Genomic DNA, 72089 nt, shown 5'->3' with positions numbered 1-72089 from the left:
TGCTTCCGAAACCATTAGGCCACATCCTATACTGATCTGATCATTTTGATTGAAAATTAGATTTTGTTGTAACCTTAAAATACAAAGATTTGGCAGAAAATTCAAAACTTAATAATAAATCAGATTTTTTTTTTTCTAGAGAAATTCTAGAGATGGCAGAGACGTCATGAGACACAGCAGATGGTTCACGCAAATGAGAAGAGCAGGTTGTAGACTTCCTTCTCTAAAGCACTAATCTAAATTAATACAAGTGTAAGATGATCATTCACACTTTAAAGGCTTGTAAGAGATTTCTATCCCCATTAATAATGATACAATAGGTCCAAATGTAGAGGCACCACCACTTTTCAGAAGAATCCGCAATATTGATCTGATCCGGATGAAACTCAGTTGGGTAATTAAGTAACCAACTTGACATACCTAAGACAGATTTCATAAAGATTGGTCAATTTCAAACTAAGATCCAGAATGAGTATCTTATGGAATCTTCCATGGTGTAAGGTCTATCTTTGGTTAACATTTTGTCAAAATCTGTTTGCCTTGTTTCCGTGCACAGTTTCGCATTCACTTTGATTGACAGACTCAAAAACATGAAGTCCAAGCCTATTGGCTGGGTGCACTTGGCAATCGTTTCCATTTGTATAGGGTCTATAGGACGAAGAAGGGACTTATACATTAATGTATATCAATGACCACCAGCAGTAGACCATAGTAAAAGATTTTTTTTTGCATTTCAAAAGAATCATACATAAACATAGATTTCTCAGAAACTCCGGATATCAGCTCTAAGATCATGACTTTACGTTTTTCACTTTGGTCTGCACACTTGCTTGCTTGCATGTCTGTACGTTATTTGTTCCAGAGTTTCTGAGTGGACAGAATGGTAAGCAATACAGGGAAAAAAGAATACAAGAAAAAAGCTTGACTTGATCCCGGCTGACACATCCACCCAGTAAGAAAACAGGAGAGCTGTGAAGTGGTCACTTACTGGGATGAAACAGCTGCTGGGCAAACAGGAAGGGAACACTTGAAAGCACCTGAGTTCACAGGGTGTATATGCAACGCATGTATAGCTTCATTTCATGTAGCTTTAGGGCACTGTTTGTTTACACACTTATACACGTACATCTGAAAGCAGGTAATGGAGGCTTTTTTTTTATATAAATATAAAAGTGACAGCAATCGGAGAAAAAAAAAGTCCTGTCTCGTGCTCCACTTGCTCTCTGAAAAGATGTCATGGTTATGGAAGGAACAGAATTATCTCATCACACTTACAGACACAGACACTGGCACCAAGGACCTTCGTTGGGAGATAATGTATTCAAAGCTGAAGCTTGATCGTATCTTTGTGAAAGAAAACTCGTTCTTTTTGAGTGTCAACACGAATCCTGAGCAAATGGTATCAAGATAAATCTCAAAAGCCAAATAACTCACGGAAATTTCAGAATAAAACCACTAGAGGAAAAATGAGTATAAGTTACCCTCTTCAAAAACTCTCTGTCTCACACGTCTGATATTACCCTTAAATTTCCACTTCCTGTTTACAGCATGTGTTTTTATTCACGGGGCCTCGGGGCTACCCCACCCTGACTGTATATGGGGTCCTGAGACACACTCAATGGGGACTGTGTGTGTGCTGCCTGAAAGACAGACCTGTCCATACAGGCCACAGTGAACTTTCCTCCCCCACTCTGACACACACACACGCACACACACACACACACACACACACACACACACACACACACACACACACATTGCTCGACATGTTTTGTCGTCATTTCTTTGGAAGGCAGTGTTCCAGACAGTGACTGTCGAGGAATTTTGAAGATACTTTTGTATCGCGTGATGTCTCCACGAAGAACCGATTTCAATTTTTATGATGAAATGTTAAATTTAGAAACCTGAGCATTAATATATTGAGTATACTTTTGTATACTGTATATCAGGGGTTCTTTCCCTTACTTCTGAACCCAAGTACACCCTTTGTCCGACTACACTGCTCCTTATCACGGCCCCTCATTGAAACAAAAATGCAATATACTTTACTAATATTTATAAAGAAGATTATTTTAACTGGCCAACCAAGATTATTTCAAGAAAAGATCAAATACTCCCATCATATCCACTTGTACAATACCCAATTGTAAATAGTTTGTTTTTAGTTTTAGGACGACTGGTGACTGTCTTTTTTTTTATTTATTTTTATTTTTTTTTTAGAGATTTTCACTCATGGAATAAATTGCCGAGGGACCTGAACGACATGTCAACTTTATGCATATTTAAAAAATCTTTAAAATCATTGTTCTATCAATTTTAATGTATATATCATGTATTTATTTTTTTTTTTATTTATTAGTGTACTGAAAATTTGTCTTGTTGTTGTACCTTTTTATGACATGTTGCTGTACTGTCTTATTTTTTTTTCTCTTCTTACATGTGCTAGAATCTTGATTTGTTTTTTTTTTTTGGACCCCAGGAAGATTATTAACCACCACAGTGGAAGCTAACGGAGATCCAATGAACAAATAAACAACCATTTTGCTCAGAATATTATGAAAAAACAACTGCAAAGCACAATGCTGGAATGAATGAGTGAAAGAAAAAAAAGAAAGAAACACATTTTAAAGAATGCCATTTTGTAAATAAGTGGAATGAAACAGTATTTTGTGGCTCCTGAAAAGATGTATTTCTTTAGTTTTATAAAAAAAAGTCAATTCCAGTCATCTACTGCCTGGTGTGGGACCAAGACTGACCCTTTTATTTTGGGTTCATGTTCTAATCAAGATAATTTCCATTATAATTATCATTATTATTAATGTCATAATTTTTAACTAAAAATAAACATGATGAATCACATATTTCTAATACTTTTGCTTGTTAATTTTCCATTCTCTCTCTCTCTCTCTCTCTCTCTCTCTCTCTCTCTCTCTCTCTCTCGCTCTCTCTGTCTCAAGTACCCACTGCAGTGCCATCTTGTACCCCAAGAAAGACACATACCCCCATTTGAGAAACATTGCAATATACTGTATATATTAATTTATAATTAACTTTCAGTGCACACTAGACTTAGTTTTCAAGTAAGTATGAATCAAAAGCAGGACACGTCATACAGCTCGTCTCTTTGGCTAAGTAATTTGTACTGATAAAATGATGCTTTCCTGGTTAATGAATATATTAGCATAATGTTTTAGTTATATTGATGTAAAACCTATTATGAAAATTATTCAATCTCCACATGATGCCTGATGAGAGCCCCAAAGGGACAAGTTGAGATGGGTAAAGCATTGCCACCTTACAGTTAATTAAAGAAGGTTGTTCTACTTGAGAATAGTGTTCTAATAAATTGCTATTTGTATGCATGTTCCTGTGTACTAACATAACCCCAACCCCTGCCCACACAGATCCTCTCCTCTGTGAGATTTACTGCAAAACAGTCCTGTGAGAGTACACATGCTTTGCCCAGTCTCTGTACTGCACCCTGACAATTACTGCTATATATACCACTGCAAATGAGAGCCGTGAACCAGTGTGATTACAGGGTGGAGCAGAGAAGGAGAAGGGGAGAGGCAGAGGGAGAGAGGGGAGGAATGAACAAGTGAGGCCAGGAGGGAGAGAAGGAGAGGCAGAGCAAGATAGACAGGCTGACAAGAAACTATACAGTCCTCCTGTGAAGTGCATTGTGCCCTGCTCATAAATCTCAAAGAGGAAGTCCAAACTTAACCTAAATTATGTAGGTTTTCTTCATAAATATAAAAGTGGGCAAAATGAAATGAAATGAAATGAAAGGGTTGAGATGTTTCCAGAGACAAAATAACACCTTTTGGACTTTTTGGTGAGAAGAGAGTGGAGTTGTGATTAACATCTGCATTGATCTTTAAAAAAATCACACAGCAAAGCTTTATAGGTGCATGAATGCCTGTGCATGATGGAAAATACTGGATGATTTGGTAAAGATGTGCTGCCATCTCCTGGGTGACCAGATAAATGAAAGAACCTGAAGCACAGCAGTGAACTTTTCTGTGCAGTGATTCCATTTTTTTTTATTTATTTATTTTTAAATATGTTAAGGTTTCATTTATTCAGACAACTTTTTTTCCAGGAAATTTGATCTCCTGACATGTTTCGACAGTCAACTGCCAGTCTTCCTCAGGGGTGATTGCTTTGATATATCCCTACGAGTTCTGTCATATCAAAAGCATCAAAGCTTCTTCCGATGATTTTACTGTGTGCTATGAAATAACTCGTAGGGATACATCAAAGCAATCACCTCTGAGGAAGACTGGCAGTTGACTGTCGAAAAAAAGTTGCATGCATAAATTAAACCTTAAAATATAGTTAACTTTTCTCACTTTAATGTCAGGATTTATTGTATGCATTGTGCACAGCTAAAGCAGGTATAACTACTATAAATAGTGACAAAAACTAGAGTTTTTACAAGCAAACCAAAAACCAGGAAAAGGACAACATTCACGGGATGAAAATGAACAAGACACTTTACTCTTCATCCATGGCTCACTTCCCCACTGGCTGTCCACCATTAAGGCATTTTATTTGAATGACAGCCATCACTGACAGATCTGCCCTGAGTCCAGTGACCTCAGCCGAGCTGTCTATGACATCATACTCCTTTAAAAAATAAAAAAGGAAGCAAACCTGTCAGCCCATGAAGCCCTGGTAAACTGTTGTGTGTATTTGATGGTGCATGTTCCAGAGGTTGGTGATGTGCCACTAAATAGATCTGTCTCCCTCACACAGTCATGTGACTGTGGGAAAGAAAGTAGTGGAGTAAAGAGTGTAAAGATGGTTGTTTTTTAATCCCCCATGTGTGTGTGTGTGTGTGTGTGTGTGTGTGTGTGTGTGTGTGTGTGTAGGCACCAAAAGCAATAGGATCACATTACCCATGGACCGGTTTTCATCGTACAGAAACCCTCACTCTGCCTCACTCCAGCGGCTCGCATAATTGGAAGCATTTTGGTATGAAGATAGAGTCAAGGTGGCATATCAATGGGTGCATACTCCAAGGGCATGCAGATAAGAATGACTGTGCTCTTGACAGGTTACGTCCATGATAGGGTTGTTGGCCCTCTTTAGAAAGGCTGTGACCTGGGCTGGTGACTCACATACAAATAACCACAGATATGACCAGAGTTGTGGAGCTTTGTTGTAGAATGTGCTCCTAATGAAGCTCATCTAAAGCACCAGAGAAAACAAGTTGATCTACAAGCCTTGCCTATTTGTCATGCAAAAAATCACTGAGAGGGAAACCCAGTGCTGTAGTAAAAGATAACAGCGTTCAATATGCCAGAAAATGATAGAATCATGTGAAAATTAACCTGTAAATGTGGGGGTAATTTAAATAACAAAGCCAGCAGCCCATGACTTAAAAGATAGAAACTGTTCAGCCTTAAATCTTGAAGTTTACGACATTGGAAACACTTTAAACACTCTCCAGATATGCAAGATTTACAAAATATGAACAAATATGCTTCAGTTTTTGGACCAAGTCCATCCTAAAACATTATGACTTTCGACAAATTTCAGTAAAATTTTGCTGGCTTTTATCGAGTGCACGTTGTGAAACAAAAGAAAATGTATCATATTTTCAGCACAAATGAGAGCGTGGAGTTCAGTGTTCATTTTGTTGGCAAATTTTTTTTCTTGAGTGACAATGACTTATTTAAAAAAAGAAATACTAAAATTATATAAAACTACATTAATATTTTATTTGAACCCATCCTGTATATTTTAGTCAACTACATCTGTAACGGATTTAGTTGACTAAAATGTAATTGTCATTTAGTTGACTAAAACTAAACTATAACTATAAATATTCCTGATGACTACATTTTGACTAAAACTACATTATATTTTAGTGTAAAGAAAAAAAAAATCAAAATTTAGAAGTGGGCAGAAGAATTTAGGTGGGAGAAATTTAGACATCATTGTGCCCTATATGTACTTCAATGTATAACTAATATAAACCGTTTGTAAAGCCCTGAAAATATCCAAATGATAAGCGATCCCTGCAGGATCTCCACTTAAAAATCTTCTGATTTTGTGACACAATTTTCTGTAATTTGCAATTTTTTTGTTTATTTTGTTTATGACAAATTGCAGTATTTTTGAAACTTGAGAGCTCTTTCGACAATTTGTGACTACAGATGAAAGCACGCGATAATGAGTTTCAATGAATTCAATACATTTAGCAGGACTGAGGTATTGAACTGAATTATTTGGTAATGTACACTTTGATGAATGCTTTCTCTCTCAATGTTACTTTCTTCTTTGGGCTGATTTTAACTCTCTTAAAGGGCCTTCAGTTGTGTACGTCCAAGACCATTAAGATACTTAAAAACCAGTAAGAGAACTTAAAACCCACCCTGAAACACGGGGAGCCAATGCAGCAATTTTTAAATGGGTGTAATGTATTCATGCCTCCTGGTCTTTGTCAGGACATGTGCTGCTCCTAGTAACTCACTAAAAAGTCTCCAGTTAATTCAGAATGCTGCAGCCAGAATACTAACAGGTACTTAAAGAACAGAGCATATTTCTCCAGTATTGGCTTCCCTTCATTGGCTTCCTGTAAAATCTAGAATAGAGTTTAAAACCCTCCTGTTAGCATACAAAGCTCTACATGATCACGCTCCTGTATACCTTAGAAACCTGATAGGGCCCTATCGTCCAGGCAGAACACTCTGTTCTCAGTTTGCTGGTCTACTGGAAGTTCCTAAAGTGTCTAGAACTAGAACAGGAGGCAGAGCTACCAGGCTCCTTGCCTTTGGAACCAGCTCCCAGTCTTAGTATGGGAGGCTGCTTCTCTCTCCAACTTTAAAAGTAAACTCAAAACCTACGTATTTGCTAAAGCGTATACCGTATATTAGCAATAACCTAAGACGGACTTAGTCTCGTTGTTTTGGTCACAATCACAGACCATTGCACGCAATGGTCGGTACCTCAGACCACTGCAAGAGATGATAACATTCCAAACCTACTTATTTACTAAAGCGTATGAGGCAACATGTACACTGCATAATTGAGATAATTTAAAGCAAACATGGTCCCCTCTTTGGTGATCGTTGAAATCACTACGAGCGCCTAGTACAAGACAAAACTTTGTCTGTAGTGGTAGCATTTCAGAGCATGGAAGATGCTGCAAGATGTTTAATATTAACCCAACCACTAGGAACGAGTGTATCATAGTGTATAATGTTTTTCCTGCAGTCAGTGCCTTCTCCTCACCCTCCGAGGGCTCTCTTTTCTGTTTCAGGTGTCTTAATGTTGGAGCTGGCAGTTCCTGACCGATGGTTCGCAGCTCATCTAGTCTGGAACACTCGGATGGACTGATCAATGGTTCGCGGCTCAACTAATCTGGAACACTCGGATGGACTGATCAATGGTTCGCGGCTCAACTAGTCTGGAACACCCGGATGGACTGGTCAATGGTTCGCTTCTTTACTAGTCTGGGACACTCGGATGGACTATCCTTCTATCCTATTCTGTTTGTCCTTCTGTTCACTAGCCCCAACCAGTCGAAGCGGATGGCTGCTACCTCTGAACCTGGTTCCGCTGGAGATTTCTTCCTATAAAAAAGAGGGAGTTTTTTCTTCCCACTGTCGCTAAATGCTTGTTCATGTGGATCTTGTTGGGTTCTTTTTCTTACTGTGGACTCTACATTTTGTTAAGTGCACTGAGATGACTATGTTGTAATTTGTGCTATATAAATAAAGTTGAGTTGAGTTGAATTCTGTAATAATTGCAAACTTAAAATACTCTTTTTGGAAAGACCAGAAAGCAGGGCAATAGAGTAGTAAATTTGACCAGTGATAAAAGCGTGCATTAGCATCTCCATGTTTGCCTGAGAGAGAATGGTGCAAACTCTGGCTATGTTCTTAAAATGATAAAAACCTAATTTTGTTCTATTTTTCTAAAATAACACCCAGGTTTTTAATTTGTGTGGAGGGAATCAACAACGCTGGTTGAAGTTTAGGTAAAAGTTGTATCGTCTGGCTGAAATGGACTCACTGCAACGGAATCCATTGCTCTCTGTGCTGCCACAGTAAGGAAGAAAAGCAGGACTTCTCCACCTCCATACAAATTAAAGTGCATGCCAAGATGCATTAACCCTGAATCCTTATCGCCTTTTTGACTTGAGACATTTTATGAGAAGGAGCTGTCGGCCCCTCCTTGCCCCAGCCCCCACCACTTTTCTCTGCTCAGACTCCGACAACAGCAGAGACATGCTTTATGCACTGCTGCATCCCCAGCAACACGGTTTACTAGCATCACTTTCATTTCCCTGCATGTACACAATGAAAGGTCACATTTTTTGGCTTTCATCCATCATGTCTTGTTGTACAATGTGTATCATTTTGGCCTTTTAACCTGTTTCTAGGCAGGGGGTAATTTAAAATGATGAAATACTGCAGAAAAAAAGCCCTCTCCAATGCAGACATGTGCCTTTTCTGTGCCAGAGGATCAGCTGTGGCCTCTACATGCTGGACATCAAGAGTTCTCTAGACTCTTTAAACGCTGAGCAAATTGGTCCTGGCTGCTTTCTGAAAAAAATCATTTTAAATCACTAAGGAGAAAACAACTAACTATATTTAAGGAAAGTGCATGTGGTACAGTATATCTTCAGTATCTTCCTATTTGTGCATCATACCTATAACTTCATCAGCATAACTGGATATTGTAGCATGGCCACCTTAGGGTTCAAAACCTGTGAACACACATGAAACACTTCATCATATGACCAAACCTCACAGATAACAGTAATTAAAACCTACACTCACTCCTCTAACTCAGTGATTCTCAACCTTATCCAGGGACCCCCACTGTGGCCCATCCATAAAGTCAGCAAAATGATGGATCGTTGTTCTATGAATCTGTGATAACCACATTTATTTATTGATCTGAATAATATCCACTCCTATCCAGGACTGTCATTATCATTTGCACCATATAGTCATCTTAAAGATGTAAATTTTTTCTTTAATGAGAAATAAAATGGGTTAAAACTCACCAAAAATAGTGGGAAGGGTGGTTAGATGGGATTTTAAAAACCACAAAAATTGGTTGAAAGTTGGAAATTAGAGTGGCTAAAAACAGACAGAAAAAGTGGTAAAAAAAAGGGTTCAAAATGACATATGTGACATTAGGTGGGAAAAAGTGCTGAAAATGTCTGGGAGTAATGCAGCAAAAAAGGGTTCAAAGTGTCAATATTGGAACATTTAGTAGGAACAATTAGTTTAAACCGGCAAATAATGACAAATTGTGAATGTGCTTCAATTGGCAAAAGTAAGCATGAAATTGACAAAGGTGAAAAAAGTGGTGGAAAGGGTTTATAAGCGCCGAACATGTCTTGCAAGTGGAAAAATGTGCAGAAAAGGCATTGAAATTTAATGGAGAAATAACAGAAATTGGAGTAATGTAGCAAAAATGCATTCAAATGAGCAAAAATAGGGCAAGAAAAAGTGATGTAAATAGTTTAAAATACGGCAAGTTTGGTGTAGTTGCAGGAAAAAAGGGTAAAAATAAGCAAAAATGGGCTCAAATTGTTAAAAAAAAAAATTCTTGTTTTTTTAAGACATTTGGTGAGGCAACACTGTAGGCTAATCTTTAAATGAAATCAAACCATCCACTACTATAACACTAAAATCCATAGGATGTTTCACTAAGTATACATCCTCCTCCTTTATTGCACACAGCGACAGCATTGATAAACTCAATGATGAAGCCTCACATTGTGTTATGGTTTGTTTAGCTTAATCCTATTCCACTTATCATAATAATTACCGATTACACAGCCTGGATAATTGCTGTAGTGCACTGGCATCTATCTATACTTAAATGGATATTTATACAAACATACTTCAGACAAGTTTGGGAAAAATATATTTCCTCTGAGAAGAGATTAATCAGGTGACGGGAAAGTTTAATAAGGTGGAGTTTAGTAATTAATACAGAATGCAGTAAGAAATGGACCCTAGCTCTGCTTTCTTACTTTCTGCCTTTACTTTTGTGCCGCACCCCTCCTTCTCCCTGTGCCTTTGCCACATTATTTATCTGCACTGTCAAACCATTGTTGTGATTATGGATGTCATGCAGTCGTAAAGCGTTCCACGATCAATAGGCCTGAAATTAAACCAAAAAATGAATTTCCGCAGTGTCGGCCTCATGCACTCCTGACCAGGGATTACCTTGCGGGAGAATGGCTGATTACCCCACTGAGGAGACAGCGACAGAAAAGCAGGAGGAGAGGGAGCTTGTTGATTAATACTGCCATGCTGTGTGCACCTACAGAACACAGGAGACATGGTACAACAAAGTTAAGAAATGTTACTTGTAGACTATGCTTGATCATAATTTTTAAAAAAGCATGAAAAGTACCCTTCAGGTTGGATGTAAATGAAAAGCCCCCACCTGCAAACGTGCACGTGTTTCCAGCATCACGTTTATCTGACAGTTTTAAAATATATAGATAGTTTTGGACGTTGGAAATGATCCACAGCAGGCCCACTGTGACCCAGACTAACTAAGATTATAATATAGTCACTTATCCCTAGCTGAAATCAATATACTGTTAGACATGATGAGATTAAACCCTCCTTATGGCTTCTATCATCAGACCATGTGAGGAAACCTGCAGGCACAAAGACGTGCAGTCACATGTTAAGACCTTGTGAGGGAGCTGTAGTGACCCCTCCCTCACTGTACAGGTTTATGCACTATATATATATATATGTATATATATATATACATATATATGTGAGCCAGGTGCAGGCAATTAGAGGGGAGTTTTAGTGGTAGAAAGCTTAAAGTAAAAGGTTACAGAACAAATAATACATATTTAGAAAAACTAATGATAAATTAACAAAGATCTATTTTTTGTTGAATGTTTTTGTTGAATTTGTAAATATTTATTGTTGGGGTTGAAATAGGCTAAATGTGGAACTCACCCACCCATGGACGAATGGGTTAGTCCATTAACTATTTAGGGACTGTAACTGTACATGTGAGTCTGTGTGAATTTGTGCTGTTGCCTGTGAAGAGGACACACTGTTTATCCTGTGTGGTGTGAAAAAAATATACAGTAAATCTCCATTACTACGACATCAGCTGGCTTCATCGGGTTTCTTTATTTGTCACTAGGGCACCTCGGCTACTTCCTGTAAGAGAACCATCTAAATCAAAAGCTCAAAAAGTAAGCATGCATATTTACTGTTAATGGTATTGTATAATGCTGCATTCACACCAAATGTGTCAGGAAATGTTCGTGTGACCAGATTACATCCAAAGTCAATGGATAGCGTCCCGGATGCAAAATGTTTCTTGTGCGGCGGTGCGGTCCGATCCACGCGTCAAGAGCGTTGGCCGTGCGAGCGCGCTACCGATTTTTTTGTCATATTTGCACATTGGCAAGAGTTGAAAATATTGAACTCCTGCATCCTCCTTCATCTTTGAAAGTCGGCACTGAGCTAGGATAGCATTAGCCGCTAATCACACCGGCTTTTATCACTGGTAGTTTATGTTTATGAGAGGAGAAAAAGGAGCGCAGCTCCTCGCTTCAGCAGACAGTGAAACTCACTGTATTGGATGTGTTGCTGGTGGGCGGTGCTTCACTTCAAACTCGCAAATGAAGCGAATGGGGACATTTTTCGATACTGCAAAACATTTTGTGCGGCAGATGCGTCCGGTGCCGCAGAAGACTCATTCGGTGTGAATGCAGCACAAGAGTGGGACGATATATCGCGCAACAAGATACTACAATAGTATCCGTTACAAGATGTAGCGTTGAGGATACAAGTGATATAAGAAGTACTGCACACCAAATTACCCAGAGTAAGGCTATGTTCGAAATCACATACTAACGTACTACTCATACTAAGTTTTACTTCTAAATTACTATGTAGTGCATTCACATTAGATACTACGCAAAGATTGAGTACACGGGAAATACCCGGGTGTATACCATATCGGGACATTTCCAAGTATGCATGGTGAGCACACTACTTATACTCAACCGCCCCATGTTGCATTGTATCTCTTTTTCAAAACAAAAGCAACTCTTCTTGGTTTCCACTACTTTTTTTTAATCCTTTTTAGGGCTCTTGTTTTGAAGCTAAGAGGCGTTTTTGTCAGTGGCACAATGATGGGAAAATCTCCAAAATGTTTCCGTGAGTTTCATGGATGAAATGACCACATGTTGATATTCTACTTGGTCACTTTGTTGCTTAAAATGTTTTTATAACTCTCAAAGGTGGCGAATCAACAGAGATATGTAGCCTCAGTGTGTTTCAGGTTTTTGTTGTTGTAGGTTTGAAATGTATCTTGGGAAACTTGGAAGTATATTTCAATGGATATAGTATAGTAGTTTCAGTTTTTTTTGTTTTCAGTCTGATAGAAAAATATTCAAAAATCAATCACAATCTAAAAATATATATAACAAGACTGAAACAGGCAGAAGCAGAAATGCTTATATGCCCAACATAAATAACATTCAAGTAACTTACCTTTTCAAATAATGCAAAAAAATAAACATATATACAGTATATATATATACACATGTACCTTCTTTAAAAATATATATGTATCTACACATCCATACATATACACATGCCTTCTTTTCTATACAACATTTAACAAAAAACACATGAAATTAGTACGTCACTCTTTTATTTTTTTATCAACAGAATTCCACAAATTAACCCCTAGAACAGACAGACATTTATGTTTAACTACTAATCTTCATTTTGGTAAAATAAACATAAATGAATCTCTTAGGCCATATTTCCTGGTCTGTAGTAGACGTTGTATATATTTTTTTATTTATTTATTCAGTTTATTTCCGACATGGTTACATTCACTTTTTTTTTTTTTTTTACTTTTTTTTTTTTTTTTTGTACATGCCGAAAAAGGAGACGAGAGAAGCAGTTTGCTTATCTGGGTCCCGTCCCCTGTTTTACCATCGCAAATTTACATGGGTTTACATGTCTCTCTCTTATTCATTGAGTGTGTAGTGTATAGTACGCTAGTATGCTAATTCAAACATATTGATATTGAACAATAACGTCGTAGTCCACATGAGTGGGTGGGGAAGGTACTGCTGGTGGGCCTTTAGTGGTCATTTTCAAGAAGTACATTAAAAGCATGAGTACTACATGTTACAGATCATTGTCAAAATACTCACATTTAGAATATATCAATTTCTATTGGAAATGTCTAAAAGTAATTCAAAGAGGATTAGATTCCAGGCTAAAATACTAATTTAGATTTTATTTTTTAAAAGGGCTGTAACAATCTACTATTAGGGAATGCCTGAAAATGCATTGCTGTCCTGCGTTGTCAGTGCACTTGACCGTTCACCTTTTAAATGTAGAGAACATTTATTTTATTCAAAAGGATTTCTTGGTTCCATTCATGGGGACATGAAGCCAGAAAAAGTCAGTTTTCTCTCTACATTGGTGTCTACACTCACAGACAATATCAGAAAGCTATAAAGCACAGCACCAAAGTCCCAACTGTTCTGATTCTCCATCCATCCATCCATCCATCCATCCATCCATCCATTTTCTGACCCCCTTTTTCCCGTTTCCAGGGTCACGGGTTGTAATGATTCTCCCCTCTGGACTTAAGCACATCCTTTATTTTCTCTGTTTTGTTCCATTAGTCCCTCATTTTCAATCGATTTGTTATTAATGACTTTGCATTGCAGAGGATGGGCGACGCGCTACAGTTGTATGACAAGCTTTTTAATCTTCAAGCAGGAAGTTTGGTTTACAAAAGCCAAAGGGCGGCAACTGTCTATGGAAGACCTGAGTGCAAATGGGCTGGATTTATGTTCTCATCTCCTCCTCACTGGATAGTGAGTATAGGACTCACTGATCTGACGTCTGCTCTCTGTTATTGTTGCTGAAGTTTGGAAGTTCTTGCCGAGTGTTCTAAGGAATACAAAATTCTCAGTTTGTCACATTAGATCAGCATTCTAAGCAAAAACACAGTGACGGCAATGACTTTAATGTACTTGCATAACTTTGTCAAGTACTTCCCCACAGAGAGTAAGTTCTTGCCTTCCTCCGTAATGTGACATGTCAAGACAAATTAATCTCATCACTCCCCCAAAGAGGCTGGTGCTCAGCAGTGACCAGAGTTTGGTTTTCAAATCAATTTGACAAATCCTCATGGAATTGTTTAAACAGTCTCAGAGCAAATAATGCAATGACATTTTGCATTACCAGAAAAGACAGGAGCCGCGGCTGACATCTGACCAATTGGCTTATGGGTTTGTGCGGGAAATGCTGCGTTCTTGCACTCATAGCACCGATTTGTAACACGTCAATTGAAATTAGCCGTTTGAACGCACAAAGGACAGCGATACCTGGGAGCAAGTGGTTGGGAGCCCTGTGCAGTCAGAGGACTGTCTTATCATTCAGCTGGAAGCCAACTTCACCACAAACAGAAGAAAACATGACATGACTTCAGTCCCTGGTCAACTAAAGTTCCTCCAATAAAAGATCTGTCGCACCTTTATTTTACAACAGAAACAATGTGAACACAGCTTTAGATTCCCTTCTTTTTTCCACCCTTGTGATTCATTATCCTCCTCCCTGCTCTCCGTCCTTCCTCTGCACTCCATCTCTTTCTCATCCTTGTGAGCATCAGAGTGACTGAACCCATTCTCAACCATTTATTTGCTTTATTTCCTGAGATCAGCTATAAAGAACAAACACTATTAAGCCAGCCAATCAATATGGGAACATCAGCACTGTTATCCCCCCCCTTGCAAAATAGATTTATATCCACGGCCGTGCTATCATTAATCACATATTCATACATTAAATTAAAAACGTGATTGATAGCGAAGCAGAGACTGTGTATTAAAGCCTCTTGATGTAAAAAAACAAATATTAGTTGGAAAACCACAGAAAGCAAAGAGGAAACAAATATTGCGTTGGGTGATTTTTCACAGTCTGTGGAACATCCACATTCAGGACATGAATTCTCGGTGTTAATAAAAAAAAAAAAAAAAATGTCTGATGCTTTAAAAACTTGTATTTATGAAACCAGGAAATGTAATTTATTTTTTTGCGTTTAAACTCTTGACTATTGGACATAGTTCACAGTAGAGACAACGCCATGGCATACATATGGAAGCCCATTTCCGCAACTACAAAAATGCAAAAGCACTATGGAAAGTCCTAAATATGAGAAAGAAAGAAAATGTATTTTTATGTAAAGTTGCAAAGAAACACACAAAAAATGTGACAGAATCGCTATGCAATAAATTATTATTTAGGTAATTCCACTATTTTCTACACTACTGTACGTACCATGTGTTGAATTCTAAGAACTGAATAAACAGCTAAAAATATGTGTTTTTGATTATTGTTCAAAGTGTAATTAAGAATGGTAACAGTTACATGCTGCAAATGCTCAGATTGTATCTCATAATTATGACTTTACTAACTCATATTATATTCTATTAGTGGCAAAAACAGGCTTCCATACATACACAATCACATGACTTATTATTATTATTATTTCTAATTTAGACTATAAGAAGCTGTATCTTCCCTGTGCACATGTCATTCTGTATTGTGGTGAAACTGGTTCATTCTAAAGTGACACAGATTACAGCTTACATTACAGGGGCCGGTGGTTATAGAGGCTTTCTAGAGGAGGAAACCTGAGAAATATGGCAGCATCCATCAGACTCTCGGCCAAAGCGGGAAAAGGTGTTAGAAAAGAGAGGGAACGAAGGTGTGGGAACTATGGGGGGGCTGCCAAGGACATTTAAGAGAGCTGTCAGGGGAGGCTGATCTATGAAAGGCCCCGGTGAAACCTATATTCCAAGCATGTGAGTGTGTACGAGAGAAGTGGGCTACAACATATGTGTATTCACTCCAATGCACTTTGAAGTACTGTTGCTCAGGAGACTGACTGTGTCAGTGCACAGGTTCAAAGAGCACAGCCGGAGCCCATCCACACAGAAAATGCAATGTTTCCGTCTGTGCACGAGATGAAACAGAGAATAAAATATAATCGCTTGGAAAAACTATGGAAGCCCATACCCGACAGCAAAAAAAAAATATAAAAATCACCACAGCAAGTCATAATTAGTTGACAGAAAGTCATAATTATGATATACAAACTGAGCTTTTTATGCAGTCTACCAACACACATAGTCCATTGTGTCAAAAATAGTAGACGTACAAAAGTCTGTCTTTATTGGAAAAATTTTTTCTTTGCAACTTTACATTAAAAGATAATTTTCTCATAATTATGACTTTCTTTCTCATAAATATGACTTTCTATCTAATAATTATAACTTTCTTTCTCATAATTATGACTTTCTCATAACTACAACTTCTTATCTCATATCAATGACTTTGTATTTAATAATTATAACTTTCTTTTCATAATTTTGAATTTCATGACTTTGTAACTCATTAGTATGACTTTCTTATAATTATGACTTTCTTTCCTATAATTATGACTTTCTCATAATTATGACTTTCTTTCTCATAATATGACTTTCTATCTAATAATTATAACTTTCTTTCTCATAATTATCAAATTTCTCATAATTATGACTATTTCTCATAATTGACTTTCTTTCTCATAAATATGACTTTCTATCTAATAATTATAACTTTCTTTCTCATAATTATAACTTTTTTCATAATTTTGTCTTTCTATCTCGTAAATTTGAATTCACTAACTCATAATTGTGACTTTCCATCATTATTTTTTTTATTTTTTTTAATGGCGGAAACAGGCCTCCATAAAAAACTGCTAAACTGCAAATAATACAGATTTACCGTATTCAATATAATTTTGCTGATTAGTTTACCATCATATCATCAAGAAAATACAAACTAACCACTAGACTTAGATGACACTTTTTTTTAATCTGATGCCACAAAAACTCCAATATCAGGGACAGATGCAGGTCGGAAAAACACAGCAGATTTTCCACTTTTCTCCTTCCTTGTTAAAGTGTGTTTGTGTAATTGCATGACTCATCTTGTGGGGACATTAAAGTGTTTACACAGTTCCACTGTGGGACTCGCCTCCCCTTTTGTCCAGATAGCGTAAACCACTACATTTTATGAGGGAGGTTTGGTCAAGCTTTAGGTTGAGGCCACAATGTGAGTTCTGGTTCTCGTATGAGAAAAAGTTATCCATCTTTTTTGCTCAATAAATAATACACAAATTTGAAATACATGAAAATACTTTTTATTTCATTGTACAACCAGGACTAAATGCAACACTTTCATTGAGTTCAATTAAGTTCACACTGGAATTCTTCGAATTTAACCAAACCATGCAAACAGATGGCAGACTGGTTGCTTTTATAATGCACTTTATGCAACAAGACTTTCCTAGCTTTTACTGCAACGCTGTGTCCTCAGCTAAATGCACTAGTGAGGTTATTGCGGTAGTATTTTTACAAGATAAAATCTCAACAAGAGTCTATGTATAGCATAAAAAGTCAACACAGCAGAACGTCTTCTCCCTCTCACACCACGTTGATCTGTTCCAAGCAAACAGCAGTCGCATCACGTGCCATGTTGTTTTGGTCTGTCACTTAGGACTGTTGTCATGTGCAATCTGTTTATCTTACAATCCCCAAATCCTCTTCCAAGGGCTAAAAAGGGCCTCATTCTGCCTGTTTTATATGAATTAGGGTTAAAGACAAAAAAGAAAGAAGAAGTGGAACATGTAGAAGCCTCCAAGGAAAACAAGATAAAAGCTCAGTTAGTTTTGAACCATAAAATGCAACGTGTCATCACAGACTTCACTGATTTATCACATATTGATCACAGTAAGAATCAATATAGATTATATCCCAATAGTAAAGCAGTGATGCTGACCTAATAATACACATTTTGTGTTGATAGGTATGGGCTACATATTGGAATTGGCATTAATATGACTTAAAATTCAAAGGATAAAATGTAAAGTTATGTTTAAAATTGAGTGAAAGCAAATAAATTCAATTTCAAAGGATTATATTAAAATTTCAGGATTAAAATTTCACTTTTTTTTCCAAAAAAAAAATGTTTCCCAATGTACATATATTTATAAGAAGTGCACTAAGAGAGCACAAACCACCGCCAAGTGCCAAATATCCTCTTTGGCAGATATTGGCAATTATTGATCCTGATTCACACTTTAAAGGCGTGGAAGACATTTCTATCCCCATTAATAACAAAACAGTAGCCCAAATGTATGGGACACACCTATTGTTTTGAAAAATTGCAATGAAATATCATTCTGAATCCGATCCAAATGAAACCTGGTGGGATTATTTAGGAACAAACATAAACCCGACATAAAGAGTTACATTGAATAAGATCGGTCAATTCTGACAGAGATATGCATGTTTTAATCATTTCTACAATGATGAAGATAGTGATATTTTTCTTCTTATTTTAAAAAATTGATTGTATCACTAATCAGTATTTTGGATCCAATCCTTTTCATAATGTAATGGAATCATCCATGGTGTAAGGTCTATATTTGGTAATTTTGCAAACAAACAAATGCAGATGAAAATATTTTGTCCTTGGTGGAATAAACGAGATATCGATATGAAGCAGAAATAATAAATGTCGGTCTTTTAAGTAAAATTATTAGTGTCCCCTGCCTCAACAGTTAATAAGCTATAACAAATATGTCAACATCAAGGTCTAAAGAAAGACAAAAAGCCAACAACTCTTCAAATGAGCGAAGGTTGAGAGACACATATAACACACAATATTCATACAGCTCATTTGGCTGCATTTTGTTTGACAAAATGCCTGCTGGATCTCACAGCTTTCGTAAATATTCTACAGCTGTCGGAGGTGGACCAGCTTCAGCAGCAGCTGCTCAGAAACAGTGGGAATCTGCTCTGCAGGTAACCAGCAGGCCTGTTAGCTCCAGGAGTAAATGCCAGGCTCGGCTGCCAAGAAGGACACAGCTTTGGGACCATCACTAAAGCTTAATGACATGAGAAGGGTTCTCCTTGCTGCCACGGAGGGGATTCATCATGATGCTGTAGCACTATACGTCTTTCACCAGCAGCTCCTAAAGAGGAAAGGGACAGTTCCTCATGCCACAGTAAAAGCCTCTCCCCCTTGGCTTTACATTGTCCCCTAAAGTCATCTCTATTTCAGGATAAGGAGACGAAGGGGGGGCGGGGCTTGGACCAATGGGGGATTGAGCGAAGGTGGACAGACATGGTGAAGGGACACGTCACCAACTATTAAAGGTCCCATGTCATGCTATTTTTCACCCATCTTCATTTGTTCTAAGAACCCCAAAAACATAGTATTTAAGGTTTATTTTCCCAAACTTGCCTGTTTTCCAGTGTTTTAGCCTCTGAAAAGTCACTTTCTGAGCAACTCTGCACAAACAGGCTGATTTGCGGCCTACTTATGCATATTCATGAGTGGGCGTGTCTATGACTTCCTCCTCCCCGCACTGTGACGTAAGGCCAGAGGATCGCCCGCCCTCCTCCCACCCACTCCGTAGCCGAGCACATGCTGCTCTATAAACACTAGACAGAGCGTGAGGGCGGGGCGTTCACCGGTACATACATAGACTGTAGAAAATACATACATAGCACTGCGCGAAAGACGCTGAAATGCTCACCTTCGTGGGCGTGTCTGTTTACATGTCAATCACAACAGAGAGCTTCCTGGAGGCGCGGCTTCTCCACTCAGTGCCACGTCAAATTCGTCATTAAAGTGGGAACGCGTCATCAAATTTGAGCGAGGTGTTTGGGCTCACCCTGCAGTAAGAAAGGAGCAAATCACCTTCTAACTAACGATTAAGGGAATCAATGAAAAAAAACACTTTGAGCATGTGTATGAAGCCAAAATAGCACTTTTTCTGAGATTTGTCTTAGAGGGCAGGAACCCATTTGGGGTCACGAGACACTGGGTGGGGGTTGCCGGATTCCTTCAAGAAATTTGAGCTCATTTTTGCTTATTTTTACCATTTTTCTGCAACTACATCAAATTTGCCATATTTGAACCTATTTTCATGACTTTTCATAATTTTTTTTGCTCCTTTTAAATGCATTTTTGCTACACTACTCCCATTTCTGGTCGTATTTTTTCCTAATTTTTGCCAATTCAAGCACATTCAAGATTTGTCATACCCATTATTTGCCATTTTAAACTAATAATTCCTACTAAATGTTCCAATATTGACACTTTGAACCCTGTTTACAATGTTTTCTTTTTGGCCACTCCTATTTGTTGCTTTTAACCAGTTTCTGTGGATTTCCATTTCACCACCTTTTCCACCATTTTGGTCACTTTTTAACCCATTTTATTTCTGATTGAAACAAGGATGTGCACCTTTAAGATGACTATATACTATGGCACAAATAATAATAAACTTCCTGGATAACATTGGATATTATTCAGATCAATAAATAAATGCAGTTATCATTGATTCATAGAACAATGGACCATCATTTTGCTGACTTTATGGATGTGCCCCAAAAAGCTCTCCCCTTTTCCCCCCTTATAGATGGCCTTGTGTCTACATGACCGTTCTTCACTGGTTTGTGTCCAACCACCTTCAGGTACAGTGGGGGTCACTGGCATCTTTATTTTGGGGGTCATGGGCTGAAATGGTTGAGAACCACTGCTCCAAGGGATGAAAAAGCATTTACTTCCCACACTGTCACAGGTTTAAACTGACTACCTATATGTTTCTCACACTGTTCCTCCATAAATATGACTTCTTTGGGCTCAGGTCAGAGACGTCAGAGCAGACAATAAATAGCTGAAAGTAACAGCAGTGCATCAAACTGAAAGGACCGTCTCTTTTCGCTACTCCTCAGTTTTATTTTGGACTCTTCTAAAGAGCTCGGCGTCGTGGGAATCAAATGAGGCATTTAAACTGTAATGAAACACAGCATGTAGGAGCGATGTTGCCTTTGGGTCTTTAAACTGATTTTATAGCCTGGAGTCAATATGCTGTAATCACAACATATGAAAAGCCTAATGCCTTCGTCCTGGTATTTGCATTGTGTGAGAGACGCAGTCACCTGCCTGCAGATTTACACCAGCAGATCACAGACAATAACAGTAAAGACAGAAGGGTGCTGCTTTATGACTTCAGCACTTTCAGTTTGAAGTCTTCCAGCACCAGTGAGTTTAAATTATGGTGGGAGACGTCCTTGGGATGTGAACATCTCATTCCACCACACGCACACACACACACGCACACACCTGCGCCACACACACATGTACGCACACAGTCATTACATCGTGGGTCTCTGGGAGGCTGGACTCACCAGTGCGTGACATAAGAATTATACATCTGGCAGCAGTAAACCTGCAAACGCTTTCACTCTCTACCGTTCACATTCAAACACCAACTTAAAGTGACTGTTATGAGACAGAACACTGACTTTGGATCATGAATTTGAGAGCGAATTATTCATTGTTTTTGAGGATCATCTCTATTGATATGTACAACTCACTTATGCTATTGTGCTGCTGCTGTCTTGTCCGTCAGAAGCAGCTCTTTGGTTCTTTTTAAATAACATGAGAATAGACCATTAACATGTGTCTGCACTGCTTCCTTTATTTATGGCTTTATTCTGCTATGAAATTTCTTTAACATCAACTATTTTAAGATTAATAGAACATTTGCTCGAGTAATCCATAATTGAGTTCATGGTATTTATTTACCTACCTATCCTGTTCATTGGTGTCTACCACATGGAGGAAGTTACAGTCTACAAACAATCTCACAAAGTTTCAAACGTGACATTAACGTCACCTGCCAGGCTCAGAGACTGGTTGTACTTAACAAAATGGCAGTGTCATGTTTTATGAACATAGTGTACCTTTGAAGGAAGGTAACAGTCTGAAGATCACTGACACTTCCTCAACCCCCACTCCTCAAAATGTATATCAGTGATGTTCTACCATTTTGAAAATGATGAGAACATCATCAGCAAACATTGGACAGTGTTAAATATAGAGTTTAATGACACTGATTATAACTGACTGTGCATAACTGACAATGGAGAAAGTTTATTATTAGTGGACTTTATTATACCCATTGGAAGACAGTGAGTTGGGTGGTCACACTTTACAATGTACAAGCCATTTATCTGAGGTACAGTGATAATCACAAACATGTCAACCCTAAACAGTAATCACATGCATTTCCAACCAAAAATATCATTATTATTCTTACCAAATCCTTATTAAAATGTTAGAAATCAATAACTCTTACCTATTCAATGAAACATCACAAACCTGTTGTGATGATCATATATAGTATGCATGAAATGCACACCACAAAAAAGCAATTGCCAATGTTTACAGTTGTATCCTCAATATTTCCATTACTTAGTTTTTACTTTACATTCCGCCATTCTACCAAGAAACATCCACTGGCTTTGGTTTTTAAGTTTTCTCATGGGGTTTAATCATTTCTGCCATGTCCATAACTTATACCATTGCAGGTTGTGACACTCCAAAGAAGATTAATGTTTCATGCATGGAAATGCCAGAACAAAATGCAAATAGATTGTTTGTATTTGCAATGTTTAGGCAGCTTCAGTGATACTTTTGACCAAGGCAAAGTCCCCTGCGGCACAGCGACTATGTAAATAAATGATCAACACTGTCGATACCTGAAAATCAGTGAAATGTAAAATCCAAGTCATTGTCTGCATTAATCTTTTTTGGTGCACTGCGTAAGAAGTTGTAGCTGATATTTTGTAGTATCTACTCATAATCTAATAATACATTAAAAGTTTGTTGAAGGTTGAATGCATTTGATTAGTGTACAATGGCGTTAGAACAATTACTAGAAAAATAATTTTGGAAAGTATACATGAAATTCTCGAGTTTACAAAGTAACAAATCACAAATGTCAAATTGTATAAAGTGGCACATCCCGAATGTTATCATAATGCACAGGGGCTACTATCTACCTTACCTATACGCACCTATAGGCAGGGCCGGCCTTCCCGACAGGCAACACAGGCGGCCGCCTAGGGTGCTATCTGCTGGAGGGGCGCCAAATTGCACCCCCATTTTTAATTTATTTTTTTTAAATATATTTATTTAAAAGGGTATAATAAATGTGAAACACACCCTTTAAAATCGCTTTACATGTTTTCTCTTAATTGAATATTAGTATTAAAAATCTGTAACGTACCTGCTGATCTTCTGCCCATATTTATATTTATTTTATTTTCATTCTTGTTCTGTTCTATATAATTGTATTGTGTTCTTTGGTTTTAAGATTTGTGTTACTGACTAGTAAAACCAAACAGGAAAGTAGAAATGTCCTTGTGTTGAAACTTTTATATCTTAATTTAACTTTTAATTGCTCTGTTTTGCATTGCTTTTGGATTTTGCACAATTTTTGTTATTGTTCGCTCGAGACATTGCATTGACAGTGTTGTACTGTATTATAGTGTATTTAGTATTTATTTAGTCATTTCGCCTTGGGCACCAAAAAGGCTAGGGCCGGCCCTGCCTATATGCTATACGTGAAAAGGCAACGCAGCGTCCATTATTGTTACTATCATGATCATCTACAAAATCTGACCCAGAAGTCAATAACGTTCAGCCTGGTCAAGCAACCAGTACCTTTATAACAATATACTGTATATGCTTCTTTTTAGGCAGCTGGTTCCATGTAGTCAAACAGTAATGTTACCTACTCAAAACAGCTGTTAACTGAAGCAAGGAGGGTATAGTAAATATGTTACCAAGCAAATCAAGCAAACCAGGGAGCTGGTTTTCAAAAATAAAATAAATAATTATGTAAAATTTTGAGTTTTTTTCTCTCAATTTAAAAAAAAATAATAAACAAATACGATTTTTTTTTTTCGCTCGAATTAGTGCAACTTGAATAGTAGTTTTTCTTTTCATTTGGATTGAAATAAACATTTCACTTTTTGTTGTAAAGTTAACACACCAGCAAACATGCATGAAAAAGAGATGTTCCAGCAGATAAACACAGAGTTCAACCTAAATAAATTAAAACGAGCAAATTTCTAACAAAGCAGAACAACTGCAGATGAATTCTCTCCTTTTTCTACAGAGACTCTCCATCCCAGTGGAGGAAGCACACTGAGCATCTCCATCCCAGCTGCGTCCCACATGACACCAGTGAACACGCCCACTCACTGATTCCCAGCTCTGTCATTGGTCGCCTGTTTGTATATCCAATGAGGGGATTGGCTGAAATCTCGCTCGAGAGATATCATAAAGCAAAGCTTTTTTTGGAAGTTGTGTAAAGGGAATAAGTGGGGGAAAACCCCTGAGAAAACCACAGCAACATAATCCTGTTCTCTTCCCCCCTTCAGCCCCCTCTCCCTCTCTGCTAACTGGAGTATTTGCGGGTCTTCTGAACGCCTCTGACCGCATCTGTGAGTACCTGAGAGTGTGTGGTGCTGAGGAGAGGATGAGAGCATCCTCCGGGCTCTGCGTGTTTGTGACGCTGCTTTTAGGATCCGCTGCAGAGCCGATTGGAAACAAAGTTTATCATCATCCCAAGAACAAGTGGAAAGGATGCACGATTATCACTTCAGGCTTTAAGATTTGCAGTTTAAGCTTCACCTGAAGTTGCACTAAAGGTTTCAGTAATGAATCATATGACATGGATATAGAGTTTACTGTTATTGTTAAAATTGTAAAAATGAGTGAGAGACCTGCATGTGTGCATTTTGTTTTATTTTATTTTAATGTAAGTTTTATGTTGATCTATCTATCTATCTATCTATCTATCTATCTATCTATCTATCTATCTATCTATCTATCTATCTATCTATCTATCTATCTATCTATCTATCTATCTATGTATCTATCTGTCTATCTATGTATCTATCTATCTATGTATCTATCTGTCTATCTATGTATCTATCTATCTATCTATCTATCTATCTATCTATCTATCTATCTATCTATCTACAAACTTATCTAAAATCTGTTACACACTTTATTTGAAACTGTTTAAACAACTTTTAATCTTTTTTTTTGTAGTGTAAATTGATGCATAAAGATAGAATGCTGTTATTGTGTTGAGTTAAATATAGAATTACATGACTATTTCTTGTTATCCAAGTAAAGTGTAACATTAAGGGGCATTTATTACACTATGGGTGTGTGTTCTGCAGTAAAGGGTGTCCTTCAGGGACACAAAAAAAAAAAAAGCATCCGTAGGTGTGTGCTTGAAGATGAAGATGTTGCTGGTTCTTTGTCGCAGTGTTATCAGACAGGAACGCTCAAGCCCATGCTGATGTTGCACACCGGTATAATGTTCCCTTAATGCCAGTAATTATGAATTAAATTCACTAATATTTTGTGACTTGATTTTATTTTTATTTTTTCCCAGATAGATTTTCCGAGGCTTGTTGTCATTTCAGTGAATGTGATGCTTGCTCTGATGCCCCAGTCAACGCATCAAATGCTTTGCACATTCATGCATTAAATTAGCACATCACAACTTCACTTGATGATTCTAAGGAGATAACCGTGGTCTTTACTGCAGTGAATGTGAAGACACGACTGGATTATATGTATTTTTTCAAGATTTAACTCAAATATCCAAAATCTATTAAGTGCCTCTCAAGTAAACATCATTTTAATACAAATCCTGAGAGAAAAAATGCAGATAAAAATATGTAAATATATTTGGTGGGATATGTTTAAATAAGTGATGCAAAAACCTGCTCTTTTGCAGTTTGCTCACAACTCCTCATTTTCTTTTCTTTTAACTTTCTGTGCTCTGGAACTTTCTTACTCATTTGTCATCACATCCGTCTGCTTGAGGCAAACACCTGCTTCATCTCGCACCTCCAGTGTTGTTAATTAACCCTTTTTATCTAACAGCCATGGTTTCTCCAGCGTGTGTTATCACAGCATCTCCTGCCTGGAGAGCAGGCATCGCTTCCTGGCCATATTATGCATGCGTCAATGGATGAGGCTCCCTGTCTCTGTCAATGGGTTTTTTCAGGGTATTACTCAAACAGAACTGGATTTTTTTTTTTATCGTAAATTGAATTGTTCTTGTTGATGTTAAAGAGCCATACATCATCCAAACACTTGGTGTAGACAGGGGAGAATCAGTAGCAGTATATGGAAACCAAGTTGGGGTTGTGTCAACAGCAATATACAGGTGCGACATAGACTGTGTTCATAAATCCACAGGCAGAGATCATATTGTCAGAATCTAAATGCCATTGTGTGAGTGTAAAATTGGTTGTGCTGACGGTGAGCTTTTTATTTGAGCTCTGGGAAGGTGACCTTTCTCGTTTCACTCTTTCTTTCCTCTGTTCTCCACCTATTTTACTGCTTTTTTCACCCCCGAGCTTGGGAATTCCTCAACAATTCCTCAGTGTTTCTATCTGCTTACGGCTAAAGAGACTGTCATCCTGCACAAAGATTTTTTTTTGTTTTATTTTATCACGCTTTGAAAGAGAAAGTAATCCGCCAATCTGAGAGTTTGGCTCTGTTGTATCTTCAACACTCACTCGGCCTCTATAGCTGATGCTCTACCCTATGTATGGATTTTCTGCCCCTGTAATTCCTCCTTCCTGTCTGCATGTGATGGGTTGTTCAGGTCTGACCCCGCAGAACACGGCTGATTGGAGTTGTATATCTTCATCTTTATGCTCGCGTATTGCAGTAAGTTCTGCCAACGTTGTTCGCCTTCACAATTGATTCTGACGATTAGCGACAAACGCGTGTGTTGCAGGTTGAAAAGGTCGACGACGTATACTTTTTTATTTGAGCTGCATGTGTGGGAGCCAGTTTAGATGAAGTGAAGTGTTTTTGTCCGCTTGTGTGTCATGTCGTTTGTATGTCACGGTTAGGGTGAGGCCTTTCATTTCATTTTCTTCGATTTTGTGTGGAAAACATTGTGTTTTGTCCCTCAGGTTAGGATGTTGTTGTGGCTGCTTCTTAACCTGCCTGCCCTCCGTATGGCACAGCGATCAGAACCGATGTTCGCAGCAATAACCAAAACTGTCCTCCCCCCGGACTACGAAAACAACCCCACCCAGCTGAACTACGGTGTGGCCGTCACCGACGTGGATGGGGATGGAGATCTAGAGATATTTGTCGCTGGGTGAGCACAGCAGTGTTTGGAAAACGAAGCATCTCAAAACTAGAGATTCCAGTCCTTGAATCTCAGTTATTGTGGTACTTCCAAGTTTTTATCACAGTTACAGCTCTTACTTTAAACACATACAAAATAAATCCGTGTCCCCATCCAAAGGTTGAAGTCTAAGGCCGAAAAGTTGAAAGATGATAGTGAGAGATGGGACGGGTGCCCTGGAGCTCACTCAACCAGTGAAAATGGATGTGATTGAATAGAGTGCTATTGATGGGAACAGTTTTACCAGAGAGGCAGCAATAAATTTCCCAAGGCTTAACAGAATATAGATGAACCAAAATGACCCAGCTTAATAAATGCCATTTAGGCAAAATACCCTGTTCAGCAGGTATCCCCAGAGAAGACATCATCCCTAAAACTTATCGAGAAAGTAATTTAATTTGCCATTAGAAGAGAATTTGAACAGGTTGCTCTTCCATAGCAATGAAACCAGATTGTAGGAGAGCAGCAGTAGGCGAGCACAACAAGGTGACACAATCAAAAGCTTCCATAATTAATTTGTAATCATGTTTAAGGTATCTTTAATTTCACTGCTTGATCCTTTCAGAGACAACACTATGGTAATCTAATGGTAGCTTCAGATAAAGGGTCTGGGAGGTTAACTGTGTTTTAACACTTAAAGTTTTAGCATTGGTTTTAATAGAAAGCTTCAGTGTAAATAAACAATACTTTTTTGTTCTTTGTGTTTTCTAGAAAGAAGCCAGGGCTGCACGATTATGGCCAAAATGATAATCGCGATTATTTTGATCAATATTGTAATCACAATTATTTATCATATTAATGAAAAATCTGTGTTTTTAATGCACTACTTTTAAGCAAACAATATGTATTAAGCTTTAAAATTAAGTTATAATTTAAGAAATGGCAGACGATCAGGTTAATTTAATTGTGGCAACCAAAATTATGATCACTAATACAATTTGATTAATTGTGCAGCCCTAGAAGAACCAGTTGCAAAAAAAGAAGTCTCTCTCTTATATATAATATATATTTTTTATCCTGCCATCATTCAAAAACAATTGATTTTTCCTTTTAACAGATACAATGGTCCAAACCTGGTGCTAAAGTACGACAAGCAGAGAAAAAGGCTCATCAACATCGCCGTTGACAACCGCAGCTCGCCCTTTTACGCCCTGAGAGACCGTCAAGGCAATGCCATTGGAGTGACAGCGTGTGACATTGACGGAGACGGACGGGAGGAAATTTATGTCCTCAACACCAATAACGCCTTCTCTGGTACAGTGCATGCTCACACCTTCCTTTTATTCTTAAAAGCAAGAGGAATTACTTTGCAAATATCAGCCTTTATCTAACTCTAGCCATGATCTGATAACGGATAAACTTTGTGCTGCTATTAATCACGCTGAGAGCTTTGGAGCTCACAGAACTACAACAAAACTCCTACCCTTGATCAGTTTCATAAAAACTCCTGCACCCCATCCCTCACTTGCTCCTAACCAGGGTTGGGGTCAATTACATTTTTTCAGACACTATTACGTCTTCAATTATCCATGTTTAATTACAATTCAATGACGATTACAGTGACCAGCATTTTATTCCAATTACAATTAAGTTACAGAAAGTCAATTACAATTGCGTTCTGAATCACTAAAGTTCAATTACATTTAATCACAATTACTGAGTCTGAAATAAATAACCTAATAAAAGTGAACCTTCCTCCTGTGTAAGCTTTCTGTTAGCATCTTATGATAACAGGTTCTTAATCAGCTGTAAAATACACTAAAAACAAATATCTATCATCTAATTTCTCACCTTTCCACATTGCACTCTCACCTTAAAACCGTCGACTCTTCTCCACCCCTTCCACCGTCCCACCCTGACTCTCTCTTCCCTGTTCCCTTCCCCCCATCTAGGTGTAACACTGCCCTCTCTTTTCATATTCTCCCTTTAATAAATTATTTCTTACACTTCCTTAGGGAGGGCTGGTGATGGTCACATTCATGCAATAAAACACATTCATTTATTTAATTGTAATAAAAAAAAAAATCATGCATTGCTGTTGTAAAAAGATTGCACTTCATGTAGTGTTGACCTTCGGCAGCATGTGCAGACTAGGCAAAAGTACAAATAAAAATGACTTTCCTATCTATTGGTTACATTGTTAAGCTTCCTAATCAGTGGAAATATAGATTTTACTATACCCCTCGATTTCAACTTTTTAAAATGGTAAAATGTGGTAAAGTTTCATATGAAACATATTTTAATAGTTGTCAACTACATATGTATAGAACTGTATCGTGGTTCCCCTGCTTTGCTTTAAAATAAAATTGACATTTTTAATAGAATTTTCATGGCAATCACAATTGCATTGTGAATTATCTATCTCAATAACAATTTAATTATGATTACTACAGCACAGGTTTCTTAAATTACAATTACAATTATAATTACGCCATTATTGTAATGAATTTATCAATTAAGTGATTACAATTAAAATTTACCCCAACTCTGCTCCTATAGCACAGCGTCCTGCTCTTCAGTCTCCCACCATCCTTGTACTTTTGATGCTATTCACTCTGTTCACTCTACTAAACAAAGTATTACTTTACCTCAAGGTCGAGCAACATATTCTGACAAGCTTTTTAAGTTTCGTAATGGCCGCTTCGAGGATCTGCTGAGCGATGACATCAATGAACACAGAGATGTGGCCAACCCAATGGCCGGGCGCTCGGTGGCCTGTGTGGACCGAAAGGTAAAACACGCACAGGCGACCATCGCAAAGTAAAGTATTTATGGGCATCTGTACCACAAAGAGACAAAGAAACTCGTAGAAATCCCACCAGAGTGTGTCCGACGCACATGCACGGGTGCGTCTGTTTGTTTTCCAGTGATAACTCATAGCCTGCCTACGCCGCCCTTCTCAGCATGTGCTATGACAGTTCATTTGGGGGAATGGTTTGCCATTTTCTCTCTTCTGTCCATCGCACTAGTGTAATTACAGAAGCCAGGGCTCGTTTGTTTTATAGAACATCGTACGAGGGGAGGAGTGATGACTACACACTACTGCTTTTCTGCCTCTAGCACTTTCGCCCCTCGTAGCTTCCTTCGCCATTGTTTTTTCTCTCCTCCTGTTGACTTTCTTTTTTCTCCCAGACTGACACGTTCAGGCTTTCTCTCTCTTATCTTAACACACATGCAGGCAGTTTCACCTGCAATCACAGAAGGGGATTGAGTAGGTACTATTAGCAAAGGAAAAGTAAGAAGTACAATAATATCCTTCAGCCGAGTGCTGATAGGCTGTGCAGTTGCCAAACTGATTGGACAGATATCTGCTTACAATGGCATAATTTTCTCGACATGAAGCCAACGCCCTGATGTGTGCTCTTGCATGCTCGTTCCAGCAGACTGACGAGGAAGAACTCATTTTCCATTTGCTGAACAAGTTGTATTCGAACATCTAAAGGTTACACAAGCCAAAACTAAAAGGCCCACTATACACCAAATGGCTAATGCGTTTGTTCTCTGTTACTCATAAATAAAGTGTTATCTTTTAGGAGAAAGATAGATTTGTCATGAAATAGTTTGGCCCCAGTCTCCTTTAAAGTGACATTAGACTATTATTCTTTCTCAAACTGATAAAGGTGACTCGTTGATGGGTTTCACATCAGACTGACTGATTGTTTTTATTTGATCTGCCACACAGGGTGAATAAGCAGATGTAAAAACACTGAATGACTGATGACTGAAATCTGTTGAATTCATAGATAGGATTATTTAATTTCTAAAAATAAAAGTGAGAAAGCAAAACTAGAGGTGATAGCTTTTTTTTTTTTTTTTAGGTTTCAAGATTGATGTAAATGGTTTGCAGACCTTGCATTGACACACACTGTGCCGGCGCGCATGTGTCACCATTCACAATGCTAATCCTAGTGACACAAATTAGCCTTGGGTGAAGACTTATTGAAAAATCATTGACTTTTACGTTTGTTAAGTAACTGCTATTGGCCTTCAGGACTGCCACTGCCAGTGTGGTTCATTTTGTTTTTGTCACGTTGTGTGTTTGTGTGCGTGCTTGCTTTATGCGTGTGTGCAAAACCCACTCCTCCCAACGAATGACACCTGATGGCAGTGAAATCAACCAGCCTGATTTACTTTGCCTGTCTCCTAAGAGTATAGTAAGTGTAACATTAATGGTGAAAATGTGCGATTGTGCATGCGTGCATGTGTTTGTATTGATTGAAATATGTTCAGCCTGGTGGGAAAGCTCATTGAAATCGAGTGTGTAGTCTATTAGTGTGGTTCCGTCTGTGAGTTTGTGTCTGCAGGGACTCTCACTGATAATGGAGTGTGAAATTAATCTCCAAAGGTAGGCAGAGAGAGAGAGAGAGAGAGACTAAGGGCCGTATTCTCCCACGTGAGTAAGTCAGAAAAGCAGCGTAGTGGTGCTGTTTTTGGCTGCTATTCTGCTCATGCACTTAAGTCAGTCGCTGCGTACCTTGATCCCAGTTACGCCCTTTGGGCGGAGCAACCCTGAAATGTGGGTGTTCCCATTCAAATCTGACCTCACGTGCATTCTCCTGGTGGCTGAAGTTATTTTCCCCTTACCGCGATTCTGAACCTTGAATAAGTGCAGCGCCCCACAAAGGTGAAACATTATATTGCACTAATCTGTTAAAACCGACACTGTCACAGTGATGGTGGTGGTGGTGGTGGTGGAGGGGGTGTGCAGTAACACAAGCACGCCAATGGGTTGACCATCAGCATTTCTAATATGTCCACATTTACCAGTTCTAGATGGGACAAAATGTGTTACATTTCATTATAATTTACCTGATGTCCAACTAATTTCATACCATGTCCAACGTAAAGCAACAGTTTGATCCACTACAGATAAATAACAAGTGAAACGTTGTTAACAGATGACGTCTAATGAGCGCTGATCATTTCTGAATGCAGGAATGTAAGAAGTAAAAAAAATAAAAACTCAGGTTTTCCACACAAACAAATATTAATCTGTTGTTAGTGTGAGAGGGAAAAAAGACATTTTAACTGTGGCTCGGACACAAAAATGTGTCTGATCCTCACACTCCAATAATCTGATCAAATCAGCATCTTATGTCGTTTTCCATGAAGGTTTTTCAAATTAAAAGTCTGCTTTCAAGTGTTAGGAAAACTCCATGCTTCGTGATTTCCAGATAGCCAAAAAAGACATCATGGCCCAGTCCGCCTCCATGGCTTCAGACAGCCTTCATTCACAGACTTACACAGGGTGGGCGTGTCACGGAGGCTATGCGCATGAGATAGGCGCATTAAAAAAGGAGCTTAAATCCCGACCGGAGAATACGGCCCTTAATGAATGAAGGAGTGAAAAACAGATTGAGTGACCATAGATAGATAGATAGATAGATAGATAGATAGATAGCTTTTAACAAAATTTAACCTAAGATAGACCTGAGGCCATAAGATTTAGTTTAATATACTGATTTTGGATTAGTTTGAAAAATCATTATTAGTCATTATTGGCAAAATTTCAAAAAATCACATCTCTGTTTCTTCCAAGCCTTTAAAGTGTGAAAGTGCAAAGAGGAGATTAGCGTTCTCGTGTTGACATTGCAGTATTAATAGAAATAATTCCCTGTGAAATATTAGTGCCATTGTAACAAATATTTGTACTTGCACAGGGCACAGGACGATATTCCATCTACATCGCCAACTACGCCAGTGGTAATGTAGGTCCTCACGCACTCATAGAGATGGATGAGGCAGCGAGCGACCTCTCTCAGGGGGTCGTTGCCCTTTCCAATGTGGCGGAGCAGGCTGGAGTCAGCAAGTTCATCGGTAGGTAAAGCATATGTCTGCATGCGAGCATAGAGTTTAGGTCTGTGCATCGGCTTCATTAGACCTTCACTGTGATTTATGCAGACATCTATACAGGAACATATGCATGTTGTACCCACAGAGCCTGAAATATTGGACCTTAGTTGATAAAAGGAGGTTGACAGAGGGCGACCAAGAGTGTGCTGGAGTCGTGCCAGCCGGAGAAAGTGTAAAAGGGAAAGGAAGAAAGAAAGAGAACATGGGAGCACTTTTTAGCTCTGTCAGCTGTTTACTACAAAGTCATGTGGAGCGAGAGGGAACAATGACACTCACATGCACTAAAGAGGACAATTCAACAACCAATAGATGGCATTGATCGTGGCCTCGTCAGGGCTTTTGGACGCCACTTTGGATATTTTGTGCCACAAGCTTCGTTGGACAGTCACCGATCAGTGGGTTTTATAGATGGATCTCAATCAGCATCATTCATTGTAACACACACACTCATTTACCTCAACTCTGAGGTAGAAGGAAAGGGGCCATTTAAGATGATTTGTGTGTAGTTTGTGTATTTCAGTTCAATGCAACTTTATTTGTATAGCGCAAATTACAACAAAGTCATCTCAATGCGCTTATCAAAATACAAGCATCAGCAACAGTGGAAAGAAACGACTCCCTTTAACAGGAAGAAATCTCCAGCAGAACCAGGTTCAGAGGTGGCAGCCATCTGCTTTGACTGGTTGGGGTTAGTGGACTGGAGGACCCACAGAACAGGATAGAGAGATAGAACATCAGAGTGTCTCAGACTAGTTGAGCTGTGAACCCCAGATCAGGAACTGCCATCATCAGCTTCACGACACCTTAAACAGAGCAGAGAGAGAAGGACGAGGAGAAGACACTGACTGTAGAAAAACATGATACACTTTAATCAAGTCAGCCTGCCTTGACCTTGGGCCTCACTCCCAGTGGCCTAGTCAACACTTATTAAAAAGGTGGCGAATTTCTTCCCGTTTATTGGTAAGCTAACAGCGACTCCAATGTCTGTAAATGCGACCGTTTACAGACGAGCCCTTGTCCGCTCTAGCGGTTAGGTTATGTTATGATTCAGTAATGGCTTAATGATACTACACTTCTTGACAAAGAAATAAACATAAATCCAAGGATTGCTTAAAAATATATATATTTATATTATAATTACTTTCTTATTTACTAGCCAGCCACCACTTAAATCGGGTACTGAGAAATTTTATATTTAAAATAATGTAAGTTGAAATCAAATTTGTGTTTTCTCGTGTCTTTGAGTCTTTGCACTTTTTCAATTGGTTCTGCTGCTGCCTTCTTTTTTTTTATCGTCCCTTTTGGTTTTGTTTGTGAATTGATTGATGTTCAGTTAATGTGGGGACAGGGAAAGTCCTTGCCTTGTCTTTTGTTCTGGCTCGTTCTGTACAGGGTCACAGTGGTTGCTGAAGGACCCCCCCAATGTGTTGCATGACTCAAATTAAAAGCATTTAAATTAATAATAATGATTAAAAAAAAAAAAAAAATACCCACAGCCTGTAGTTGGAGACCATAACCCCATTTTATGTCAGACTTTTTGGTCTCTTTCTGACAATCGAGCTTAACATAAAAACAACAACCACAAAACAAAAGCTTATCGGACTTATTTAACTTAATTCCAGGATGTAAAAAAAAGTGATTTTGTTTTTTTTTTTAATTGTTAAAACAGAAATCTCAGTGATACTTTTGTCTAACTATTCTTGACCTTCTGGCTTTTATGCCTTTGATATGGGTGATGACTTTTAAGCCCTTTACATGCAGGACGTCACCTGATCCACAAGAGGGGCAGTGTGAGCTGGCTCTGAATTAATGTGGATGATGTACGGTGGGTAACTCTATCATCAAACTGCCGTAAATCAGAGCATAGGGACAGTGAGAGAAGTTGTATATCTTATAGTTACAGATCTCCAGAGAGACGTTAGTGTTTTATGGCCTTAAGGGCCGAGTGATATTTGTCTGCAGTGATGGAGCCAACCAGTAAATCAGGAGGAAGTCCATGACTCTCAGCACTTGCTGCATCTTGGAAGGGCAATCAAAGCCCTTTCAACAAAAGGTTTAAACTCTGCTGCTGGGAGAGGAAACAGTCCATGACTTTACTTTTTTAGGAAGTGTTGAAAGTTATTCTTTAATAGTGATGAACAATCAGCAGAAACCTTTCAAAACACATGTGTCAAACTCAAAGTCTGGGGGCAAAATCTGGCCCTTTAGAGCATCAAAATTTGGCCTGCTCGAGAAAGTAAAAATTTTGTAAAAAACATGAAAAAATTTTGTAAAAAACATGAAAAATGTTGTAAAAAACATGAAAAATGTTGTAAAAAACATGAAAAATTTTGTAAATGTAACTCATTCAGTTGTACATATCTCAGCCCCTCCAAAACACAAATTCAATTAAAATCTACAATATTTGCAGAGCTTAGTTTTCAACTTATATCACATGATGGATGTCACTTTTAATCTCAAATTGTTGACAGAACTCTCAATTTTTCCAAACTCTGGCAAAATCTTCATCAAATTATTCTGCAAAATTTCCCAAAATCATGGACTCACATACTTAATCATTTTTTATCTGGAAGTGCAAACCAGGGCACATTATTGTTGAATTTGCTTATTTTTCCCCCTAAAATCTGTGGCCCACTTAAAGCTGCTATCATGAGTTTCTGAGAGAACGTCTCGATGTCCCGCCTTCAACAGCTCTACTTCCTCCCCTGCCTCTGCCAATCTACTAGAAGCTACACTTCTACGTTTGTGCATGCAACATAGCAAAGTCGCATAACTACAGAAACTACACATTTATTGTTAGAGTGCCATAACTTTTGATTAAAACATGTTTAATACCTGTCCATGAGAAATTTTGCTAAATCTTGGTCCGTTCGGAATCCTTTTATAAGCAGCAAGTCCCTCCTACTCTGAAAAGCAACTCTGAGATAAATTCTGTTGCGGTTAGAAAGACGTTTATCCCCAAGCTCTCTACTCAGACTTTTCTTTTGTTTTTTGGTAGAAGCTTTATACGTCGGCAATCGTGGAATGGGTAACTTTGGAGTTTCGGAGCGCTCCTCCATGACTCAGAGTGATGCTTGCTTGAGAGGCGCTGCGTCGTTTCCGTGCACAGTTTATGCAGTACGCACATTCACTTTGATTGACAGTCCTTACTCCAGGAAGTCGAAGCCTATTGGCTGGATGCACTCGGCGATTGTTTCCATTTGTATAGGGGTCTATAGGACAAAGAATGGACTTATATACATTAATGTACATGAATGACCACCGGCAGTAGATCATAGTAAAAGATTAGTTAGGTAATTTTTTGCATTTCAAAAGAATGATACATAAACAAAGATTTCTCAGAAACTCCGGATACCAACTTTATGTTCTTAGTGTTACTAATACTTGCAGAAAACATTACTTTATTTTATAAACCTGCCTGATTTACTTCATCAGTCTGCGTCTGTGCAGGAGGGAGAGGCGTTGTGGTTGGACCCATCCTCAGTCAGACACTGTCCGATGTGTTTTGTGACAATGAATATGGGCCCAACTTCCTGTTCAGGAACAATGGAGATGGAACTTTCACTGATGTGGCACAGCAGGCCGGTGAGAAAAAGCAGTGGAGTTTAAATTGAATAATTCAGTTTCTTTTTCCACCCATTTGTTTAAAGAACAAACAATGTACGCTGTTGTGTAACCGTGCATGTTATTGTATCATTTAAGGTGTGGAGGACCCCATGCAGCATGGCAGAGGGGTGGCTTTGGCTGACTTCAATCGTGACGGTAAAACAGATATTGTATACGGGAACTGGAATGGACCTCATCGTTTGTACATACAACTGAATAACCGCAAACAGAAGTTTAAGGTAGGCACTAATGCACTTCCTTAGTGTTTAACAACCGTATTTCCCTATTAGTATTAGAGTTTGTTGGTGTGGCTCAGCTGGATTCCTACATTTACCAAATATAATTTGCTTATATTAACTGGGGAGCACTTTGTCAGTTGTCAGTGTGAATGAATACACCTTGAAGTCAGCAGGTTAATTAAAGCCTTAAACTATCCAAGCATGATGTCACACATGACTTACAGGCACACGAAACATCATCTATTTGATATTATCAGCTTTCAAGTCACATTTTTTACCCTGTAATTAATGTTGGGCACACCAACGCATTAGATTTAGTTAATTCAGAATTCCCTTAATCATGATTAAAAAAAAAAAAAAATTAAGGTTGATGATGCAGGAGATATTGATAATAGGTCTCCTGTTGCTATAGCAACACTGTTTCCTCTCCTCTGTAGGTAGAGCTGTATGTCAAATACAGACATGGGATGACTCATTTGACTGACATTACTGTGTTAGAGCCTTAGCTAAGTTAGCATCGTGTTAATGTCGCGTTACTAGTTTGTTTGAGGTGCGATAATGACCTTGCCTCACATTGAGCGTAAAAAATAGAAAATGTTTTTTTTCTTCACTTTAAAGGTCCTATGTCACCCATCTACATTTGCTCTAAGAACCACAAAAACACATTATTGCGTTTTTTTTTTCCCCAAACTCGCCTGTTTTCCAGAGTTTTAGCCCCTGAAAAGTCACTTTCTGAGCAACTCTACACAAACAGACTGATTTGTGGCCGACTTATGCATATTCATGAGTGGGCGTGTCTATAGACGGGACACTGACTTCCTCCTCCCCGCACGGTGACGTAAGGCCAGAGGACTGCCCGCCCTCCTCCCACCCACTCCGTAGCCGAGTTCATGCTGCTTTATAAACACGAGAGACAAAGCATGGGGGTGGGGCGTTCACCGGTACATACATAGACTGTAGAAAATACATACATAGCACTGAGCGAAGGACGCTGAAATGCTCACCTTTGTGGGCGTGTCTGTTTACATGTCAATCACGGCAGAGAGCTTCCTGGAGGCGCGGCTTCTCCAGCTCAGTGCCAAGTCAAATTCGTCATCAAAGTGGGTACGCGTCATCAAATTGCAGTGAGGTGTTTGGGCTCACCCTGCAGGAAGAAAGGAGCAAAACACCCTGAAACTAACGATTGAGGGAATCAATGAAAAAAACACTTTGGGCATGTGTATGAAGCCCAAATAGCACTTTTATGATGTTTAAAGCACAGAAAAGTCCATTTAGCTTAACATGGGCCCTATAAGAACTTTATTATTACTGTTATGCATTTTATTTTTTATTTTTTTTACCTTTTTCAGTCACCCTGAATGTCTAAAAATTCCCAACATCACCAGAAAGTGGCTAGAGTGGTCAGAAAAGCTAATATATAAAGTAAATATAGTGACAAAGTTGCTAAATTGGCCACACTGCTGTAGCTTATGTGTTGAGTAGTTTACAACTCCATTGAGCTAAAGTGAAAAAAATCAATCCATAATTCTCCACTGATAGTTAATAAAACTTCTCTAAGCTTCTACAGATCTTCCTGTTATTTTGATGAAAATTTTAACAACAATCAAAGAACAATGCAAATATATTTTTTTAAACTGTAGCAATAAAAGCTTGAATAAATTACTGTATTATGATTTCCATCAACGATCATGTAGTAGATCTTCATTATTTACTTTCTGTGTTAAATATTGAGTTTTTTTGCACATTTTTCAGGCTAACATGCACTTTAACTACCAAAGGCAAGTCCTTCCTCTTTCAGCTGAAGACCTGATTCAGATCAGTGATCAGCTGGAGATACTATGGTCTTTCAATTAAACAGAGTTATTTCCCAGTTTTTTTTTGCACACAAATCTCTAACTAAATACTCTAGGGATACTTTTAGTGAGTGAATATTTAACAAGCAGTCATTAAGTAGACCAAAGGGCCTCTCACTCTCGTGATTTTAATCTGTACCAGTTGCAGCTGCTGTCGCGATAAAATTTAACTGAGCACTTGCTGCGCTATATTTTACACATCATCAATGAAACAACAACAAGCAGCAACACAGAAACAACACCTCTCTACTATCGCTGGGAGTCCGCACACCTTACAGCTCAGTAGACAGTTGGCCGTTTTAGCTGCGAAAGATATTTAAAAAGCTATTGGTGACGATTTACTCAACCATTGGCTCTACATACAACCCCATGTGAGATTACCAGCAGCATGTGTTCACATTTAAGAGCATTAGAGACAGTGATACGTGTACTTGGTGATCTATCAGTGACCAGCTGCAGCTGCGTCTTCTTTACCAAAGAGATAAACGTCAAAAGGAGGCATCTTTATAGGGGTTGAATAAGGGGTTAATGTCCACCATCGACACACACACACACACACACACACACACACACACACACACACACACACACACACAGGAAGACAAATTGAATGATGTAGTGAAGACCGTTAAATCACAAGCCCCCCCCCAACATATTTAAGACACCTTTCGCTCATGAAAGCTGACACCTCCGCTGGCCGTGTTGACCTTTGCCATGCATAATGAAGCCGTTGTATCACTTCAGTAAACTGCCAATTAAATCGGGCTGAAACAGCAGCTTGCCTGAGTGGTGGAAAGTGCCGATTAGGCCTGTTTGTGCTTTAATTAAAATCTATTGCAGAGGTTTTCTCTGCGATTGCTTTAACCCCCACTATGCGGCCTCCACCCCCTGTGCACTTGCACTTGCACTTGCACACACATAATCCTAAAATGTGATTAAGAAAAGCCTTAAGCGGAAGTGTTTTGGTTACGGCGAACAAATATTCGATGCTGGAGGTTTTATTATGATTAAAATTGATTTTACCAGCTCGCAGGTTTTGTTGTCCATTTTGATTTTTCTGAGGATTAAGTACAATTATGACATAATTATAATTTTAATTGTAATTTTTTAAATCTGTTGATGTCATAATCATAAATTAAATTGTAATTCAGTTCAGATAATTGAAATTCTATAAAAAAAATGTTAATATAATTTATTGCAAAACTGGGAAAGCGTGTTACAGTTCTATGCATGGTTTTACACATATGTAGTTAACGATTATTAAAGTATGTTCCATATCAAGCTTTTTCAAATTTTACAATTTAAAAAATTAAATAAATAAATCGAGGCGTATAGACAAAAAAAAAAAAAAGACTCAGATGCCCACAAATTAAATTAAAAATAATAAAACCTAGATTTTCATTGATTTGCGAACCTAACAAGGTGACCAATACATAGGAGAGAATTGAAATGATAGATATTTGTTTTTAGTGTATTTTACAGCTGATTTGGGAGAGATGCTAACAGAAAGCTAACATAAGGAAGGTAAACTTTTATTATGTTATTTATTTCAGGCTCAGTAATTGTGATTAATTGTCATTGAACTTTAGTAATTGAAAACATAATTGTAATTAACTTTCAAAGGATAAAAAATACTAGCAATTTATTTTGTATTTGGGGAAAAAAAATGCTGGTCACTGTTATTGTAATTGAATTGTAATGGAACGTGGATATTTGAAAACTGGTAATTGTAATTGAAAAATGTAATTGACAGCTAGCAATGGAATGTAAATGTTATTTATTTACTTTATTTCCCCTTTTTGTTGCTATAGTTTTTGTGCTTTATTGTAGCAGTTGTACTATACCTGTCCTCATGGTGTTTACTTATGGCCTTAGCCAGTCATCCCTTCTCCTTCACCTGAGAAGAACAAGGTCAAGCTGAGTGGTCCCCACCCCTGAAGGTTTATGAGCCTTATAATTAAAACAGGGAGTAAATACTGGAGAGAAGAGAAGAGAAGAGTCGCTCTATAACTCTTTTTTTTTTTTTTTTGACTTACTCCGGTGTCACTGGAGCAGGGTGATATCTGTTACTTTCTCATCCAAAAAATCCTACGGTGTTGCAGAATGTCTTTGATCTCATGGGCCACAGATTTACTGCGTGTCCTTCCAAAGAAGCTAAAACACTGATAGGCTACTTTGTTTCTAACATACCGACTGAACAATGATTATGTTTGTGGTCAAGTGGCTCAGTTAAGTAAACCTACATGAATATTTTCTTTAAACACAGAGGTGAAAGCAACAAATTACAAGTATTCGCTTTACTGTAATTGAGTTGTTTTTTTTGGGTACTTGTACTTTTTTGAGTATCTTTCTAAATCAGTAATTTTACTTTTTTTTATTTTTTTATTTTTAAGTACGTTTTAAGAGGAGTAAAGTCATTTGTTACATTTCGACTCCCAACCGTTACTGAGTAAATCATTATTTTTCATCTATTGTTTTAAAATGATCAAATAGACATTGTAAAACTACAAAAAATTAAATAACCAGACAACAATCAAATGCATCACATCGTAGCCGACAGACCAGACTAAATGTGATGCACGGCGCCAAAACAGCAGTGAGTGTCAAGTCAGTGTAATTGGTTTCATTATAACCTTTTATTTTTTTTACAGATGCCTTTGTGGAAAATGAATGAAGTTCCAATTGTGCATGATTATATCTCTTCCTTTTTAAGTTCATACATTAGATTTTACTGTATGCGAGGGAACCGTGGCAAGATTTATGAATGCATTATTTTACTATGAGTCCTATTTAATTGAGCTACTTTGTACTTGTACTTGAGTATTTTATGAATTATGTACAATTTCAATCAAGTAACAGTAATTCTACTTGAGTATGGTATATCAGTACTCTATTAGTACTTTATTGTTGAGACTTTCTGTCTAATCAGGACATCGCATCCCAGAAGTTTTCCATGCCGTCCCCGGTTCGAACAGTGATTGCAGCAGACTTTGACAATGACAACGAGCTGGAGGTCTTCTTTAATAACATCGCCTACAGAGGCCCGTCTGCCAACCGGCTTTTTAGGTGATAACACTCAAACACACACACACACACACACACACACACACACACACACACACACACACACACACACACACACACACACACACACACTCCGATTCACACATTTTTACACTTATTTTCCACAAGTGCGGCAGTAAGTTTTAATTGCACTTGGATCATGAGTTTAATGAACACCTCTTGCATCTGGATTTAATATTCTGAAGCAGAACCTTGGAGCTGAGAGGAATTTAAAATTGCCATCCAAGGACTCTTATCTAGTCTGGCATCCCGCCTCCCCCTCCACACATGAGTGAATCTTTCATTAAGACAGTTTTAGGCCTCTTATTGGCTCATGGTTTGGCTTCCTCTTTAGATAATATTAATGAGCTCAGTTCTTAAAATGTAATTCATGATACATATCAATTGTAAGTCCTTAATGTCATAATGAACTCATCCAGTTTGAATAAATATTTCATCATAGTAGACGAATAAAAACAAGATTAAAACTCACAATGGATGGTAGAAACTCTTGTCCTGCGCACACAGGTCAATGGAATCAAATATTGTGCTGCTTAATTCAATACCAGTGGTCGATAAATAGCTTAGCAAAAAAAAAAAAAAACATGCAACAGGCAGTGTATGCTGGTATTAGATTAAAAAAGTGAAGTATAAGGAAGTTTGGCTTGTTATATAATGTCTCAAGGGAATTGAAATCATTTTAGCAAGAAAATTGATTTTGGCCGGTCAAAGGTCACGCTGAAAAAAGTAGGAAAACCACATTAAACTCAGCATTAAATTAGAAATATTAACCCGAGACGTGTTTTGTTCTTGTCTAAAAAACAAGCAAGAAAGGAAATGATGGTGATGATGTGTATAGAAGAGTGTTAATTCTTTCATATACTGTTAATGTTAATTCTGACGAAGATGGGTTGAATAATTAAAGATGTGTTTTTGCAGCTCTCGGGGGTTCTCCTAAATATCTGAAATGACTTTCTGAACCACGACTGATAGACAAGCAGTTTATTTTTCTTCTTCAGTTGAGCTGTTTGACTAAACAGGAGCTTTATTTGATTTAAATCTAGCACCAACACCTAGCGTAGCATCTTAGACTCATTTTTTGAAAACATAGTTTTATTATCTACTTTATCATCAAATTACTTGGTCAGCTTTTTTAGCCCAAGTTTGACATTTTCTCTCTTCAGTTAGTGTAAAGTGACTTATAAACATATAACATAAGTGTTGTGGAATGAAGTCTTCTGCTTTGACAGGGTGAGCAGGAGAGAACACGGAGACCCTCAGATAGAAGAGCTAAATGTTGGAGAAGCAGCAGAGCTTGAAGGACGAGGAACTGGTGAGAACACCTGTCATAAGGTGACATAAATCACATCTGCGGTTCCGTCATCAAACCTTTAGATGGCATTAGAGCTCCACTCAGAATGTGGGAAGAAATGCATTATTCAGATTGTTCACCAACATTGGAAGGTGTTAATTATATGCCTGTCTTTCACAAAAAACATCTGGGATTGTCGTCTTCTGAGGTGTATTTTCTATCTGTGACGGATCTACAGGAGCTGTGGCCACAGACTTTGATGGCGACGGGCGTCTGGAGCTCCTGGTGTCTCACGGGGAAAGTGCAGCACAGCCGCTCTCAGTTTACAAAGTCAACCAGGTAAATGTCTGTGGACATTCTCAACAAAAACTAGCAACTCGTGTAGGGCTGGGCAATATGTATCGGGATTCAAGTATTAGTTTTCTATTTTGGCGATGTAGGAAATGACAATATCACCTATTTTGAGATATATCTATATTTTTTAGTTGTTTTTATTCATACAATCACACAGTACAAGTCACATCACACAAGTATGTAATATTATTCATAGAGTACAGTCAAACAGTGTCCATATATATTTTTATAGCTTATATTGTATTATAAACTCGTTTTAGGAGTGTCTGCTTTAGTTACTTCCCAGAACAGCGTGAAAAGCACAGTTAGATGATGGTTGTGTGCATCGTAACCCAGACCACACTACAGAACTCACTCACACGTGCTGTCCCTTATAAGAGAAAAAGCTAAAAGTGGCTCATATTGATCAGCTGTTTGTTATTAAATGTGTCTGTGTGGCATTTTGCATCAGCAAATTTAACCCAGAGTTGTCATTCTGGTAAGACTTTATTGAGTTATATATATATATATTGAGATTAATAAGGATGTCCCGATACAACATTTCCAATATGATATCGATATTGCAGCCTTGCATATCGGTCGATACTTTTTTTTTTGCTTTATAAAATAATTAATAAATTACTTGTTTTGTAGTGTGGAGTGTTAGAAAAGGCTTGATCAAATGATGTTACTCAAACAGAGAATTACAATAGTCAGCAACAGTAGGTATGAGAAAAACTGACACACATACATTTTAACCTTCAACAATTTTATATTCTACAATTGAATAAAATAAAAAATCAAAAAATCAGAGGATCCTAAAATTTGAATCTGATATTTGTTTTCAGGCTAATATTGGATCGATATCCGATATTGATATTGGATCGGGACACCCCTAGAGATTAATATTGTATATTGGCATTTAAAGAAAAAAATATTGAGATATGAGTTTTGGTCCATATCGCCCAGCCCTAAACTCTTGCCCTTCCTGCCTTAGGGGACTACAAACTCATGGCTGCGAGTCATTCCTCGCACAAAGTTTGGTGCTTTTGCCAGAGGAGCTAAAGTGGTGGTGTACACTAAACGGAGTGGACCGCACACACGGATCATCGACGGTGGCTCAGGGTATCTTTGTGAGATGGAACCTGTGGCTCACTTTGGTCTTGGTAAATCTCCACAGAATGGACCATGCCTTTTATTTTTGAACCTAATAACTTTGACTGTTAGTGGATGAGAGAGGCTTCATACCAGAGGTGTAAAGAGCACTAAAATGTCCTACTCAAGTAGGAAATTATACAAGTACAAGTAATAAGTAGCTCAATTAAATAGTACTCTAAGTAATAGTTACTATTTTTTTCACCCCCCACATTTATTTTGTTAATAAATCTTGCTTACATACAGTAAACATTTCATGTATAAAAGAAAGAGATTCAATCTTGCACAGTTGGAACTTAATTGATTTTACACAAATCCATCTTTATAATATATTTATATATATATATATATAAATTTTTTTTTTTTTTTGATGAAATAACACCAATGAATTCAATTCAAAATAAAACAATTCTCAGGCTTTAAGTATAGGTAAATGTATGAACAGTGCATTACGTTTATTCTGATTGGTCGGCTATGATGTGATGCATTTGATTATTGTCTGGTCAATTTATTTTTTGTAGTTTCACAATGATCATTGATCATTTTAAAGCAAAACATAATAATTAACTGTTGGGTGTAGAAAGTTAACTAATTACTTTACTTCTTTTAAAACATACTTAAATACAAGTAAAATTACTGCTTTAGAAATATACTTACCAAAGTACAAGTACCCATAAAAGCAATTACAGTATTGTGAGTACTTGTAATCCATTACTTTCACCTCTGCTTTATACCCAAATACATTTGTTTTCAGCAAGCAAAAAGTGGTTATGGTGTTTAGTTACACTTAAAGTTTTCGTTTATTTAGACTCATATAAGGGTGGTTTGTGCACTGCTGCTTGAAGGTCGTCTGTTCTTCTTTCTTTCCTTTTGGGACACAGTTTAAGGTCTGCTTTGCATGCCTGACCGCCCACCCACTGAGTCTGCTCAGTTTCATTGTCTAAACTAAAAGTCCAAGAAGCCCAGCGTCACAGTTTGACACCAATGTTCTCCACAAATGTCACATGAGAAAACCCATTCAAAACAGCAGCAGTAGTGCGGTGTGTGCACACCCCGCTGCTAAAGCAGAGGGTTTTGTGTGGGTGCAGCACAGGTGAAATATGCTTTGACTTTCAGGAAGCACACCTGCAGAGAGGATCGTTCAAGATCTGTTTACATTAGAAATGCCACTTTAATTAAGGGTAACAAAGGGCCTCTGGAGAGAGGTTTCTCTATGCCTGATTAAAATAGTTAATGAAGAGAGGAAAGGAGAAGAGTCTCACAGTCTGTACAAAGAAAGAGTCTTTTGAAAAGCTAAACAGGCCTCACGAAACTCAAGATAACCTACTCTACAGTATGCATGGGAATCACAAAGCCCGAGGAGGCAGTAAGGGCTACAGAGCATTCATTTGTGTCTGACCTGAACAGGTAAAGATATGGCCACCAATGTCGAGGTTTATTGGCCAGATGGGCACTCAATAGCCCGACCACTGGAGCCATCAGAGATCAACTCAGTTCTGGAGATCCACTATCCACGAGATGAGGAAGAATTCACCCCGACAGTGGAAATAGAGGTAATTTATAGTAATTCTCATAGATGATTGTTGCATGTGGGAGAACTGTTTAGTCATCAAGGCCACCTCATGAACTCCAATAAATCAAAAGAACAGCATTTTGGACTGCAGGACAAAACTAAAGTGCTTGGATTTAACACCCATAGAGAGACTGGGACCGTTGCCCGTAATCTAATCTCTGACTTTTAAGCAAATAAAGATAAAATAACTTTTCTGTTTAGGAAAAGATGGATTTTGCCCAAATCTAGGCTCACAATAAGTAAAAGGTTGTGTGCTGCAGACATGCTCTGACACATGCCTGACACGTTTCTACATACATGCCATCTATACTATCCTTATATATGTGAGTGTGTGTATATACATTAAATCTCATTGTATACATTTGTGTAACTTACTGATTTGGTGTCATTCATGTTTGCCACAGATTTCAAAGATAAAGATATGTGTATAATATTAGTTATATGGATCTATAAGAGCTGACAGGCATCAGCTGATCACCTGTCATATTTGGTTGGATGGGTTTGACTGATTGTGCGTCTGTTTGTGTTCAATTTTCAAAGCTGTCTGAAACCTATTCCACAGGTGTTCAGCTCGGTTTAGTGACTCAGCGCTTTAGCCACTGCAAATGTTAAAGCACATGAATCCATCTTCTCTTGTCACCATTTGGTGATTGATTTAACAGATTCTGGTTTCTTACTGACTGTCTTACAGTGTGGTCCTGGCTTTGCGTTGAATGAGATTGGCCGATGCATGGGTGAGACAAATCATTTCCTTATCCTATCTCACTGTCCAAAACTAAAATGTTCCCAGGTTGTTTCCTTTTTACCCTCCCTTCTCCCCAGATAAAGATGAGTGCACCGAGTTCCCCTCTGCGTGTCCCTCCGACCGCCCTGTGTGCACCAACACTTACGGCAGCTATAAGTGCCGTGCAAAGAGAAGATGCAACCAGGGATTTGAGCCCAATGATGATGGGTCAGCTTGTGTGGGTGAGTGTAGGTGGAGCCAAGAAAATTTGATGAAAAGCATTGGGAAACATAGAAATCACAAATCAGAGGTTGAGATGCATTAGGTCAGTGGTTCTCAACCTTTTCAGCCCACGACCCCCAAAATCAAGGTGCCAGAGACCGGGGACCCCCCACTGTACCTGAAGGTGGTTGAACACAGACAAGAACATTGAAGAACAGTCATGTGGAGACAGGGCCATCTATAAGGGGGAATAAAGGGGAGAGATTTTTGGGGCCCATCCATGAAGTCAGCAAAATGATGGTCCATTGTTCTATGAATCTATGATAATCACATTTTCGTCATTTATCTGAATAATATCTACTGTTATTTAGTGTGTTGTTATTTGCACCATAGTGTATAGTCATCTTAAAGCGGTAAATCCTTGTTTTAATGAGAAATAAAATTGATTAAAATGGTGGAATGTGATTTTAAAAACCACAGAAATTGGTTAAAAGTTGCAGTTTAGAGTGGCCAAAAAATGGACAGAAAAAGTGGTAAAAAGGGTTTTGCAATATTGGCTTAAAAGTGGCAGAAATGGGATGAGGGCGTGTTGAGGTAATGCAATTTTAAAAGTGGGAATAATCAGTTTAAACTGGCAAATAATGGCCACCATAAATCATGAATGTGGTTAAATTGGCAAAAATAAGCATGAAATATGGTGAAAGGAATGGGTCAACATGTGTGACATTAGGAGGGAAAAGTGGTGGAAAGGGTTTATAAGGGAAAAATTTGAGCAGAAAAGGCATTGAAATTTGATGGAGAAGTGGCAGTAATGGAAGTAATGTAGCAAAAATGCATTAAAAGGAGCAAAATCATGGGAATAAAAAGTGATGAAATTAGCTTAAAATATGGCAAATTTGGTGTAGTTGCTGAAAAAGGGTAAAAATAAGCAAAAGTGAGCTCACAATGTTAAAAAAAATACTCACTCCCAGTGTCTTGTGACCCCAAGGTTGAGAACATCTGCATTTGTCATCCCTTATGTTAATTAAAATTCCCTGAATTCCATCCCATTTTCTGCACCTTGTTATGAATAAGCTGTTTGTAGGCACGTGACTTTTTGTTTACTGGTCTTTTTTCTTTGTTTTTCTTCAGCCCAAGTGGCTTACTTTGGAGGCCATACACGATCATCGGGAGAACGCAAGTGGTTGAGCCCATCCTTATGGCCGCTCTCTTTCTCTATGCTGCCAATCATCTTTACTCACCTTCAGACAGCAGGACTGCTGTAGCTGTACCTCCTCCTTTCTACCTCTATCTACGACTCAATGGGGATTTATAGCAACTTTCAGTGAAGACTTTAAGGGAAAGAAACCCTAAAATCGCTTCTTCATAGTTTTTTGCCCTGATGCCACTTCTTCACGACCATGTGTCGCCTCCTGGCTCCTGAACCCTCTGAACTATAAAGAAATGTACAGGGTGCATGCCTGCTGGGAGGGGACAGTCACGCCTGCAGAGCCATCGCTTCATCACCTGGTACTTTATCTTTGTCAGATCTGAACTGGGGCCAGGTCAATAAGCAGAGTTGCAGTGGATGAACTCCTGCACAGAGAACCTGTGGTCCTCACCAACCACATTCAACACAGGCATGCTGTGCTGTGGCCCCCTCCATAGCTACACAACGCTGCTGTGCTAATACTCAATGTGACTTTCACTATCATTAGGAAACAGAGGAACTTCAGCTCTTCATTCTTTAGGTTTCCTTTGTTCATTATGCGTTCATACGGATGCTGACATATTGGTTAAAGGAACATTTGCCGTGTCATAAATACAATTAAATGTAATATTAAATATAATAAAAAGGTAAGTGTCATAATGTTAGTTTGAAACAGATCAAATCTGAAAACATTATGAGAAACTAAGGTTTCATCACATTTTGGAAAAAGACCAAAATGAAATCACTAGAAAGCAAAAAGCTGACGCACATTTGTACATTTTTTTAACGTTAGCCTCAAGTATTAAAATTCCAAAAGCTGTTGACATCACATCCCCTGCAATTTAAATCATTAGCATTAAATAATAAATAAATTATTCAACAGACTTTATGAAAACAACAATAAATCTGACAGTAATTACTGTAAAGGGTTTTTTTTTGGGGGGGGGGGACATTTGTGGAATGTAAAATAAAGTGTGTCTAATTTTCAGTTATTTTACTATTTCTAAACATATACATGTTGATTCTGAGATGATTTAATTTTGAAGACATAAATTGTGCTTTACATGAACAGTTGACATTCCTGAAATATCTAATTCTCTAAATATGATACAGATAATAATACACTTTAATTCAACTATACTTACATTTACTATGGCTTGACTAATTTGTCATGTTCTGTTTAGTTTAGTTATTCTGTGTCTTTGTTTTATTCTGAGTCTTGTCTGTGTTTCAGGTGTTCCTGTTTGTGGCTCCACCTCCCAGTGATGTCTGTGTGCTTGGTGGGTGATTGAGTAGCTCCCTCGTGTTTTCACCCAGGTGTGGCCCATTCCCAATCAGGCCTCCTCCACTATTTAGCTGAGTGTTTGGAGCCGGGACTGGCGGCAGGGCAGGCGGCGGCCGGGTGCGTGGAGCCGGGACTGGCGGCAGGGCAGGCGGCGGCCGGGTGCGTGGAGCCGGGACTGGCGGCAGGGCAGGCGGCGGCCGGGTGCGTGGAGCCGGGACTGGCGGCAGGGCAGGCGGCGGCCGGGTGCGTGGAGCCGGGACTGGCGGCAGGGCAGGCGGCGGCCGGGTGCGTGGAGCCGGGACTGGCGGCAGGGCGCGGGGAGCCGGCACTGGCGGCCACGTTGGCGGCTCCACGCACCCGGCCGCCGCCTGCCCTGCCGCCAGTCCCGGCTCCACGCACCCGGCCGCCGCCTGCCCTGCCGCCAGTCCCGGCTCCACGCACCCGGCCGCCGCCTGCCCTGCCGCCAGTCCCGGCTCCACGCACCCGGCCGCCGCCTGCCCTGCCGCCAGTCCCGGCTCCACGCACCCGGCCGCCGCCTGCCCTGCCGCCAGTCCCGGCTCCACGCACCCGGCCGCCGCCTGCCCTGCCGCCAGTCCCGGCTCCACGCACCCGGCCGCCGCCTGCCCTGCCGCCAGTCCCGGCTCCACGCACCCGGCCGCCGCCTGCCCTGCCGCCAGTCCCGGCTCCACGCACCCGGCCGCCGCCTGCCCTGCCGCCAGTCCCGGCTCCAAACACTCAGCTAAATAGTGGAGGAGGCCTGATTGGGAATGGGCCACACCTGGGTGAAAACACGAGGGAGCTACTCAATCACCCACCAAGCACACAGACATCACTGGGAGGTGGAGCCACAAACAGGAACACCTGAAACACAGACAAGACTCAGAATAAAACAAAGACACAGAATAACTAAACTAAACAGAACATGACATAATTATAATTTCCAGTTTTTTTCTTCAAGATATGTTGGCAGCCAATGTAATGGAACACCTGAGTTGAAATGAAATATTTAAAAAAAATGGTAAAACAAGTTCAACCCAGCCAGTCACCAAAGCTTTTCCCCCGTTATGAATGGATGGTTCTCAAAAAAGGTTATTGATCAGATAAAATCAGCAAGTTTTGATAACAAAAAGATCATTTCGATGTAAAATATTTCTTATTGCGTTTTTCTAGAATTACTCAAACTGTAAATATCATGGAAAATGAAAACACACACATACAAAATAATAATAATATTACAAAAAAACATGTTCTTATCCATTATGAGGATTAATCAGCTTCATAACAGGAGATAATGTTCATCAAGTGTTTTTGGGGGCAAAGACTGTGTGTTTGTGTGCTCATGAGGCACATGCTTAATATATAATGTTAATAAAAACCTCACACGTTTTGGTTGGGAAACATCTCGATGAGTTTTAAACTTGCTTACAAGCCGGACCGAAGCCATCGCTTTAACCATCTCAGCTGAAATTCAGACGCTGAAGCTAACCACTGAGACATTTTTAATGAAACTGTAGGAGGCGTCAGAGTGAGGAAAAGTCATAAACAAAATGATGATGGACATGTTGAAGCAATTAAATCTGCTCACCAGGATCGGCGTCGTCTCAGAGAGAGGCCTCAGCTGGACCATGTGCTCTAATCGCATATTTGAATATGTTCTCACATATTCGTCAGATGGGATGTTACCGTAAATCATGAAGAGATTGAGTGAAACTCCTCTGAGTTTGCATGTACAATGTGTATATCATGTTTGCACGCTTTGAATAGACAGAACTCCAGATGTTTGAACCTTTACAGGCTCTGCTTCTCGTCCTCCTCCAGAGAAGTCACGTGAAGTCAGAGATATACCAGCTGTGTGAGCCCAGTATGATTATCTTCCTGTAAATATACATATATATAAAAAAAACTGGGTTTTACAGAAGCACATTGCATTCACTGAAGAAAAAAAAGTGTGGGTTTTTTTTGAATTGATGAGATAAAAATAAGTTAATAATAAAAAATAAAAAAAAAGCCCTGTTTTTCTGTTTTTATGTAGGAAATGTTTTGGTGTTTTTTTCTGAATTGTTGATAAAAATAAGTTTTTTAAAAAAGCCTTTTTTTTCAGTTTTTACGTAGGTATTTTTGGGGGGTTTTCTAAATTGATGAGATGCAAATAAGTAAAAAAAAAAAAAAAAAAAAAAAATTAAAATAAAGCCCTGTTTTCCTGTTTTTAAATAGGAAATGTTTTTGTTTTTTTCCTGAATTGATGAGATAAAAATGTGTTAAAAAAAAAAAGCCCTGTTTTTATAGGAAATATATCTTTTATTTTTTTCTGAATTTCCTATAAAAATTTATCTCATCAACTAAGAAAAAAGCCAAAAAATATTTCCAATAAAAAATTATCTCAAAAACAGAAAAATGTTTCCTATAAAAACAGATAAACAAGGCCAATTTTTCAAATGTACTTATTATTTATCTCATCAACGCAAGAAAAAAAAAAAAAAAAAGTTATCCAGTGAATGTAATAAGCTTCCGTATGGTTCGGATGGATCTGCAGTATTTTTAAACAGAAGCCTGATATTAATGGAATAGGATGAATACATGCTAACTGTGCACACACACTAAAACACTGTGAACAGTACACTGTTATCTCAGGTGTAGAGCAAAGATATACCCTAATCTTAAAGGATTTCTATTCCACTAACTAACATTAATTTAGAAATGCAATACGGGTTCGAAATATATAATGAAGTTACAAATTTAAAATGACATGGTAGGTAGTTTTTGTTTCATGATGTTGTTTCAACTCTGCCTATTGAAACTTGCTGAAGGTCACAGTCTATTTAGGTCAGAGGTGTCAAACTCACTTTAGTTCTGGGGCCAAATACGGAGCAGTTTAATCTTTTATGTGGGGAAAACAAGTAAATTCTACATTATTTTGCCCGAGTTTGCACTTTACACACATACATAAAATACAAAATATGTAATAAACCAACAATGTCCAAGCAAAGAGTGATACATATCATTCACAACTGGGTCTTCACTTTAAATTTTCCAGATTTTGTGACCAATTTCTATTTCATTGAGGGAAATATTATGGAATAATTGAAGGATTTTGTAAGAATTAGTGTAAGAGTTTTTTTCAACAGTTTAACATGAAAAATGACTGCAATCATGTGATGTAAGCACCGGGAAACTCTGAGCCTCTGCAAATATTGCTGTGTTTCATTTACACAATTACTCATGTTTTCTGTCACTTTTACTTTCTCCTGCGCACAGAATTGGATGATCCAAAGGGCCGGATTTGAGCCCCGGGCCATGAGTTTGGCACAAGACTTTGGTGAAGAGGTTTTCTGTTCGACTTAAGGAGAAAATGAGCACATGCTGGAAAAAAAATAAAACATTTTCATATATATATACATATATATTGTTGGATTAACTCTGTGTTTTGGAAAATGTTTTTGTTCAGGGTATTAAAGATGTAAAGGTCAATCATTACTGGGATGTCAGGGACAATCCTGCATTGTTTTCAGTACATGTAATTTACCACAACCAAAATCAAAGCAAAGCAAACAGTAAAGGCATTGGTCAGTCCATGATCATCACAGATATGATAACGATATGCTGAAAAATGCTTCAGGGAAGGGAAATGAGTAGCAACTGAAAGATAGATCACTGATATACCGTAAATGAATACATTTTCCACATTGTTGTTCCACAAAAGAGGAACTGGAGCTTATTCCAATCTGAGATAGAAACTATAGTGATCACCATTTCCTCTTTGTAATTGCAGTAAATCTGAAGTCATTTGTCCTCAGACTGATTTAAGTGTCCCTAACTGATAAAGTAACACTAGATATGACGCTATACTTCAGCAGCCTCTTCAGTATGGATGGCACAACGCACAGAGTCTTGATGTTAAGTGGAGTGTAATTGATTGTGATTGCAGCTCATTCCACTTCATTTGCTCAATGTAGCAGAGATAAATGAAATAGCGATGGCACATTATCCAGTGAATTAGCGTTAGCATTAGTCTCTCCTTATTTTGAAGGATTAAATGCTCTGTACACTGCAAATTATTTCTCAATTAAATGGAAAATTTAGTTTTACGTGACTTATGTTTCCTAATGGCCTGCTTTTTGAGATTATAGATATATAGCTTTCTAAAATAGGGTTATAGTGATAGCATTGATGTATAAGGAGCAGATAAAAGGATTTTTTTTTAAATTTTTTTATTTGAAACGTTTCTATTTTTATGCTTTATTATAGTCTTACTTGAAAATAAAAAAAAATACAATTGTTTCTATTTTTATGCCTTATTAGCCTTACCTACTATAGTCTTACCTAAAAAAATAAATATTAATTGTTTTCATGCCTTAATATAAGTCTTTCCGAGCCTTACCTAAAAAATAAATAAATATCATTAAATGTTACCGTTTACTATAGCCTTACGGCAAATTTTTAGTGGTTTTGACATTTTTGCCAGCTGTCACCCCACTGTGGCATCTAGAACTCTTAGTGGTCTCCCATCCAAGTACTAACCAGGTCCAACCCTGCTTAGTTTCTGACCATGGCGATAGCCTTACCTTATTAATAAAAAAAAAAAAGTTTCTATTTTTATGCCTTAATATGCCTTACCCACTAAAGCCTTACCTGGAAAAAAAAAAATGTAATCAAATAAATAAAAAAAAACATTAAAAAAATTGTTTACATTGTTATGCCTTACTATATAGCTAAATAATAAAAAACAAATCAATCAGAATCTACCCATTTATATGCCTTACCTCAAAAAAAAAAGTAAACAAACAAAAAAGAAATAAAAATAAATAAAATAACAAAATAAACATAAAAATAACAAAAATGAAATTGTCTCAATTTTTATGCCTTACCTCCAAAAAAAGTGTCTTATTTTCATACCTTAATATAGCCTTACCTAAAAAATAAATAAATAAAATAAAATAGAATAAACATTAAAATACAAAAAAATCAAATGATTTTCATTTTTATGCCTTACTATAGCCTTACCTCCAAAAAAATAAATAAAGAAAATTGATTCCTATAACGTTATCTCCCAAAAAAAAGTTTTCTATTTTCATGTCTTATTATACAATAAACTAAAAAAAAAATTTTTTCCATTTTTATGCCTTACTGTAGCTTTACCTCAAAATAAATAAATAAAATAAAATCAAAATGTTTTTTTTTTCATAAAAATAAAAAAAAAACATTTAAAAAAAAAATAATTGTTTCCAGCCTTACACAAAAAATAATAATAAATAAAAATAAACAATACAAAAAATCAATTTGTTCCCATTTTTCTGCCTCATTAAAGCCTTACCTCCAGCAGAATTAAGTAAATAAAATTGTTTCAATTTTTATGCCTGCTTATAGTCTTAAATCACCCCCGCAAAAAATCTAATTGTTTCTATTCCCATGCCTTATTAAAGCCTTAACTAAAAAACATAAAAATCTATTTTTTTCCCCATTTTTATGCCTTACTATAGTTTTACCTCAAAAAAAAAAAAAAAAAAAAAATCTAAATGTTTCTTTTTTTATGCCTTACTATAGCCTTCAAAAAAAAACAAAAGAAAGAACAAAAAGAAAACATAACAAATACCCCAAATCAAATTGTTTCCATTGTATGCCTTACTATAGCTTTACCTAAAATATATATATATATATAAATGAAAAATAAATAAATAAATGAATCTAAATAATTCTATTTCCATGCCTTATTATAGCCTGAACTAAAAAATAAAATCATTTTTTTCTATTTTCATGCCTTATTATAGCCTTACCTATAAAAAAATCTAAATGTTTCTATTTCCATGCAATAAATGAATAAAATTGATGAAATTTTTATTCTTGTTTATAGCCTTACCTCCCAAAAAAAAGAAAAAAAAGAAATAAAATTTTTTCCAACTTTATGCCTTACTATTGCTTTACCTCCAAAAAATGAATAAATAAATAAAATGAAATGAATAAAATGGTTTCCATTTTTATGCCTTACCTCAAAAAATAAAAACAAAGTCAAATTGTTTCTATTTTATGCCTTACAAAAGCCTTACTTTCAAAAAAAAATCTAAATGTTTCTTTTTTATGCCTTATTATAGCCTTACCTAAAAAAAAAATTAAAAAAATAGAATAAAAAGAACATAAACAAAAAATACAAAAATACAAAAAATCAAACTGTAATAAATCAATAATTTTTAATATTGTAATAATTTATATATATATATATATATATATATATATATATATATATATATATATATATATATATTCAATTTTTATTATGACAGGCAGGTATGGGCACACAAAAAAAAAAAATTGTTTTGGATGAGAGACCACAAAGAGTTCTAGGTACCACAGAGGACTAACCACATTTGGCAAAAATGTCAAACTCACTAACAATAGGAGGTAAGACATAGAATTTGAAACATTTGGAATTTTTTTTTTGTAAAGGTAAGGCTATAATAAAGCATGAAAATAGAATATAATGTATTTTTGTTTTTATAGTAAGGGCTATAATAAGGCATGGAAATAGAAACATTAAGATTTATTTATTTTATTTTATTTTATTTTTTTTGTGGAGGTAAGGTTTTAGTAAGGCATAAAAACTGAAAAATTGAAAAATGTTGAAATATATTTTTGTTTCAGGTGAGGCTATCATCAGACCCTAAAAACTATTTTAAATATGATGAGCACACTTAAACTTGGGTTAAAATGTATTAAGGAATGAAAAATGGAAAAATTTAAAAAACACCCAAAATCGGAGATAAGGCATAAAAATTGAAAATTTAGATTTTTTTTTTTGTTTTGTTTTAGATAAGGTTATAATAAGACTCTAAAAACTGCTTTAAATATGATGAACACACTTAACCTGGGGTTTAAACGCAGTAAGGCATGAAAAATGAGAAAAAATTAATAAACACCCAAAATCGGAGGTAAGGCTTTAGTAAGGCATAAAAACTGAAAAATTGAAAATGTTGAAATATTTTTTTTTTTTAGGTGAGGCTATCATAAGACCCTAAAAACTATTTTAAATATGATGAGCACACTTAAACTGGAGTTAAAATGTATTGAGGCATAAAAATTCAAAATATTTGGAAATCACTTAAATTCGGAGGTAAGGCTATAGTAAGGCATAAAAACTGAAAAATTGAAAAATGTTGAAATATTTTTTTTTTTAGGTGAGGCTATCATCAGACCCTAAAAACTATTTTAAATATGATGAGCACACTTAAACGTGGGTTAAAATGTATTTAGGAATGAAAAATGGAAAAATTTTGAATTTTTTTTCATTTTTTAGGTGAGGCTTTCATAAGACCCTAAAAAGTAGTTTATATGTGATAAGCACACTTAAACTGGAGTTTAAATGTATTAAGGCATTAAAGTTCGAAAAATTTGGAAATCACTGAAAATCGGAGGTAAGGCTATAGTAAGGCATAAAAACTGAAAAATTGAAAAATGTTGAAATATTTTTTTTTTAGGTGAGGCTTTCGTAAGACCCTAAAAAGTAGTGTAAATATGATGAGCACACTTAAACTGGAGTTAAAATGTAATAAGGCATGAAAGTTCGAAAAATTTGGAAATCACTGAAAATCGGAGGTATAGTAAGGCATAAAAACTGAAAAATTGAAAAATGTTGAAATATTTTTTTTTTTTAGGTGAGGCTATCATCAGACCCTAAAACTAGTTTAAATAAGATGAGCGCACTTAAACTGGGGTTAAAATGTATTAAGGCATGAAAAATAAGAAACATTTAAAAAAACACCCAAAATCAGAGGTAAGGCTAAAGTAAGGCATAAAAATTTGAAATTTTGAATTTTTTTTCATTTTTTAGGTGAAGCTTTCATAAGACCCTAAAAAGTAGTTTAAATATGATGAGCACACTTAAACTGGAGTTAAAATGTATTAAGGCATGAAAGTTCGAAAAATTTGGAAATCACTTAAAATCGGAGGTAAGGCTATAGTAAGGCATAAAAACTGAAAAATTGAAAAATGTTGAAATATTTTTTTTTTTAGGTGAGGCTATCATAAGACCCTAAAAACTATTTTAAATATGATGAGCACACTTAAACGTGGGTTAAAATGTATTAAGGAATGAAAAATGGAAAAATTTAAAAAAACACCCAAAATCGGAGATAAGGCATAAAAATTGAAAATTTAAATTTTTTTTTTTTTTTGTTTTGTTTTAGATAAGGTTATAATAAGACTCTAAAAACTGTTTTAAATATGATGAACACACTGAACCTGGAATTAAAATGTATTAAGAAATAAAAAATGGAAAAATTTAATAAACACCCAAAATCGGAGGTAAGGCTATAGCAAGGCATAAAAATTGAAAATTTTGATTTTTTTTTTTTGTTTTTTTTAGATAAGGTTATAATAAGACTCTAAAAACTGTTTTAAATATGATGAATACACTTAACCTGGGGTTTAAAAGCAGTAATGCATGAAAAATGAGAAAAAATTAATAAACACCCAAAATCGGAGGTAAGGCTATATAGTAAGGCATAAAAACAGAAAAATTGAAAAATGTTGAAATATTTTTTTTTTTTAGGTGAGGCTATCATAAGACCCTAAAAACTATTTTAAATATGATGAGCACACTTAAACTGGAGTTAAAATGTATTGAGGCATAAAAATTCAAAATATTTTGAAATCACTTAAATTCGGAGGAAAGGCTATAGTAAGGCATAAAAACTGAAAAATTGAAAAATGTTGAAATATTTTTTTTTTTAGGTGAGGTTATCATCAGACCCTAAAAACTATTTTAAATATGATGAGCACACTTAAACGTGGGTTAAAATGTATTAAGGAATGAAAAATGGAAAAATTTAAAAAACACCCAAAATCGGAGATAAGGCTATGGTAAGGCATGAAAATTGAAAAATTTTGAATTTTTTTTCATTTTTTAGGTGAGGCTTTCATAAGACCCTAAAAAGTAGTTTAAATATGATGAGCACACTTAAACTGGAGTTAAAATGTATTAAGGCATGAAAGTTCGAAAAATTTGGAAATCACTTAAAATCGGAGGTAAGGCTATAGTAAGGCATAAAAACTGAAAAATTGAAAAATGTATAAATATTTTTTTTTTTTAGGTGAGGCTATCATCAGACCCTAAAACTAGTTTAAATAAGATGAGCAAACTTAAACTGGGGTTAAAATGTATTAAGGCATGAAAAATAAGAAACATTTAAAAAACACCCAAAATCAGAGGTAAGGCTAAAGTAAGGCATAAAATTTGAAATTTTGAATTTTTTTTTTTTTTTTGATAAGACTATCAAAAGACCCTAAAACATCCGATTTCCAGGAGTTCATTTCCATGTGTCCATACCTGCCTGTGATTGGCTGATCTCATCAGATCTCAGAAGCTAAGCAGGGCTGGGCCAGGTTAGAACTAGGATGGAGACCACTGACAATTCATGGAGTTACAGTGGTTTAGTGAGGATGTAGTAAGGAATAAAATTTTGATTTTTTTTTTTTTTTTTTTTTTTTTTTTTAGGTAAAGCTGTCAAGGGACTCTAAAAACTATTTTAAATATGATGAGCACACTTAAACTGGAGTTAAAATGTATTAAGAAATAAAAAATGGAAAAATTTAAAAAAACACCCAAAATCAGAGATAAGGCTATAGCAAGGCATAAAAATTGAAAATTTAGATTTTTTTTTTGTTTTTTTTAGATAAGGTTATAATAAGACTCTAAAAACTGTTTTAAATATGATGAACACACTTAACCTGGGGTTTAAACGCTTTAACGCATGAAAAATGAGAAAAAATTAATAAACACCTAAAATCGGAGGTAAGGCTATAGAAAGGCATAAAAATTGAAAAATTTTGAATTTTTTTTTTGTTTTAGGTAAGGCTATAATAAAACCCTAAAAACTAGTTCAAATATGATGAGCACACCTAAACTGGGGTTAAAACGTACTAATGTAAGAAAATTCGAAAAATTTGGAAATCACCTAAAATCAGAGATAAGGCTATAGCAAGGCATAAAAATTGAAAATTTAGATTTTTTTTTTGTTTTTTTTAGATAAGGTTATAATAAGACTCTAAAAACTGTTTTAAATATGATGAACACACTTAACCTGGGGTTTAAACGCTTTAACGCATGAAAAATGAGAAAAAATTAATAAACACCTAAAATCGGAGGTAAGGCTATAGAAAGGCATAAAAATTGAAAAATTTTGAATTTTTTTTTTGTTTTAGGTAAGGCTATAATAAAACCCTAAAAACTAGTTCAAATATGATGAGCACACCTAAACTGGGGTTAAAACGTACTAATGTAAGAAAATTCGAAAAATTTGGAAATCACCTAAAATCGGAGGTAAGGCTATAGTAAGGCATAAAAATTGAAAAATGTTGAAATATTTTTTTTTTTTTAGGTGAGGCTTTCATACGACCCTAAAAACTATTTTAAATATGATGAGCACACTTAAACTGGAGTTAAAATGTATTGAGGCATGAAAATTCGAAAAATTTGGAAATCACTTAAAATAGGAGGTGTGGCGATAGCAAGGCATAAAAACTGAAAAATTGAAAAATGTTGAAATTTTTTTTGATGTTAGTGTGGTTAGTCCTCTGTGGCACCTCAAACTCTTAGTGGTCTCTCATCCAAGTTACCAGGTCAAGCCCTGCTTAGTTTCTGAGACCCAGTGAGATCAAGCAATGACAGGCAGGTATGGCCATATAAAAATCACCTCTGAAATGTGGGTGTTTTTCACATTTTGCTCATTCACGCTTTTTTATAACGCCTTACTATAGCCTTACTTAAAAAAAAAAGAAATAAAATTAAAAAAAAAAAATGGTTTCCATTTTTATGCCTTACCTAAAAAAAAGAAAGTCAAATTGTTTCTATTTTATGCCATACTAAAGCCTTACCTCCAAAAAAAAAAAAAAAAAATCTAAGTGTTTCCATTTTAATGCCTTGCATTTAAAATGCATTTTAAGGCTCTTTGGAGCCTTACCTCCAAAAGAAATAAACAAATAAAATTGATTACATTTTTATGCCTGCTTATATCCTGACCTCCCAAAAAAAGAAAAAAAGAAATCACAATGTTTTAATTTTTATGCCTGACTATAGCCTTACCTCAAAAAAAAAAAATAAAATAAAATAAAATAAATAAAATTGATTCAATTTTTATGCCTGCTTATAGCCTTACCTAAAAAATAAAAATAAAAAATCTAAATGTTTCTTTTTTATGCCTTACTATAGCCTTACCTGAAAAAAATTAAAGAATAAAAAACAAAAACAAAAAAACAAAACCCTCACCCTAACCCACAAAAACATAACAAATACCAAAAACCTAATTGTTTCCATTTTTATGCCTTACTATAGCTTTAGCACCAAATAAATGACATATGTATGTAAACAAATAAAAACTGAATAAAACACATTCTAAATGTTTCAAATTTTTTGCCTTTCCTCCTATTGTTAGTGGGTTTGACATTTTTGGTTAGTCCTCTGTGGCACCTAGAACTCTTAGTGGTCTCTCATCCAAGTACTAACCAAGTCCAGCCCTGCTTCGTTCCTGAGACCTGGCAAAATCAAGCAATGACAGACATGTATGGGCACATAAAAACCTCCTCTGAAATGTGGGTGTTTTTCACATAGCCTTACTTCAAATAAAAAAATAAAAAAAAAGCCTTATTATAGCCTTACGTTAAAAAAAAAAAAAAAAAAATCAAAATCAAAATGTTTCCATTTTAATGCCTTGCTATAGCCTTACCTCCAAAAAAATTAAATAAATAAAATTGATAAAATTATTATGCCTGCTTATACCCTGACCTCCCAAAAAAAAAAAAAAAAAGAAAAGAAATCACAATGTTTTCATTTTTGTGCCTTTTATTTTTATGCCTTACTAAAGCCTTACCTCAACAAAAAAAAGAATAAAATAAAATCAAAATGTTTCTTTTTTCATGTCTTATTATAGCCTTACCAACTAAAACCGTAAATAAATAAAAAGATAAACATTAAATTTTAAAAAAAATTAATTGTTTCCATTTTTATGCCTTACTATAGCCTTACCTAAAAAAAAAAGACAAGACTTTTTTTCTATTTTAATGCCTAATCTACTAGACCCTTACCTAAAAAAATAAAATAAAAAAGAAACAATAAAAATGAAAAAAAATCAGAATGTTTCCATTTTTATGATTTACTATAGCCTTACCTATAAAAAAAATAAAATAAATAAAAATAATACACACAAAGTATGATAGACATTCTCTCAGAATGAATTGCTTAATCTCACAACAGTTTTATTATCTAGTGGTATTCTAGTGTTTATATGTTGCAGTTAATTTTAACCTATTTTTAATGGCCTCTGGAGGACTCCAAGTGAATCATGTATTTTGTATATCCACTTTCAAAGATACTGTTCATTTTCAGACTTCAAATCTTCCTCATTTTAAAATTGGTTTACAGAGCATTGACTGACAAGAAGCCGTTTGTATATGTTTTTAGCAGTAGATCTAAGCAGACCAGCATTTGTGCCTCGACCCGCATATTGACCTCATTTTCACCAATAACCCGCAGCTAAAAACACCATAATCGGAAGTGACAATTGAACTGAAACCACATGTTCACATCCTGAAGGGACTGAAGAGACAGTGGGTTTAGATTGATGCAGTTAGCTTTATGTTAGCGCCTCCTTGCAAAGAGAGTCACAGTCTGAACTATGAGTTTTATACCGTAGAGCAGTGTTTCCCAACCATTTCTGTCTCATGTAACCTCCGATCTCTCTTTTCAAATTATGAGAACCCCTTCGTCACTCTAATTTAGTAACCTTTCTTGTTTTATTTACATATTGTTAACATGTTGGCCTCTGAAATCTCCTACAGCTGGAAAATGTCAATCATCAGAGAATATATTCACCTCAATTTTTAGTAATGTGCATAACATGTTAGTAAAAATTTAGTAGGATATTAAGGCACAATATTGTTTATTAAATATGGCTTATAAAGGACTCAGCATGATGGAAATAGATTCCTCAATGTTTCCAAGTACCCCCTGCAATGTGTTCAAGTACCCCTGGTTGGGAACCACGGCTGTAGAGTGATATATTTGGACTTACAGAGGGATACAAAGAGGGCAACCACCTACATATAAAGGGACAAAGAGCTTCACCTTCCATTGTGACTTTAAGGCCGGGGTGTCACACTCATTTTAGTTAGTTCAAGGGCCAAATACACACCAGTTTGATCAGGTTTAAGGTGGGAAGATGAACAACATTAATGTGCAAAAGTTTGCGCTTCCAGTTATAAATTAGACATAAATTATGAAAGACATCAACAATATCTAAGCAATAAGTGACAGATAGTTAAATATTAATAATAATGCAACAATTTTATATAGCGCTTTTTTGGACACTCAAAGTCGCTTTTCAGAATTAAGGTATTATTCTTTCACTCCACAGTGGTGGTAAGCTACTGTTGTAGCCACAGCTGCCCTGGGGCAGACTGACAGAAGCGAGGCTGCCAAAGTGCGCCATTGGCCCCTCCGACCACTCATTCACACACTACATTCATACTTGTCCTTTTTATTTAAATTGTGGGATAATTTGAAAAAAATTGTAGGATTTTGGAAAACTTTATAGTTCTTTCAACAACAATCTAATACTAATTAGTAATTCGAATCCGATGCTCTGAAGGACCGGATTTGGCCCCCGGGCCTTGAGTTTGACACATGTGCTTTAAGGAGACATAAGCCCTATTCGTAGAGAAATAAGTTTTACCTCGGAACCACATGCAATTTGTAATAATTGAGGAGAATATCTGTGATGTTCATCCCGTGCGAATCGGCCATGTCAGTAATTTGTAAAGTAAAAATTCCCCCCGCAAATTACCTACAATATTTTGATGAATTCTGAGGTCCTGTGATAATACTAATGCAATGCAAATAGGCCTCTCTGTGATTTGGACAGAAATGGGCAGGATCTGACGATGCGTTGTTTTGTTTCCGGTGTCACAGTCTGAGTTTACCTCATACTGAGATCTATTATGAGCAATATACAATGATATGCTAATGTGAGCGCATGCAACTCTAACTGTAACCTTAACCCTAACTCTAACCCAAACATTAACCTTAACCTTAACCTTAACCTTAACCCTCACTTTAACCCTAACTCTAACCTTAACCCAAACATTAACCCTAACCTTAACCGTAACCTTAACCCTAACCCTAACCCTAACCCTAATCTAATCCAAAAAACGAATAAAACACGTGTCCGTTCACTTTGAAAACAAAAATAAACAAAACTGAATTACTATTTTATATAAATATTTTTTAGCAAATTCCTTTTCCGATATATGCTCATAATCGATCTCAGTACGAGGTAAACACAGACCGTGACACCGGGACACATGTTAATTTACTTTTGGCAAAGAAAGGAGGCTGCATTTGAGTGTTTAGAAAACCTTTTTGGTCCCGGGCCAGCAAAACCTTATCGGCTCGTAACGTACTGCAACAAAAAGAGAAGAGGCTGAAGAGAAGGAGCAATATCAGAAGTAAATGGTAGATCACGTCGTGCTTTGCACTGTGCAGCAATAATTTTTTTTCTTCTGTTTGTACCCTTCTATTTAATATAGCTGGCTAGCACTAGCTGTAACACAGCACCGAGCTGTGGTCCAAAGGCTGCAAAGTTGTTTTAACATCAACTCACACATGGTTTCACATTTTAAGATGTCCGTAAATTTCAGCAAAATCTCAGGCTTCACGTGCAAATGCGCCACATGAAAAGCAGATGCTGGGGGGGGTCATTTATTTATTACATGTGGTCTCTAGGTAAAACTAATCCCGTACAAATAGGGCTATAGAAGTGTTGGGCGGGGTCATGTGGTAACAACAGGACAATACACAGACCTTATCGCTGCATGTTATTTCATTCTATAACAAGATCAATTCAACACCTGCCAGAACACTCACCAAATATTAATACCAACCATTGTTTGTGTGCTATACAATCATTGTTCTTACAAAATGTATATATAAATTGAGAAATCATCCACAGCCTGAGGCGTGTGTGGGACTGTGCGCAGCATATGAGTTTTATAGAGAACAGCTCTACAGTTGTTAGCCTCTGTTTGTTGCATCACACTTTAATGCACAATCATAACTCACTGTGATTTGTGATTGGGGAAGATGTGGATGAATGTTTATATAGTGTGAGTAAGCCAGGCCAGAGTTTTCTTTTCTCATGAGATGCTGCAGTGAAATGCCAGACCTAACAGAATATTTATCTCACTGAAGTCCTGGAGGTTTTTGTTGTTTTTTTTTTTTTTTTTAACTAGACAGAATGTGTATTCTGCATGTGATTTAGGTAACAGGTCTGGGCTAAGAGCAGCATGTATCTAGACACTGCACTGTAATATCAATGTTTTATTCATTACAAACCGTGCAAAAATGCTTGCTCTGTGTTTGCCAAGCGAGGTTGCCAGTTAAAATACCTTTGAAACAGAGAGCAACAGCGAGGATTCTTATTCCCTGTGATTAGTAGGAATAAACATTTTAACCAATTAAAGCCACAGAGTTGGTTTTTCCCCTCTGCTCATGTCTGAATGGGACTGATTAAAAGAAGGCTTTAGTGCTAAAAGATGAAGGAAAGAAAGTGCGGGAAGTAGAAAAGAAGAAAAAGCAACACTAAAATCTTTTCTAGTGAAACAGATTCGGAGTCCGTCTGTGGGGAAGAAAAGAGGTCTGTGTGTTGGGAGAGATTAGTTTGTTGGTGTGAGAGTGACCTTTGGTCGCAGGTGATGAAATGTGTTTTCTCTCCTCTGCTGTCCCCCATGTTCTCCACCTCCACTCTTATGATGTTGGAAATACCGCAGTGTCTGCCAGAAGGTTATCACTAATTTCCATTGGCTTTATGAGCAGGCTATGATGGATCTACTGTACGTCCTTTATGAACGCAAGTGCACACAAGAACTCATGATTGCTAGTGTCCTCTATAATCCCTGTATATTGCTTGTATAAGGTTTAGTAAGGTGGGGCAACATTGACTTAATCTTTTGCCATACGAAACAGTAAATTCAGTATTTGGGGGGAAATTTCAAAAGATGAAGAAGAGATCACAAAAGGTAGGGGAGAATGGGGTAAGATGAGCCATTTTTCATATTTAGGATCACTCCATTAAAGGTAGGGTAGGTAATTTCCTCAAGATGCACTTTTTAAGTTTTTGGTTGAAATTGTCTTTATGTCCTGGCAGAATTTAAGATCTTATGTGCTCTGAAGAAGGAACAAAGAAAATCTGTCATCTATAGCAGGGGTAAGCCTGTAAAAATTTGACCAATGAAAAAAGATGATTAGTTTTTTATTAACCAATCACGTCTCCCTGTCTCCCAGCTCGTTCCCGACCCCCTGCTTGCACAAGCCCACACCAAAGCGCGTCACTGGTGACAGAGTTAAAACTGAGTTTTTAGTCACATTTTTTAACACATATAATGATAAAGTTTAGTGTTTACTTACCGCTGAGTCAGGCATGAGACAACGTAGCTTCTACACAATACAAATGATGAGCTGAGGTCCACTTTTGGAGCACCGGAGGCGTGGCTTTAGAGGGAGCAAAGAGGGGATGGGGGTGGGTAAAAACGGAGCACTCGCTAGTTTTCATGCTGGTTTTCAAAAATTACCTACCCTGCCTTTAAGGCAATTATAGTTTTGTTGCTAACTAATATATCTGCATATATTTCAGGATGTTGTGAGTCCCTTCAAACAAACAGAATTAGTGTAAACATAACTGTTTGGAAAATATTTGGTCTCGTGGCAAAACTATGGGGTAAGTTGACCATAGGACTGGGGTAAATTGAGCCCTATCCCTACTCGTTCAGTCGGTGGCCCACTGGCTCAACTTAGCCAAATGGCTCAACTCATCCCAGAGCTACCATTTTGACTTTATTAGTCCCCACAGCTAAAATAGCGCACTTTTATGCTAGGTTTATTACCTTTTGTTGTAGATCATAGATACCACAATTGATGTATAAAACAAATTAGAAATTATCTATTTTGGTCTAAACACAATTCTCATGAAAGTTATGATCGACTAAATTCACTTTCAAGAGTGAAAAATGCTTTTTTTGCAAATAAATGTATAACCATTTTACCCATGTGGTTCTTACCTTCACAGACTCCATGAAATAATGCCTTCCTCCTAAATATGTGGTCAGATGATCAATGTTTTTTAATGTTTCCAAGCAACAAGGGGTGGCTCAACTTACTCTTTACTTACTCTCCCCTACTGGAGATATCTGAAGAATGATGAGATTTGGACAAAAAAATGAATCTTGTTATCCCTGTAGTGTTGACAGTAAATTAATGCCTTCCTCAGGCCATATTATGATTATTTTTGGTTTTCTGTTTTTGGGGGGATCAGCCATAGGATCAAATACTAAAGTTGAAGCATACATTTTATTTTTATTTACCAACTGATGACTGCAGTTACAATAAACCTGCCTGTATCTCCAACAAACAGCGCTGCTTCAAATCTTAGTCAATATTTTGCAACCACGTGAAGCACGTAAACTCATAAACATCACCAGAATGATCAATAATACATTTATTCTGAGCAGCACGCTTTGATGATGAGGGAACTCAGTGCCCTCTGGTTGGTGCTGTGTTCATGCAGCAATAAAATCTACACACGTTTCACTACAACACGCATACGTATTTATTAAAATAGACTGTTTTCAGATCAATTTGAATAAAGGAAAAAAAGCCACAGAAGCTAAACTATACTCTTCTCATACCAATGTAAACCTTTTTACAATTTGACAGTTTATAATGTACTCTTCTTAAATAATTTGCACATACATATACACAAATAAACTGTTTTTGGGTTTGATACATGCTTTAAACAAATAGTACATACTGTTTCACACACTTCCTTTGGCAATTCCTTATTGGATCCTGGAGACAATTAAATAAAAATAATAATGGGCTGGCAATTCACAATTTTTCAGTGGAAAATATGACCTACTTAAAATCAATAAGATAATTAATATGATAGCTATAGTGTATTTAATAGAATGCAGGGAGAATAAACTAAACCAAAGTTTGCCTTTTCACAAAAATGGTGACCTCTAAAAGCATTACATCATTTAAATAAATCCCTAAATTTCCACAAACACCACGTCTTTTGTATTTAGATCAAACACATTCATTTCTCTATTTTCTTTCTTTTCCCTTTTTACTAAAAAATTGAGACAGGATTAAAGTCCAGTGTTTATTCTGTACAGTTTCATTTAATCCAATGTTTTCTCTTTACACATCGTCCAATGAGCTGCTTTTTCAGGCAGTGTTGAGTCATTTTAAATTGCTCCGTCCATCAGCACCAAGCTGGATATCCACTCCATTGGGATGAAACATGAAGGCATCAAAAAAGCACAGGAGGCTGAGCACCATCACAGCCCAACTCAACTGCTGCGGGAAAACATCTGTGGAGCTTCATCCAATTCATCCAGATAATACAGATGTCAGGTTGAAATGAAGCTGTCCACAAGCTTGTAACCAAACCTCATCAGCCCTACTGAGTTGTTTAACCTTGAACTGACATTGTGCTGGTAGAGGGCCACAAAGCTTGTAGCAAGGCAGCGGCTGTAGGAGGAGGTTTGGTAACGCTAGGTCAAATGGCTTCATTTCCGATCTGAAATGATGCGAAGATGTTAACTCAATCACATGGCAAATGTTATATAAATAGAGGAAACCAGTGGTTACGGAGGAAATACAGACAATGAACCAAAGGTCTAATCCTTTCTTAGACTTTGAGTGGGTGTTCTGTCTGCTGGCATCAACAAAACTTGCTTTTATCTCATCAGCCTCCACACTGACACTGACAGTAGTCAGAGCCGCTTTATTTTCCCAAAGAGACTCAATTCTTCAATAAGTATTGATGTTAGATATATTTACTTTCTTTTCTGTATTGATGACATAGGGGGATTTAAGGTTCTGCAACATTCCTCCTCACCTCCTCCTCAAAAATGTCTTCAATCTAGTGGTCAAAGTTCTCATTAAAGTTTTTCCAAATATGAAAAAAAAAATAGTTTTAAATAAAATAGTTTTCTTCTGCTTTGATTATAACATATTATTGTTAGTTTCATGTCACATGTTTTTAGTGAAATAATCCCAAACTTTTGAGACTTTAGGTTGGTTCTTCTTCTGTTGCGCAATTCTTCTTCACAATGTAAATGATGAAGTGGGACTCAGCAGTCCACGTAAATTTCTGGAGTCAACATTATCAATTATGTTACTAATCATTTTTGCATTATTGTATACGTTACACACATTGTGGTTGGCGCGAATCTCGAGATGGTCTTTAAATTTAATTCTATTTTTTTATTTTGCCCCTCCCCCTCTGGCAAAAATCTCATACTCCGCCTATGAGTTACAGTGCAAGCAATTGAACAATATAGAGTTCATGAATACCTGTGATTTTTGTTTTTAGTGTCCTTTAAACGACTACTTCTGTCTCCTTAATGTCCACAATAATACAGTCCTGTATTCTTCATGCAAAAAATCCAATGATTAAAGGATGTACTAGAACCAGAAGATCAGTGATCCTTAAAAAAGGAAGTTATGACTGCATTGTACTTATATGAAGCAGCAACATAACAAGATAATGTGAAAAGAACTCAAGTGAACTTGTTATCAAGAAGAATCTGACTGGGCCAGATGTTTTCAATGTGCTCAGTTGGTCTACAGATGTGGCCTTTTGAGGGCGACTCTCTCTCTCTGTAAGCACATTGTGTTCATGAGTAGGTGTCCTGTGTGCGGTTGTGTGCATTTGTATGCAGTAAACACAGAAGGTGTGGATGTGACTGCATCATACAGCTGTGATACGGATCAGCAGCACTTACTCCTGTGAATGAAATGTATAAATAACTTCAAGCGCGCTAATATTGAAAGCAAATGCATGAGAACATATCTTAGAATCACGGAGCCCACTGACAGGCTCTATTTGTCGGCTTTCAAAGCGAATTGACCCAAACCAGCTGACACGAATGCAGTCATTCAATGGGAACAGAGAGCTCTGGGCTCCTGGGAGACTGGTATTAGACTGCTGCCAGCAGACAGGCAAAGTGACAGTAACCTCCACAACAACAATCAAGCATTGAGATCAGATCTACTTAGAGCTACACATGAGTAGAAGGAGCTGGTGTGGCCCAATGATGATTTGATGAAGAAAAACGATAACAAAATAGGAAGGTGAATCTGAAGGATTAGAAACATGGTGAGGTGTAAGACACACACTAGACCAGGGGTCACCAACATGGACCACAAAAGGTGCCCTCAGGCCTGTTGTAACCAATGAGCTTTGTCCAAAATCTGATTTTGTTGCCAAGCTTCCAACTCACAAAGATAAATACTGGTGACAGATGTAGTCAGCGCCTTAGTAGAGTTACATCCTGCTGCGCATGAAAAGTTTTTGTATTAAGTAACTTTAAATCTTAACTTTAAACGCTCATTCTCATTGAAAACATTGGGACAAATTTAAGAATTGCAGATGGGATATTTTTAAAGCTGATATCTGGAGTTTCTGAGAAATCTATGTTTAGGTATGATTCTTTTGAACTGCGAAAAAATACCTAATTAGTCTGTTTTTGAGACTGTCAGTCAAAGTGAATGTGGAACTGTTCACGGAAACAAAGTCGCGCGTCACAACAGCAAACAGGTAAATATGATTTAGGTTCTTACCTGACCCATAAACCTATATCAATGCGACCCGATGCGACCTTGTTATGTTCCGCGATGTGCGTGGAGAAAAGTAGAGGCGTGGCTTCTGGTAGATTTTGAGAGGCAGGGGGAGCAAAGGAAGTGGAGCTGTTTAAGGCGGGACATCGAGACGTTTCTCAGAAACTCTGGATAGCAGCTTTAAGGAAGCTGCAAATTCTGATAAAATGTGTTTTTAAAAAATACAAAGTAGATTTTTGTAAAGTATTACAAAATTCTTAAATCGTACAAATGCATGATGTTTTACAATTACTTAGATTGAAAATTAAACAATTGCATGAATTAGGTAAAAAAAAAAAGTGTTGAATATTGAAAACATTTCCTATCTTTTTAAGTTACTGCTAGTTTTCCATTATCTTACACTATTATTAAAATGAAACAGTGAAAATTTAGTATTTAAAAAATGTAAATCAAATCGGTAGCCCTTCTGATTACTCACTAGCTTTGAAGTAGCTCGCAGTTTCAGAAAGGTTGGTCACCCCTACACTAGACATTAGCTTTTATCTCATCCCTATTGCTAGAATCTCTCACACTTGTGTGTATTGATTAATTATTTGACATGACCAAGTAGGCTAAGCCTCCATGTTCCTTATGTCTTGAGTTTACAATGAAGGCCCCAGCAGACGGAGAGTAAACGCTGTAGATCGATCAGCTCCTTGCCTATTTTTTTTTTTTGCTCCTCTTCACTCATCCTAGAACCTGGTGCTCTCATGTTTCAGCATACGGATGTTGGTAAGAGTCCCGCTGCCCCTGTGGTGATATCCATAAGCCTGGTGCTGCTCCTCCAGTCACCGGGCGCTACTGCCTGATGACGCGGGGCTGCTTGGACTGGAGCCAGCCAGGCACCGATCTTCATACACGCTGATCTCTAGCTGTGAATGTCAAGAATCATCACAATGAAAGAGGTCTTTAAGGAAAGTACCAGTGTACCAGGTTTACATAAGGCCAGACTTTTTGACCTAAAGAGTTGACCCATATGAGTTATTCTAAATGATTCCTAAGTCCAATATACAGCACTTGACAGTATCAATGCTCTGAGTGGGGCTTCCCTCTTGAAATACCGACTATGTAAGTTTGGAGAGACGGACCGTCTTTGGCCAGGTCATGTGACCTGGAGAATGCCACTTTATGGCAGTCACGTGACGACCCCCGGCAAAGGGGGCCGACGATGGCAGCGAGGCCAGGGAGTGAGGGGGGAGCGCCACTGACGCGGCGAGGAAGGCTGAGCGCAGGGCCTCCGGCGGCGGGGAGAGGAGGGCGGCAGCTGCTCCTCCAGCCACGGCGTGACCCCCAGCCCCGCTTCGCACCCCAGCCCAACCGACCCAGCCCTTAGAGCCAATCCTTATCCCGAAATTACCAGTCAACTACTGTCTGCATACACAATAAAAAGACAAGGGAGGTTGGCCCGACTGACTGTTGATTTTTTTGTGACAGTGCTGAGGCGCTTGTGGCCACTGGGGGCGCTTGACGTGAAAGTTACAGGTCTAATAAAAACTTATCGGGGGTAACAGCCAGGGTTAGGGTTGTTACGTGCAAGTGAACTTGACACTGTTGTGATCCTCCTCTGTTTTTTTTTTAGCAGGCTAATCAGCTGGCTGCAGCTGTGCTCACCTGGCCTCGTTAGAGCCCTGCAGTACATAAGGGCTCAATCAGCTCACTGAAAGGAGATCTTCAGGACAGTATTCAGAGGAAGTTTTGATGAGCAGTCGGGAGAGAGCTGTTTTGCATGGTGGCCGTACCTTTTGTTTGGTTCTCAGTGTGGTGGTAAGGTGTAGGGTTAGGTAAGACGAGGTACCTCTTACATTTTACACACCTAGGAATTTTGTGTCTCGAAACACTA

At 37.3% G+C, this 72089-nt stretch overlaps 2 protein-coding genes across 2 annotated transcripts in view; one reads left to right on the top strand and one right to left on the bottom strand.

The window, feature by feature from the left end:
* Nucleotides 1-24287: 24287 nt before the first annotated feature.
* On the top strand, nt 24288-49093 carry crtac1b (cartilage acidic protein 1b). Its single transcript, XM_028468913.1, has 15 exons — nt 24288-24412; nt 26921-27111; nt 28199-28395; nt 29736-29872; nt 32802-32958; nt 36445-36579; nt 36697-36839; nt 41622-41758; nt 43006-43088; nt 43306-43406; nt 44398-44566; nt 45963-46108; nt 46820-46862; nt 46951-47094; nt 48206-49093. Exons 2-15 carry the CDS (start codon nt 26927-26929, stop codon nt 48337-48339), a joined length of 1911 nt encoding a protein of 636 aa, XP_028324714.1. The 5' UTR covers nt 24288-24412; nt 26921-26926; the 3' UTR covers nt 48340-49093.
* A 21184-nt stretch (nt 49094-70277) lies between these two features.
* golga7bb (golgin A7 family, member Bb) overlaps nt 70278-72089 on the bottom strand; it is a 16239-nt gene continuing 14427 nt past the window's right edge. Inside the window, exon 5 of the mRNA XM_028469018.1 lies at nt 70278-71121. Coding sequence (XP_028324819.1) covers nt 71038-71121 — 84 coding nt within the window. The 3' untranslated portion in view covers nt 70278-71037. The remainder of the gene's footprint in view (nt 71122-72089) is intronic.

Source organism: Gouania willdenowi, chromosome 15 (assembly GCF_900634775.1).
Source record: "Gouania willdenowi chromosome 15, fGouWil2.1, whole genome shotgun sequence".
Classification (NCBI taxonomy): Eukaryota; Metazoa; Chordata; class Actinopteri; order Blenniiformes; family Gobiesocidae; genus Gouania; species Gouania willdenowi.
This window is presented reverse-complemented; position numbering and strand designations above follow the sequence as displayed.

Coding starts and splice junctions, on each gene's coding strand:
- crtac1b (XM_028468913.1), top strand. CDS start 26,927: ATGTTGTTGTGGCTGCTTCTTAACCTGCCTGCCCTCCGTATGGCACAG. Junction 36,580..36,696: donor TGATGTGGCACAGCAGGCCG/GTGAGAAAAAGC, acceptor GTATCATTTAAG/GTGTGGAGGACCCCATGCAG. Junction 46,109..46,819: donor CCCCGACAGTGGAAATAGAG/GTAATTTATAGT, acceptor ACTGTCTTACAG/TGTGGTCCTGGCTTTGCGTT.